Below are 72,089 nucleotides of genomic sequence, written 5' to 3'. Positions count from 1 at the left end.
AAATCCGGCCCTGCTGCACATGTGCAGATCTCCTTCTACTACAGCATGTGTGAAATGCTCCAGTCATTTGGGGTGGGACAGAGGCTGCAGCAGAGAGAGTTTTACAAAATGGGGGCATGTCATCCCCATTTTGTAGGCTTTGCCAAGGCCAGTGTCTGCTTCTTCCAATACAGATTACCTGGCCTGGCACAGTGAAAACACCTGCCATCCTGTGTAAAAGGAGGCTTGCTCACATGGCCAATGTTTTTGCAGATGATTTGAGGTTGCATCCTCAGATGCAGCAGTGGATCACAGAAGCTTGCAGGAGGCAGCTTCTATTTACACAAGACTCCTCCTGCAACATTAGCATATTTAACATAGCAGCTATGTGTACACTGCAGCAACCTACAAATCAAGCCCAAAGACAATATCATAATATTAAAAATGGAAAATAAGCTAGTGGGAGGACCCAGACTGAGAGATCTTGCTAAGAGCAGTATTCTTCAAGTAGAACAGATTGTGGTGTCAGATGCACATTCATATAATATTAATTAATGAATGAACTAATTTTGTAATAAAATACATCACTTTCTCACATGTTCTATGTTTTGATTAGAAAATTATAATGAAACTGAATTATACAATGATATTTCAATTATTAAATAAAAAGTTTTACACTATATTACCATTTGTTAGATCTTCAAATGATTGTCAATATATTGTAATAAAAATTGATGTCTAGATTCATCAAGATATGGATCTTGGGTGAATCATTCCTGAGTACAGTTATTGAGAGGTGTAACAGTGTTCCATGGCTGTAAGAAAAATAAGTAGAACTGGGAGAGGGGTTACTAGAACAAACACACTGATTTTGATCTAATCAATACATGATTAAACGGGCACTAAAATAGCTTTCCTGGCCCTGCATTGTTTCATTCTAATCTATTTTTTGCCTGTTTCATGTATTGTGTTGCTTCAGGTTTATGCTGAATCGGAAGACATCTATTGTCTTTTGCATGAGGAGAAAGATCAATAGTGAATCAATTAATCAGATGAAACATCTTGTCTGGCCAGGCACCTTTCCTGATAAATTGAATACATTATCATCAATCAACATTTTCTTTTTCAGAATCTATCAAACATTATCAACAATAAATGTCACACATACTACACATTGCAATGTTTGATTGTTATAATTGTTTTGCAATTGAAATGTATTGACAAGCTTAGAATTTTGATAGCTAGATCACCTAATCACCCAGTGTTATTCTTATTGTATATTCTGCACATAGAATGCTTTATTTTGACAGTGTAGGTAAAACTTGTATAAGGTTACCAGACATCCGACTTACCAGGAACAGTTCATATTTTGTCAGTCTGTCCCTGGGCTCAACTTCTGGGTTCATGACAGCCAGACAGCCTATGAAGATTGCATGGCCACCTGAAATTTGGCTTGGCAATTGGAATAAATCTGTATTCAGTACTTTATCATAATTATCTATCTATAGTTGGCTAGTGGGTGGGTTAGTGTTGGATAAACATCTATGCAATAACTAGCTGGCAATGCATTTTTGTTTGTGCAACATACTATACACACAGAAACCTGCAGCATCCACTCTCTGAGGGAACCACAGTGCAGAACGGAATCCCCCGAAAAACCACATTGCTGCTCCTACCCGAGACAATGTAGTCACTCTGAAGTACAAAATAGCAGCATAGACATTTACACATGCAACAGTATGCCAGTCTTGGGGCTGAACACCCGATCTTCTCAATGCAGATCTTCTCGATGTGAATTTTCTTACATGAAAATAGAAAGAATATTTTTGGGGGGGAACATGACATAGTTTTTTTATTTAAAATGAATAGATATGTTCATACCATCTCACATACCTTCTGTATTTGACTCATCATAGGACAACACCTTTTCTAAGATGTACAAAACAAAATCCAAATTTATTCTTCCTCCTATGCAGTTGCCTTCCTCAGCATTGTTGAGACACAATACTGGCCCAAGTGATACAGGGGATAATAGTCAAATCTGTGATGCATGGTCATGCTCTACATTAGAAAAAAAAGATTCACTGCTCCAAGCAGTGAAACCGCTTACAGACACAGCTGATTTTTGGATAAGCTTTCTCCATGCCGGTACAATGATGAATTGCTCAGTCGCGAGTTAGTATGTTAATCATCGGGGTCCATTCTGACCCCATTAATTAACATAATTAATAGAGCCCTTAATGTGGCTGGAGTTGCCTTAAGTGGAGACTGTTTTGCTCATGGACAACTTTACATGGCTCTTTTTTCATGTCACATCATAACTAAGTCTTTTGTGTTGTCGTTAGGAAGAAAACCAAGGCAATCTTATAAGACCTGAATAGACTATGACCGCAAATTCAAAATTGCTCCAGTGTGAAGCAGGGTCACTAGTTTGTATATAAAACATTATGGTAACTTGATACATACATGTCATCAATAGCAATATGCGTATACTGTAACTCACTGCTATACCAAACAATTTTAGATACCAAGCACAATACTGTATGTGCATAGATAGTCAAGAAAACCTGCGCTCACTTATGTTAAAAGTTGCTGGTATAAGGGGATCTATCCCAATTCCACTAATAAAATAAATAAGCAATGGAAAATACCTGCGCTTGACGATATGATGCAATAGTACCAATGTATAACCCAAATGTTGAAAAATTATTTATTATATAGGGATGGGTGTAAATAGCAGATATAAATGGGATCTGTAGAGTGCTACCCTGCTCCCACTGTATCTACAAAAGGGCATGTGAATATGGATGGGGAAGGGTCTGGGTGAAAAAATGGGGGGGATATAGTTCAGAATTGTTCCAAGTTCACCTTCCTAATCGAAAGGTTGTATGCTGTCCAGGGGTTTTACAATAATACAAAATACAATATACAAGAAAAAACTACATATATTGGTAAAAATGTGTCTATAGAAATGCTGGATATAAGTCTGGGGTGTTACGCTTTGGAGGGGTGGCGTCCCGTGCCCTCCGGTCCGACAACTTACTCTTATCTTCTGGGATTCTGCTCCCTTCTCCGTTGCTCCTGCGGGATGGATGGTACAAACGCTGAGAATTTTCTATCGGATAACACCTGTAGTGGTGGGGTGGCCTGAGTCTCATGATCCCATGAGGTCATGTGATCCTACGCCATCCACTGCCTCTTACAGGTTGCTCGACTCCCTTCAGGAGGAGACTGGTCCGCGGCGAAGCAATCCGGGTGCATGCCTCATTATGCCCCATGCGACTGGATGTGCGGCATCTCGTGCAGGAGACCGGAAGCAGAAGTGGAGGCTTGGGGTGTGCTGGGAAACATAGTCCAATGTGTCCAACACATAGCGGCTGTAATGGCTTTCTTCACGGACATATGCAGGTATCTAATGGGAGGTGCATTATATAACATCACCCATGATGACATAATGGCACATGGGCGTATATCTGCATTGGGTGTATTTAGATTGGGTATGCCCTGTATCCCATACGAATGGTCTATTATCTGGGTTACTATTGGATTAAAGTCTGCTGTTTCATATGCGCTATGCATAATCAAGTCGTGACCAAGTTATAAACCTTAGGCAGCCTCCTATAAAATCTACTGCATGGCTCAATTAATAATAGCCTTGTCGCAAATAAATAATGTGCATTAAAACCAGGTGTGCAATTAGAGCACTATAGCTATTATGTAGTCATACTAAAATAATTAACCAATTGATGCTGGATGTTCTGTTAATTAACTTAACCACTAGTAATGAAACTAATGGTATGTACTCTTATGATGTTATATGGGATTTTACCTTGTTATCGATGTTAAGGCCTAATGGGCTCTGTGTTTTAAGTGTAAAGACCCATTTTATCTCTTCTTTTGTTTAATCTCACTTCTAGATCACCCCCACTCAAGTTTGGTGTAAGGGTTTTTATGCCTATTAGTCTTAAACCTGCGGGGTTACTGTTGTGTGCCACCTTGAAATGGTTTGACAAATTGTGTGTGATCAAACCATTTTGGATATTCCTTACATGTTCAGCACTTCTTATGCATAGTTTCCTAGTGGTTCTCCCTACATACTAGAGACCACATGGACATTCCGCTAAGTAAGTGACCATGCTTGTGTCACATGTGGTTATGGGGCTCATTCTGCTTCTGGTTTTGCAATGTCCGCAGTGGAATAAACCCCCTTGAGGTCTCTGATTAGTTAATGTTTTTTTGTATCAGTATTGATTCTTGTTAAGAGTACGGTTAAGGTCAGGTGCCTTCCAAAACACAAGGTTCGGTTTGCTTGGATGAAAATTTTTTAGTTGTACATCTTGTTGGAGGACATGCCAGTGTCTCTGCAGTATTTTCCTCAATGGATTGGCCCCTCTGCTACATTGGGTGACCATACAGGTTTTGTACTTGTTATCTAAATTTGCTTTGTGTTTAGTCACTTTTGGAGCTAGTAACAGTACTCTGTTTAATGTAAGTGCTTGCTGGAAAGCGTTTTCTACCAGTGTGGGATCGTATACTTTAGCTAGAAATTGGTCCCTCATCTTGCTCCCCTGTTCTTTGTTGTAGGACTCTTGGGTACAGTTGCGTCTGACCCAGGTGAATTGACCTAATGGAATGTTGACTATCCAATTGGGGTGGTGTCCACTAGATGATAGAATATAGCTATTTACACCAACTGTTTTTTGGTAACCATTTGTTTGTAAGACATTATTTTGGATAAAGATGGTGATATCCAAGAAATTGACTTGGCTGCGGTTGTATTCAGCAGTGAAAATCAGATTGAGGTTATTCAAATTTATGTAGGCTGTAAAGTCCTGTAGGGACAATTCGTCCCCTTTCCAGATGAAAATTACATCATCAATGTAACGCCACCAGAGGACCAAATTCATGTCAAGCCCGTATTGAGACCAGATGGTATTGTCTTCCTATGTACTCATGAAGAGATTTGCATAGTTTTGCACAAATTTGGTCTCCATAGCGGTGCCACTCATCTATCTGTAAAATTGATTATCAAACCAGAGGTAGTTGTGTTGAAGTATAAACTGAATAGAAAATCTCTTTGGTCTATGTGTAGGTTGGTGTCTGTCAGGAGGACATGTTCTATGGCCTGTAAACCCTGATCTATGACCATATAGAGTGATGTTACATCACACGTGCCCAACCAATAGTCTGGTTGCCAATCTACCTGTGTTAGAGTTCTCAGTATATCTGATGTATCTTGTATGTATCTTGTATGTGGGATTTTTGCTGTTTAACATAGGTTTGGAGACAGCTGTCTATATACTATGAGAGATTTGATGATAGAGAATTGATACCCAATACAATAGGCCTACCCAGTGGTTTTGATGGATTTTTATGTAATTTGGGCAAATAATAGAAGACTGGTATTACTGGGTGTTTGATGTTAAGAAATTGGTATTCTGATTTGGTTAGTATGCCCCTATCATAGCCTGCCTCCAAGAGTGATGTAAGTTGAGTGTGGTAATGTTTTGTCGGGTCTTTGTCAAGTCTCTCATAAGTGTTTGTATCACCCAATATTCTATAGCATTCTGTAATGTAATCAGCTTTGTCTAGAAGGACTATCCCTCCTCCCTTGTCCGCTGGCTTGGTCACTAAATTAGGTTAATCTGCCAATTCTTTTAGGGCTGTGTGTTCAGCTCTTGTAAAGTTGTTCTGTTGGTGTTTGTGAGGGTTTACTTTATCTACATCCCTCATAACTAATGACTCAAAGGTATCTATGTGTGAGCCTCTAAGATGTTGTGGATAGAACCTTGACTTTGGTTTTAGGTCAGAATGTCTGAAATCAATGGTATTATCTTTTGGTTTGTACTCTATCTTGGTGTTACTGATGTGGTATTTTTGTAATATAAGTTTTCTGATTAATTTATTTAAATCCAAATATGTCTCAAATTTGTTCAAATTGGTCTGTGGGGCAAATTTAAGGCCTTTGTTAAGGACTGAAACATGTGTGTCTCCTAATGTAAATTTGCTCAGATTGAAGACATCTATTGGTTCTGTTCTATTTGCATTTTGTTTAGCTTCCTTGTGGGTGTGACAGCCTCCCCTACATCCCCGTCTATGTCCTCCGGTTTTCATTTGTTGTTGTTTGGTTTGGTTGGAAGGCAGGCATTTGCGCCTGCCTCCAGATCTAAAAAAGTATGGCCCCATTCTGGTTGACTGTTAGTTGTATCTATTGCTGATGTTCTGGGGGGTGTCAATTGTTCATGCTTACTATGGGAACCTGCGTCCAATGAGAGTCTAGCTAGGTGTTCATAGGAGAAATCCTCCTGTACACTGTAAGTTGAGAAATCAATGTCAGTACTTATGTCTAGTATTGGATTTTCCCATTCGGACTGAGTGTTTGCCTTCTGTGATAGTTCCTTATTATACAGTGTTTTGTTTGTTCTGTGTATCTGTGACATATACTGTTGATATGTTAAACTTAGTCTTTTGTTGACCGGTGTTCTCTTGTGGTTCGGTGCGGCTTGATGGGGCCACAATTATGTAACTGATTGTTTGGATTTGACTTTCACCTTTTTGCCAGGATTTTTGTTGGGGTTTTTGTTAATTTTACTTATTCCTACTTTATCCCTCAGGATCTTACTCTGTTTTGTGGCTAATATTTTTTTCTAATTTCTTGAGTGCAATGTTTTCTAATTGCTTGTATTCTGCATCCTCTTTATAGATCTCTAGTTCCTGATATATTGTTTCTATTTCTATGTTGAGATTTATGAGTGTCTCATTGTGTATCTATGATCAGTTTCAGTAAGTTCTGTGAACATTGGTGAAGGATTGCTGCCCATTTATTTTGTCATGAATGTGTCCTCATTAAGACTATGTGATGGCAGTTTCTTTATTCTATGGCCATTGGGATGATGTTTTGTGTGACATACCATTCCAAGGTCTGTTTGTTCCACCAAGTTTTATTTTCCTTTTCTACTAATTTGTCTAATATTAGAAAATTGTCACAGAAAATGTTGACCTTTGATTTGGGTATTAGTAGAGGTTTCTAGTTCAGAAGATAATTTTTGTGCGTTACTTGCCCTTTTCTGTCTAATTTCACATAAACTCATGTATTGTGTCTGCTGGTTTTCAGGATAGATATACAGAATCAATAGATAGTCATCATGGCTGATGTTATATAAAGCACCTCCCATTAGATACCTGCATACATCCCTGAAGAAGGCTATTATGGCTGCTACGTGTTGGACACATTGGACTACATTTCCCAGCACACCCCATGCCTCCACTTCTACTTCAGGTCTCCTGCACAAGACGCCGCACATCCAGTAGCACAGGGCAAAATGAGGCATGCACCCGGATTGCATCACCATTGACCAGTCTCCTCCTGAAGGGAGTTGAACAACCTGTGTGAGGCAGTGGATGGCAGAGGATGACGTGATCTCACAGGATCATGAGACTCAGGCTACCCCACCACTTCAGGTGTTATCCGACAGAATATTCTCAGCGTTTGTACCATCCATCCCGCAGGAGCAATGGAGAAAGGTGCTGAATCCCAGAAGATAAGGGTAAGTTGTCGGACCAGAGGGAATGGATGGCACCCCTCCAGAACGCAACACCCCAGACTTATATACAGCATTACTATAGACACTTTTTACTAATATATGTTTTTTTTTTGTATATTGTATTTTGTATCATTCTCAAACCCCTGGATAGCATACAACCTTCCAGTTAGGAAGGTGAACTTGGAACAATTCTGAACTATATTCCCCCATTTCTCCACCCAGCCCTTCACCCCATCCATCTTCATATACCCTTATGTAGATACAGTGGGAGCAGAGTAGCACTGTGACTACCTACAGACCCCATTACTCTCTGCTATTTACAACCATCCCAATATAATAAATAATTTTTCAACATTTGGGTTATACATTGGTCCTACTGTATGTGCATAATTTCTTCTCAAAACCAGTGTCCATGACTCGATGTCACCAGTCTCAATGCTGACATCCAAATCCCAACAAGGGACTTAAAATTGGAGTCAAAATACTAACACCTCTCTTATTCTCGATGCTGGAATGACAAAGAATGCCAGCCTGAATGAGGTAAGTCTGGGGCGCCTTTAGTGTTAACTGCAGGGGGGTGGGTTAGGTGTAGGGAGCAAAGCGGGGTTAGGGTTAGGTTTTGAGGGGGTGGTTATGGTTAAGCAACCCTAGGGGGGAGGGTTAGGCACTAAGTGGGAAGGGTTAGGTTTAGGCACTAATGGGAAGTGTTAGGAAGTGGGGAGAGTTAGGGTTAGGCTACTACAAAGGAGGGTTAGGAAGGAAGGGTAAGGGTAAGTATACTTACTCGATCCCTGTCAGGATACCAGCCATTGGGATGCCACTGCCAGTATTCTGACAGGAGGTACCCCTAACAGTTGGCATAACATACACATTCCATGACTCAGCATATCCCACTGTATGACTTCATCAATCTATCAATTTTTGCAACTCCAAAAGAATTATTGGTCTACAGATTTGATCCATGTTTTTGTTTCAATCTTGTTGTTTTCCTTGAAAATGGTTAAGTCCAAGAAATTGATCTTCTCATTGCTGATATCACTAGTAAATTCAAAACTGACAGTTTGTTATTTATTGTATTGATGAAGGTTTCCAAATCATTTTTTGGTCTGAACCAGATAATTATAAAAACTTCAATGTAGCGTGCCCATAATATTAGGTTCTCATAGTTTTCATTGTTTGTCCAGATGTTCTCGTTCTCCCATTGGGCAAAAAAAAGTTCACATAAGAGTGTGCAAATTTGGTCCCCATTGCAGTCCCTCTTTGTTGGAGATATAATTTGTTTCTGACAAAAAAGAAGTTATGTGTCAATATATATTCAATCCCTCTCATGATAAAATTAATCTGGGCTTCTTCAAGATCAGACATATGTTCCATAATTTTTTTGACATTCCAGCAGCCTTTATCATGTTCTATATATGTATAGAGGGATTTAATATCATAGGTTGCCAATAGGTACAAGTAGCTTTGAACACTAATTTATCCTTCACCTGTGTATTCAATTATCAATTAAATATCAATCAACTGCCTATAAAGGGATACTTAGTGCAGTCAAGGATTATCCTAACCACAGCCTGACGAAGCCTGCTACGGCAGATGAAATGCATTGCATTTTGGGGAACCTTTGTACATGGATACTTTTGGATATACTGCATAGTGCAAGTCTGCTGCCAAACCTCTTTGTCCTCCTGCACTAGCTACGCCCAAGACAAACGAACAGCCCACCCTTGTTCTGGAGAACAGTAAAGATACAGAAGGACCTCCGCGTTCCTGACAGGAAAATCTGCAAGCAGCTGATTTGAATATTTATACTAGACCTAACAGAGCCTCTCTCCAATTTGGAAGATAGCCTCTCTCTCTCAACCTGGATGGGTGAGTAAAATGCCAACCAGGCATATCACCCGCTATTACATCTTAGACTGTTGCAATTGTGCCCCATCTTGGCAATACAGTTTTGTTATTGAGACAGCCTTTAATGACTATTGAGGAAATGTCACCTCACAATAGAAGGCTTACAATTCTATTTCCCTTTCTTGTAACCGAAGTTTAAAGAATCTGTTTTATTTTTAGTGTATGTATTGTTTGTCCTCTGTGTCCAATTAATGTTGTATACCGGTATTAGGCAATCCATTTATATCACCATTATATACATCTGCCTGCTCGCACAAGTACACCTGAAAGGTGTTATATAATTAAACTAATTTGAAGTTGTTACTTCAAATGTCATTATAGCCATAAAAAATTCTTTACTTTGTATGTCCTAACCAATTGGTTATAATCTCTATGTTTAAATTGATACTTTTTATGAATACAGTATCTTTTATTAAATAAATACTTTTATATTTATTTCAGTCAGACGATTATTTACCTTATAATATTGTCAAATTTAATTGTGTCACACTTGGGTGAGCACTGAATATTGTTTTCTTTGTCTCTACATGCTACCATGCTGAGACTTACTGTATAGCATCTCTTTTAATGTTATTAGATTATTACAGACCATAAATTACAGTTATAGGTTTATATTTTTGTACTGTTCTCCTCTTTGGCTAGAGACCCAAGACACACATCTAAAATGGTGACTACTGCATAAACTTACATGACTGTTGCAGCAAGGGAGTTAAATTCCAGAGTTGGACATAAGGCACAGTGTAGATATTATGCAATATTTAAACAAAGTATGAGACCCTACTTGTAGTGCAGTGCCCTTGTAGTGCCTTTAGTACTCAATATATGTCACTTTGAAGTTCATCTTAGTTCAAACAATGCCACTTTAAAGTAATATTCCTTAGATTACAATTTGTCCTCAGTTAGGCCCAGAATTCTTTGGCAGAATCCTGCTGCAGCTGCTTCACACATTCACACCACTAATATTCACACTGTGTGTTGCATATACCTGAGCAGGGTTGGCCCAGCGAGTATGATTTCACGGTCAGACCAGTGTCTTTTTTGTGCTGCCTGGCCCAGGCAGGCCAGTATGTGTCTGGAGGTTGACCTGTGCTGTGGTGCTCCAGTTGAAAATTACTGTTAGTGGGAATTTATTGTTTTACCCAGAAATATTTAATGACATGTTCAATCAGCTCCTGTCATGGAAAAATGACAGTTAGGAGCTGACTGGTTGGAGCACCATTTAGGATTAGCTATGAGTGATAACAAGAAAATCACTCATTATTAAATATGCTCCATAGTACCAGTTCACCAATATATACTATGGGCCAAATGTAATAGGTAGTCAGTTTTAGTAACAGTACAAACTCACACTTTCTCGCACTTTTAAAAAGTGCGAGTTTGTACTGAAACTCGCAAATTCAATAGCCTGCGAACTTTTCAGCTCGAGGCTACTGCATTTGCGAGTGCAGGCGAGTTTAGGACTATGTAAACTGACACCTTTTAATGCGAGTAGCATTAAAAGGTGAGAGTTTTAGAGAAGCCATCACAGATCAGTGTAATCCATGATGGCTTCTGTGTGTGTTAAAAAAAAAAACGTGCACCACCTCCCCAAAAGCATAACCAGCCCAGGGCTTTATAAAACCTGTTCTGGTTCTAAAAATACAGGGGCCAAAATGCGTAGGGTGCCCCTGTATATTAAGAACCAGCACAGGGCTTTGTTGAGCTGGTCCTGGTTCTAGAAAATCAGGGGACAAAACGAGTAGGGGTCCCCTGAAAATTCCAGAACCAGCACCGAACTCTTTCTAGCAGGGGGATAATGCCACAGCCAGGGAAAACCTTTCACCGGTTTCCCCGGCCAAAGCATTATCCCTGACCGCTAGTCAGTCGAGGCCGGGGATCCCTGGGGAGTTGGGTACCCCCCCAATAAAGGGGTACCCCTCTCCATGGCACCCCAGGCCTAAACTGATAGCCTTGGGCTATCTCCGGCACCCTAGGGTGGTGGGTGCCGGGTTGATAGTGTAAAGTGTAAAATTAAATTTTCCATATTGTCTTTATTTGTTGAGCCACAAGTACCAGCAAGCCTCCCCTGCATGCTGGTATTTGGAGAACCACAAATACCAGCATGCGGGGCATTATGGGCCCGCTGGCACTTGTAGTTCCACAACTAAAGAAATACGTAAATAAAAAACATACACCATGAAAGTATAATTTTAATAAAACATACATGCACACTCACACATTCTCACCTAGTATCCGAAGCAATCCATAGGGGTGTACCTGTAAAAAAAAATCCATACTCACCTCTCCTATGCGTAGATCACGTCCACTTGTCCAAGTAGGCAATCCAGGGGTTAAAATAAAAAAATGCAAAAAAATCGAACCATACGGACCGAGCAAAGGTATGTGTGTACACATACCTTTGCTCCGCGTAAATGACCGGGGCACACGTGTGCCCCGTCAGTGAAGGGGCCGCCAGCCAATCAGGGAGCATCTCCGTAGGAGCAGCTCCCTGATTAGCTGCATGCGGCCAGCCTGTGTGTCCCATAGACGTCTATGGTGAGAAATCCCCATAGACGTCTATTGTGGGAACCGCTACATCGTACCCGCAAGATTAATTGATGTTAATCATGTGGTTACATCAATGATACAATGTCGCGACATTGTATCATTGATGTAACCACAAGATTAACATCAATTAATCTTGCGGCTATGATGTAGCGGTTCCCACAATAGACGTCTATGGGGATTTCCAGAAAATAATACCTGGAATCTGATTGGTTGCTATGGGCAACATCACTTCTTAAATAAATCTCCCATCTTAGTAAAGGTACCCCTTGGAGAAGAACCAGATATTGTGAGATGGTGGGAAATATAGATGAACTGGAAGAGAAAGCAATAAAAAGAGAAAGAGAAAGTGATATGTAAGGAATAATTGAATATAATTTTCCCTAAAATGTACTTAACCTTAAATACATTCTGTTTGGAGAAGACATGATTGTTTTTCACAGTCCATATAGGATGTGAAGAGTGTGTGTCATTGTGTTAGCTTATATTTTACTCAAATCATAGGAATTGGCTCCTATATGCCAGTGTTTGCAACAAAAGGTTATCTTGATCTACTGTGCATGAATATGCTCACATCTTTTGTGGACCTAGGTGAGTGAACCTTGATCAGGATGTGGCTGAAAAAAGTATAACTCCTAGACATTGATGTGCCAATTATGTGTGCCATGATTAACAACATAAGGTGTGGGAATTCAGCTCAGTTTGAAACCTAAGTAAATAACTCTGTATCTTTTTACTTAACTTTTCCTTTTTTTCAGATCAGGGTGTGTATATAATATATATATATATATATATATATATATATATACAGTATATATAAATATATATAAGAAACTGGCAAATCATGTAATAATAAGTAAAATGAAATAGCACCGTGAGAGAGCACTTTGATCTGGGTAATCAGACTGTACTAGGGTTGTCCCTGATTCAGTTTCCTATATAAATTGCAGTTCTTCACTGCTAAAAAGCATAACATATTTTCTCACAGGTACACAGGACCCAAGGATAGAACAATTTTATAACATGAAGCAAAATAATAGCTTTGCAGGACATACTCATCATGTCTTGAACATGATCTGCTGAGCAATGTTGATTGAAATCCCAGAAGCTAGTTACAGTTTACTTCCACTTTAAGTTAGAGATATGTGGTTCAGTTCTCCAGACATCTGAATCCAGCCGATTTTCGTGAATCCGGACAGATCTGAGTCACTGTTCTAATCTCCTGAAGAGATCTGGATAAATCCAAGTTACAGTTCTGCTCTTCCAATGATTCAGAATTCGGATTTTAAATCCAAATTTCTGGTTTTGGATTGCAAAAAATACATAGTTTTAGCTGTATTTAAAAACTCTCTATCATTTTTTTTAAATCCAGATCTAAAACCAAAACCAAAACACTTGAAGATGGTTTTGTAAAACCAAAACACGAAGATGAATCCAGATCCAAAACCAAAACACAGGGGTCAGCGCACATCTCTACTTTAAATATTGCTGTAGTACTCCCTGCCAACATTCATGCACCACCATTTCTCATTACAATAGAAGCATACTATTCTTCACATTTTCTCTGTTTTGTATTTGCCATTGTAGCTCTCTTAGCTTTTCCAAAACCATTTATTTTCTACACAACATTCACTACCATTTTAAAAGCTACATAAAATCAATCCAAAAGTACATTCCAATCTCCATACCAAAGTTTAATGTTGAATTATTTTATCCCTAATATTTCTTGTTTACAATTTTTACTATTCCTCATAACAATCTGTGCACTAATTAATTATATGCCTTCTTAAGGTTTCCCTTACACAAAGCTCTTCATCCAACTCTACCACCTATATATAAAAGTAGTATTTTGATATTGTTGAATCATTTATGGTAGCATGGTGATAGTATGAGATAAATGTTGGCTTATAAGTTTTCTGAAATGTTTTAAACTGCAAGTCTTAAATTGCTCTTTTTAGTGTGATGCATTTATGGGAATTATTGTGGGCCAGTCTTGTAACATATAGGGGTAAATGTAATAGGTTGCAAATTTGTTAAAAATGCGAGTTTAGCGCTAAACTCACATTTTTTACTCATTCGCAAATGTAGAAGGGTGCGACTATAGTAAAACTCACATTTTTCGGGCTTTACTGTAACTCGCAAAAAACATCTCACATCCAGATGTTTTCCCATTCTCTAGATAGAACTCAGGCAGTGTAACAGAGTGCGAGCGCTTCACTCGCACATATTACTGCCTGAGACCTTGCAAAAACAATAGACCAGCTTTAGGATAGTGAGTTTATCCTGAGCAGGTCAAAGTTACACAGAATGAGATACTTGCATGATTCTGTGTGTACATATGAAAATACTTTTTTTATAGCCAGTACTGGTTTTTAAAATACAGGTGCCAAAATGTTTAGGGGGCCCCTGTATTTAAAGTACCAGCCCAGGGCTTTTCTGATCCAGTCCTGGAAAAAACAGAGGAGAAAACGAGTAGGGGTCAACTATAATTTTTATAACCAGCACCGGACTCTTTCTAGCGGGAGAGTAATACCACAGCCAGGGAAATCCTTTCACTGGGTTACCCAGCCAAAGCTTTACCCCTGTCCACTACTTAGCCCAGGCTGGGGATCCCTGGGGAGGTGGGGACCCCCCTATAAAGGGGTGCCCTGGGCTATCTGCCCAGGGCACCCCAGGCCTGGGCAGATAGCCCGACGCTATCGAGGCACCCCTGTATCCAAAGATGTAACATTGAAGTCTATGGAGGAGATAGGCTCACTGCACATAGCCAATCAGTAGCCTGAGGCAGGCAAAACAAAATCCCTGACAAGTGCTGGCTTCAGGGCTATTTGGATACCCCTGGGCAAGGTACGTAGCCATGGTAAATTACTTCGGCTAATTGGAGCAGCAATAATCCATGTAATTTTATAATAACGTCAATACCATCCAATACTATATATGTATGTTGTACTATCCATGAGTCATTTTCTAATAGGGAGTGAAGCATTATTTACAGTAGGTTACACAAATATAATATTGTTAGTGTAGTGTGATGAATAACTATCATTGTTTGAAATTTTTATCACTTAAAACTCATATTCTATCTCCTAGGATTTATCTATGGAAAAAATAAATGAATCTAAATATATCTAATGCCCCTTGCAGAGTTGAAAGCATTTGATCTTTCACTGTTAAACATTGAATAGTTTAAATTAAATTGTGCTGAAGTTCACCATAAGTGTCTACAAAAATGCCTTTGAAGAACAGGAGTGATCCTATATTACACATATATTTAAACTGGGAATAAACTAAAGCATTTTTGTATGCATTCAAATGTATTTTATATAGACGTATAAGTGTATTGAACACCAAACACATTTCAGGCAATGCTTACTGTAGCGCACGCAGGGGGGGTTTCGGAGTACCTAGAAACCCCCCTTGCCAGGCCAATCCATCCCTGCAGCGCACAAGTATTTATTTGTTTTTTTTAAAGTGATACAGAGAGCTATGTCTCTGTCTCATCAGGCCGTTCTGTGAGCTCCGACTGGGCAGCTTCCGCGTAGCTATGGGGATGGCTGAGAGCAGTACAGTGGAGCTGCTGTGGCTGAAGCTCCTCCCTGTGCCTTTGAGTGCCGGTGATGTCACTCACTGCACTCCTCATCTGCACTCCAGGCAGCATGTAATTAGCACAGCCACTGGCACAAACAAGTTCATCTCACAGGTACTGTACCTCCCAGTTCTGTTTATACCATGGGTGTGGGGGGAGATGGTCTGTAGTCCGAGTGTGTTTAATGTGCAGTGCAAGGTGTCTGTGTCTAATGTGCTCTGTGTCTGTGTGTAATGTGCAGTGTGTGTATGTGTATAATGTGCAGTGTAAGTGTCTGTGTGTAATGTGCAGTGTAATGTGCAGTGTGTGTATGTGTATAATGTGCAGTGTGTATGTGTATAATGCGCAGAGTAAGTGTCTGTGTGTAATGTGCAGTGTAATGAGCAGTGTGTGTATGTGTATAATGTGCAGTGTGTGTATGTGTATAATGTGCAGTGTGTATGTGTATAATGTGCAGTGTAAGTGTCTGTGTGTAATGTGCAGTGTGTGTATGTGTATAATGTGCTGTGTGTGTCAGTGTGCAATGTGTAATGTGCAGTGTGTGTCAGTGTGCAATGTGCAGTGTGTATGTGTTTAATGTGCAGTGTAAATGCCTGTGTGTAATCTGCAATGTGTAATGTACATTGTCTGTCTGTGTAATGTGCAGTGTAAGTGTGTGTAATCTGCAATGTAAATGTCTGTGTGTAATGTGCAGTGTAAGTGTCTGTAACCTGTTCTGAGTGTATGTGTGCGGGAGGGGAGGAGGGGGGCAGTCCAAATTGCTAATACAACTATACTTACACAATACATTGCAAAAATTGAACTATCCATGTGTGACAGGTATGTGGGTGGTATATATATATATATATATATATATATATATGTATATAGGGGAAGAACGAGTCCGCACATCCAGAATAGAAAACGTAATTTGTATTGTTCATAGAAGAAAGTGCATATTCAAACAAAGTCAAGGTATGAGAGGGGCTTGTGCATAAGGTAACAGCAATAAAGCATCGTGGAGCAATACTCATCACAAGCAGACCCTCCGGTGTATCCCGCCCAATGACAGCCGTTTCGGTGTTAGAGTAACACCTTCATCATGGGCATATTACACAAACACAAACCTTCAGTCATATATACACAGAACAATCAGCGCAAATGTCCTCACCTGTACAAACGTCTGTGCCGGTAAACCACCGATCCACAGTAACAAACACATGTCGTGGAAACCGGAAGTGACGATCCGAGACCGGATCTAGTCACTCGTAACCATGGCAACGCGGCTATTCCTTCAATAGTGGCCAGTAACCACAGCAACCAATAAACAAAGCATCTATTAGACTCTAAATACACATAGATCTAAACGACCTGTACCAAGCCGGGCATCAGACAATGTTTAAAATATAACAGAAAGCCAAGATGCCATAGTAGGTTGCTCCGACATAGCGATATACATTGCAGGGAGGAAAAAATTATTTGCACCGAGAGTAGATGCATATAGACTGAAAAGCAATGGAAACCAGCAAGAAAACAATATAGTGAACTACAATAAATACAGAAAAAAAGAAAAAACAGAAAAAACACATATAGTGAGACCACCATAGACCTATCAAAGAAAGCAACTTAATGACAGACCCTCATTTAGTCCATATGGAGTAATGGTATTAAGCTGATTAATCCAAAAACACTCCGCTGTAATAACAATTTGTTCCTGTCTCCACCACTCCTTAATGGGGCAATATGGTCAATAGGAAAAAATATAAAGTCTCTCATCGTATGTCCAAGAACAGCAAAATGTCTCACCACTGGCGGCGTATTAGTATCGACAACTCATAAAGCCTTTTTAATAGAGGAACGGTGTAGTGCTATTCTTTCTTTCAAGAGTCTTATAGTCTTTCCAACATAGAGAAGTTTACAAGGGCATTTGATGAGGTAGATAGCATAACGGCTGTCACAGTTCAAATAATGTCCAATTTCATATTCGATGTTAGTCCTTGGATCCATGAACTGTGCTCCACTTTGGAGAAATGGGCAATTCACACAACCATGACATTTATATGCACCTTTCTTGCGTTGCAACCAAGTATTGATCTTATTATCTCCAATATCAGTTTTAGCCACCATATCTTTGATATTGTTACTTCTTTTGTAACAAAATAACGGTTTTTCTTTGCAAAGATGACCAATAGTACCATCTGCTTGAATGATGTGCCAATGCTGTAACACTATTTTACGGATGTGATTAGACGCAATAGAGTAGGTAGAAGTAAAAACCATACGTGAAGCCTGGTCACCACGTTCACTGCTAACCAGTGCTGCATTCTGCGTAAGTCTTGAACAATGTGTTATAGCTTCTTGAATCTTGTTCTCTGAATAACCCCTATCAATAAACCTCTTGTCCATCTGTTGTAATGCTGGAAGCACCTCATTAGTATCGGAAGTAATCCGCACGAGTCTCAAAAGTTGTGATAAAGGAAGGCCATGTTTAAGTGGTAGAGGGTGAAAACTATCTGCCTGTAGCAGTGTATTCTTGTCAGTAGGCTTTCTATACAATCTGGTGGCCAATCGATCACCAGATTTGTAAACACAAACATCAAGAAAATTAATGGTGGTCTCACTATAAGAAAGAGTAAATCTAATGCTCGTATTAAGTGCATTCAGGAGATCAATGAACTCAGTCAGGAGACCCACACCACCAGTCCACACCAGAAATAGGTCATCGATGTATCGCACAAAAAAAGTATATATCGAGAAAATTTATCGTTAGCGAATATATGTTGATTCTCATACATATGCATGTATAAATTAGCAAATGCAGGGGCCATATTAGACCCCATAGCAGTGCCTTTTAACTGCAAAAAGAACGAATTCTCGAACAAAAAGTAGTTCTTACGTAGAACTATCTCCATAAGAAGTAGTAAAAATTCAATATTCGGACCTTCATAGTGTGGACTACATGAAGTGAGGCCCCATTCAGCATCCAAACCATCTCCATGCTCAATGTTGGTATATAAGCTGGTGATATCAAGGGTAATGAGTAAACTGGTACCAGGGAGTGAACCCAACGCCCTAAGTTTGTCAATAAAATCAGTGGTATCCCTAATATAATATTTGGTATGTTTAACTACCGGTTGAAGCCAAAAATCAATATATTGTGACAACGGTTGGCACAGAGACCCACATGATGAAATTATTGGCCTACCAGGAGGCCTAACAAGGGTTTTGTGCACTTTAGGCAGTACATAGATAAAAGGTATTTTGGGATGTGTCTGTGTGAGAAAATGAGCTGTAGGTTCATCTATCCAATTATTTCAGAGACCTAGTGTGATCACTGCATCAATTTATTTTTTGTAAACATATGTAGGATCATAAGTAAGCGCCTTATAGCAGTCAGTATCTGATAACTGACGCATAATCTCTGACACATAGTCATCCCTGTTCATCAATACAATACCACCCCCCTTATCAGAAGGGCGAATCACGATGTCAGTATTATCCCTAAGAGCATTGGTGGCCAAATTCTCATCTCTAGAAAGATTACAATATGAAACTTTCTGTTTCTCTATAAAGGAAAGAGTATCATGTTTAACTAAATTAATAAATGTTTCTATCGATGGATTGGTCCCTGGAGGGTCAAATGTACTCCTTAGTTTAAAACTTCCCAATAGTACTAGTGGATTGGGGATGTTTATAAAAAAAATCCTTCAATTTAAGTAAACGATGGAAACGATATAACTCAACACCGAAATTAAAAGAATCCTGTCTAAAGGTCCTCACGAAGGACAGACCCCTAGACAAGACACTCAATTCAGCGAGAGTGGGAACATAGGAGGATAAGTTAAAAATAACTACTTCCTCCTGCCCCTTTGATTTGGATTTCTGCTGTTTGCGATGTCTGATCCCTCCCCTTCTACAGTGTGTTTGCCTTTTGGGCCTTTGTATTTTGGGCGAGTTGCATCTCCCTTTAAAAAAGGCATTTGTGTGTGTTGGTGATCAGAGTCGCTAGCAGAAGTATGAGTCTCAACATCAGAAAATGACCTATCTGCTCTAGCTCTACGGAATCTATTGCCACCCCTGAAGTTGGGTTTAAATTCACTACCCTGGAACCAGTTATACACTCGCAATTCCTTATAATCATCCTTCACTCATTTATATTTACTTTTTTTGAAAACAAGATCAGCATAAAACTGATCAACACTCGTCTCAATCTTAGTTATCCAATCAGTACCAACATCAGCTTTCAAAATATCCAAACCTGTAGATTCACAAATTGAAATTTCTTTATCCAATGAAACAATATCAGAATTGACCTGTTCAATCACTAGAACCATTAATTGCAGAGAACATTCATTGAGAATTTGACACCACTGTTTGCAAAAAACTGCTTTAGATCTTCCTAAAGTAGGTTGATTCTTGATTCTAAATCCCCTAGGGATTATCTTTTCTTTATAATATTGAGACAGTTAGACCATGTAAATTGAGTTCTACTTTCCTCTTCCTTAATTTCAATAAATCAGAATAGATTTCAGATGGAGAATCAACGTCAAATGCCAAGGATTCTGTATCTGCAAACAAAATACGAGTGATGTCCTTATTGTCAAATCTTTTGACTTTGGTCAGTTCTTCAAAAGTATTCACTGTAGTCTATATTGTAGAAAATTAGTAAAAAAATAATGAAAAAAAGAATAAAGAAAAAATCAAAAATCCAAAGGGTGGTGCTAACCAGCATACAAACGGTTAATAGCAATACACATGAGACCAGCAGCACTCACTAAAATAGCAGCGTCAAGGAGTGCAAGCACATAATATGTTACTGACAGGGGAAGAACGAGTCCGCACATCCAGAATAGAAAACTTAATTTGTATTGTTCATAGAAGAAAGTGCATATTCAAACAAAGTCAAGGCATGAGAGGGGCTTGTGCATCAGGTAACAGCAATAAAGCATCGTGGAGCAATACTAATCACAAGCAGACCCTCCGGTGTATCCGCCCAACGACAGCCGTTTCGGTGTTAGAGTAACACCTTCATCATGGGCATATCACACAAACACAAACCTTCAGTCATATATACACAGAACAATCAGCGCAAATGTCCTCACCTGTACAAACGTCTGTGCCGGTAAACCACCGATCCACAGTAACAAACACTTGTTGGGGAAACCGGAAGTGATGATCCGAGACCGGATCTAGTCACTCGTAACCATGGCAACGCGGCTATTCCTTCAATAGTGGCCAGTAACCACAGCAACCAATAAACAAAGCATCTATTAGACTCTAAATACACTTAGATCTAAACGACTTGTACCAAGCCGGGCATCAGACAATGTTTAAAATATAACAGAAAGCCAAGATGCCATAGTAGGTTGCTCCGACATAGCGATATACATTGCAGGGAGGAAAAAAATATTTGCACCGAGAGTAGATGCATATAGACTGAAAAGCAATGGAAACCAGCAAGAAAACAATATAGTGAACTACAATAAATAAAGAAAAAAAGAAAAAACACATATAGTGAGACCACCATAGACCTATCAAAGAAAGCAACTTAATGACAGACCCTCATTTAGTCCATATGGAGTAATGGTATTAAGCTGATTAATCCAAAAACACTCGCGCTGTAATAACAATTTGTTCCTGTCTCCACCCCTCCTTAATGGGGCAATATGGTCAATAGGAAAAAATATAAAGACCACAGGCCAAAATTGCTACCAACATTACTTTATTACTTGATCATATAGCTCACTGAGCACTTTCTACCCTTGATATCTGTCTGGAGAATGAAATATGTGGCACTTAACCTCAGTTTTAAAATTTATATTTATTTATAGATTTTAAGCTCACAAGCAGGGTCCTGTTACCTCTCTGTCAATTAATATCCAGTCTTGTGTCATTATTGTGCTCCCAATTGTAAAGGGCAATGGAGTATGCTGAAACTACTTTATATAATGAAATATATAATGTTTATTATAACAAAAATAATAATAATAATAATAATAATAATAATAATAATAATAATAATAATACAAGTTGAGTCTCCCATATCCAAAATGATTGGGACCAGGGGTATTTTGGATATCGGAATATTATTTATTTTGGAATATTTTCATACCATAATGAAATATCCTGGAATGGGACCCAAATCTAAACACATAATGCATTTATGTTTCATATTCACCTTAAGCACACAGCCTGCAGGTAATTTTATACAATATTTTCAATAATTTTGTTGCTCAAACAAAGTTTGTGTACATACATGAAATTAATTTATGTTTCATAAACACCTTATACACAAAGCCTGAGGGTAAGTTTATACTTTTTTTTGTAATTTTGTGCCCTAAACAAAGTTTGTGTACATAGAACCATCAAAAAGCAAAGGTTTCACTATCTCAGTCATGCAAAAAAAAATCTGTATTTTAGAATATTTTGACATGAGAGACTCAACCCATAATAATAATAATAAATTATTATTATTATTATTATTATTATTATTATTATTATTATTATTATTATTATTATTATACATAAATCGTGTGGACCTTAACATACCCTACTTTAGCCGGTGTTGCAAAGTGCAATATCTCACAAATCCAAGGTGACAGAACAATAGTTACAAGTATTTTAAAATAGATGGCTGGGAAACATTGATGTTAAAGTATGCATCTACGTATGTGGCATATCTTGGTGCTGTAAAATAACTACAATTACATATTCCTGAATTTAATTACATTTTATTATTTTGCATTATAAGTAACAAAAACAAAAAATGTGGTAACTTGTAGTTCCACAACAGATGTTGAGTCATATTTTGCCAACAATTACATTGTTTGAGATGCATGTCACAATTCTATTTAATAGGAGCTGCTGTTCAGCTTCTGTACAAAAAAGTGGTGTTTCAGCAGTTAATGTGATTCTGTTATGCAGAATTTTGAAATCACTGAACTAATCATTGTATCATATCAAATAGAATTGCAGGATGTACCCAGAACCCAGAGGAAGGGAGAATGGCAAAGGCTGGAGCAGCCAGAGAGCCTGATTAAGAGGTACATGCAGTGTCTGTGCTGCACGCTAGCAGCCAATGTTTTTAGTCTGCACATGCATCCGAGTCACACTGCCTATGCATCCCAATGATTAACGATGGGAGCCACTGATCAGATTTGGATGCAGAGAGAGACAATTTTGGTGGGCACTTCTGGGTAATAATGGGATGGTGGCTAGTCAGATGCAGGGTTGTTGGGGTTGGTGACTGCAGCTGAAAACACATTTGCACTGACCCCAGCAGCCATGTTCAGACTGGGTCAGACATAGGGCTGGTTCAAACTCCAATGGTGCATTTCATGATGCAACAAATGCAATAGATTGTGAATCTTACTGTGCCACAGTCAGTGGGCATCTCAGTATGAATGCCATTGGCTGCTGTATCAGCATAAAGACACAGTTGCACTGTGGAAAAAGATGGTCTCATCTGCATTAGCATGCACCACTTAATCAAGCCCAGAGACTCCTATATTTAGAGAGCTAACAATATCTCACCAGGAAGGGCAAACAGAAGCAGTTTTTGGGCTGAGTCGGACGCTGAAGCATCCATGTGTGCATATGTTGCCTTGCTTGCTTCTGAGACTTTACGTGAATATTGATACAAACCCATCCCTGGTATTCAGCTGGGTGTATGAATGTGCAAGGACTGATATGCCACTTTGAGCATCTTTACACACTGAAATTCCTTTTGGTGTAACTTTAGATGTAACCATTGGTCACATCATAAAACCATGCATCAGCCCCATAATAGGTGCAGATTATCTGTCAGAGTTTGATCTCCAATCATCTCAGAATCAGGCCCTTAATCTCACTGAACCTGTCTGAAGATGTCAAACCATATTCCTAATTTATACATGAAAAAGCTAAAAACTTGGTTGCTGCCCATTTACACTTTTTTATATTATTACTATATAACCCAAAAAACGTCCTTCACATGTAATCAATTCAGTAAACAGTGCTTTGCTTCTGTTTTTTTTTCTCTTTTTGACATGGGCAGTATTCACGAATTCAAAACTCTTTTTAACTTTGGTTAAAAGATATTGTGATAATTTTATACATTGTTAAAAATAATAATAATAATAATAGTTATAAACAGATAACATTGCAATAGCGCATTGCACCAGAAGTGAGCATAACATGGTTTGATTGTAAGTAAACTATTCTGTTCAGCCAAAAGCAAATGTAACATTTAGAAGAGCTTACGTTAATGTAACTCAAGTTCAGGACTGATTTAGTGTTATATGTAGAGTGGAAAAGCTTTAAGCGTGTGGCATCTTTTGGCTGAAATGTACAGACAAATGATAATTTATCTTAATGAAAATGAGAAACACAGCCCCAAACAACATGCTGTTGCCAGGAATTAGCTCTAATTCATGAACAAATGGATTGCTTTCTGAAATCTAACAGTGATGCTTTTAGACTTGAGATGTTCTAATGCTGCTAAGCGTCAAACCTTTCCCTGAACACAGTGAGAGGTTGATTGAGAAGCACTGGAAGCAATAGCAGCAGCAGGCTTTTCTTCCGGGATGCTATTTTCAGGTAGTGTTCTTGAAGACTTCAATAACCTCGTAATATCTACAACTTAAATGTCAACTACAGACAAAAGGTTTCATTTATGCTGACAGAAAATATGCATAAAACATGCTTTCAAGCATTAAATAAAAAAGTCATATGAAGCTAAAATCCTTATAGTGTGGCATCAAAGGTTTACTGACAAAAAATATACAAGAAATGCAAAATAAATAATAATCAAAATATAAAATGGACACATAATTTTTCTTCTTCTTCTTCTTCTTCTTCTTCTTCTTCTTCTTCTTCTTCTTCTTCTTCTTCTTCATAATAATAATAATAATAATAATAATAATAATAATAATAATATCATCATTGATTTATATGGCACCACATGATCATTCTGTAACTGCAAAGTATTGATTATATTGGGGTCATATTATTGATTATAGTGCCTATCAAAATATCACTAATAAGCAGCTTATTTTACCACTTTCCTGGTGAGTACCTATAGGGGAAGATGTATCAAAGCTTGGAGAGAGATAAAGTACCAAACAATCAGCTCCTGTCATTGTTTAAACGCAGCCTTTAAAGTGATAGTTTGGAGCTGTTTGGTTGGTACATCTCCCCCTAAAACACTAAATCCAGCTGCTACCAGGTAGTAATTTAAGGGGACCTCCAGAACCTATCTGCAATTACTTAAAATCTTAACATTTAATTCCTCATGATAGAGATGTGCAGTTCAGTTCTCCAGAAATCCGAATCCACCCGAATTTCTTCAATCTGGCTAAATCCGAGTCATTGTTCTAATCTCCTGAGGAGATCCGAGTAAATCTGGGTCGCAGTTCTGATCTATTTGCAGTTCGGAAATCGTATTTTAAATCCGACTTTCAGGTTTTGGATTGCATAAATTACATGGTTTTAGCTGTTTTATAAAACTTTTTATCTATTTTTTATTTTAAAAATCCAGATCCAAAACCCAAACCAAAGCACTTGAGGGTGATTTACAAAACCAAATCCAGATCCGAAACCTTGAAGGAGATACAGATCCAAAACCAAAACACTGGCGTTGTGCATATCCCTACTTAAAATATAAAACTCTGTTAATCTACTTATAATTTAAGGATTACCGTAGCCCACATGATCATTCTACTCAGAAATGCTACAGTTTGTAAGTATCAACTAGCAAGGCCTAATAAAAGACAATTCTTTATTTTACGAAAGGAACAATGCTTATACAGAAAAACTAATAATACAAAGATGTTAAACAAAACATCCACATGCAATTTAAAAATAAAAGAAATAAAACAGAATGATTACCTTTGTCTGAAATATGAGTATTGCCTATATAGTAGCATTATCATTCTGTTTGCAATCCATTCACATTCAGAATAAGTCCACACTTGGACCTGTGTGCATCCCAGAATCAGGCCCAATATATTTAATGTAATTGTGACAATGCTGATCAAAGTTCATAAGAAATATATAGTACAAAATTATATCATTTGTCTCACAGCAGAGGTCATGAGGGTGATATAATGTAAGAAACAAGTACATTTGCTTGTTTTAATTTTGTACATCTTGTAAGATATTTTGTGAATGCTTGGGGATTTCTTGAGTTGATAGTGATGACTGACATCCATTTGCTCTGCCATTATTTATGGAGTAAAACGAGTGTGGGTAGTGGTGCAGCACTCAAGGAGCACAATGCAAGAGTGACGGGGTACCTAGGCCACCTTCTCTGTTCCACCTCCCCTATCTTATCAGCATACTTTTGTATTGGGTGGCTTTAGATGTTTTGCAGGTAATTGTAGATCTCTGATCTGTTTATTGTACTACACAGACAGGAAGATGGTTTATGAAAATTCTAGACAATTTATTTTATTAAAAGTTATGTATCGATACAGAAAATCTTATCATACAACTAGAAACTTAGATGTTAAAGAAAACATCCATATGCAATTTAAAAATAAAAGGAAAAAAATGAATAATTACATTGACTAAAATATAGAAGTATTGCCTAAGAATGTTAGAAACTTGTGAACCATTCAGCAAACTGGAATTTTATATTTGCATCTCAATGAATATACACTGAATATCAGCCTCCACATACTTTTAAACAATCTGATCTTTCTCTTTCATTTCCATGGCAGCTAGTAGCTGCCATGGATTGGGCATGGGCATGATTGGGCAAGTTACCTGATGACATGTTATACATCTCTTGCTCCTGTTCTCACTATATATGCCACAAATATTAAAAAGGAATTTAAGTTTCTGGGTTTGAGTGATGTTCCGTAAATGTATGATATTCTTTCCCGGCGTGACCTTGTCTATAAGGGGTTACCAAAGAGCATTAGTTAATACAATTTGGAACCCCAGATATGCAAGTATTTCCATATCTCAGTGTGAAATATGGTGTGTCCCTAACTTTTTTAGACAATTCTTTTAAATTTGAGATTGCCAGTTGTATTGTAAAACTACATTTTAGGGGAAAAATAAATGTTTACTATTCAATCACTGTATGACTGCCAACTGGTTCCAGAAACAACTGAGGCCTCATGCTGGGTTTTACAAACATCTTTACTTAACCCTGGTGTGAGAAATTCTTTTGAAGCTGAAGCTTTGGAAATAAATCTCAAATGTGAGGCAGGAACTGTTCTGTATGTAAAAATGACCTTTCAATGCCGGTATCCACATTTTGGCTTAAGACAGATTTAATCCATCCAGAGCCCAGAAGGCTCATTCACATGACCTGTTGGTAATATGGTATTGCATTTATTTACACATATGAAAATTTCTCTCTCTCTCTTTCTCTCTGTCACAAACAATGTATTTATACATGTATTATTTGTGATAGTCAGTGCTTTTTTATATGTGAAAAGGCACAAGTAAAAAAACTGAAAAAGGTGCCTGTAATAACATAAAGATGCAAGGTGATACAAGGTTTTGGCCTTTAGATTTAGCTTATTTTATTAGTTTCTGAAATTATTTTACTGATTACTGAAACTACTGTAATTATGAGAATTAAAAATTCAACTAGGAAAATGTACAGGTATTGTGTACTGCTGAGTATTCCCACAAAAAAAGCACTGACCACAGCAATGGTGATACAAACCTTGGTACTCTGGTCATCTAATGAAAGAACAAACACATGAAAATAAGCAAGTTTCTAAATGCAGGGTTGATGCTAAGCTTTCTGTCAACTGGGGCAAAGGCTCAGCTTGCCATCTCCCCTCATTCCCTTTATTTTTTATTATTAAAATAAAGAGTCAAAGCATACACTTGCCAAAAAGCAGGGGCAAATGCATGATTGCTATGGGATGGTTCAATATGCTTCGTTATGAAGGGGGCATGACCATCCCATAGGGAGGGTGCATAACTTAACAAGCACTGGTCCATCTCTAACCCACAAAATTCTTCCTTGTAATGCCATACACATCATCGTTTACCGTATGTAGTTCACCCTTCATTGACAGTTGACAGTTGAGCTGCTTCATAGCTTTCTCCATGAGTGGAGTGATACCCCCACAAGGTCTATCTGGTGTGTCCAGAGCAGAGAACCAACAAGTATCATCATAAATATGCACCTGGCTTATGTCGGTATTCAAGTTCATGGCCAACAGTTAGATTGTTCATTGACTCATTGACTCACACTCCAGTCATGCAGCAGCTCCTCAGCTACATCACACTGCTCAGCCATGCATCCATCCTCCCAGCTATGAGTCCTTTCTCTTCCTGGACCCATCCCCATCCATACTGTGCACAGCCAGACACACTGAACATGCACAAAACCCGGACTTCAGGCACTGTTTGGAGCTGCAGCATTGCTGATATGAAGGGGTAATGATTGCTCATTACCTTCAATTCATCCTCTCCAGTACTGCACAGTTATGCTGCGGCTCCCTTGCTGGTACCCTTGTTCGCCATGACCCAGACATGTGCTTCACCCTGGCACCTCTAGCTGCGCCTCAAACTAAATGACTGAGATCAGCAAAATAAAAAAATTCAGACTGTTTGTTCAATTAGTCTACAAAGCATTTTTGTTAACTAAGCACAAACATATGCAAAGTAAGTAATCAAACACAATGTGATTCCAGTGAGTTAGCTTGTATTTTTAAAGAGGCAACAATTTAAAAGGCAAAATCAACCTACTTTTGCCTCTTAAATTCTTGCCGCTCTAAAAACACTAACTTGCTTGAAGTGCACCCATGCCTGTATTTTACAGGCTGTTACATAAGGATAGTATTTAATGTGACTATCCACTTGTAATACAGCTGCAGTAATTGTAAAACATTATTTTATATATTCACAATACTGTACGCAAGTTTTAATAGTTTTTTTATCAATTAACAAAATGCAAAGTGAATGAACAGAAGAGAAATCTAAATCAAATCAATATTTGGTGTGACAACACCTTGCCTTCAAAACAACATCAACTCTTCAAAATGTTGGATGTATTAAAGAGTATTTTCTATTAAGAAAACATCTGAGTGCCGTCTATTGTTGTACAATATATATTATATATATATATATATATATATATATATATATAGTGGTACTCACACCTATATGTTGTTACAGTGAATGCTGGGGTGTTATCCTTAGAGTTCCCAATATCATATGGGTAACCCAATAATAACCAAAAGGTAACTTCACGGGTTGCAGAGATAAAGGCACTCTCCAGACTTGTTTATTCACAATAATACATAAGCTTTATTAGCAGGTGTTGAAATGGTTGCCAATGTTTCAGTCCACATTAGAACCTTTAGCAAGGCATAGTATAATAAGAGATACATATAGCTGTAGAATAAAAAGAAAAACAAAAATCAGAAGAAAAACAGTGTTACAGAAAATACAGATATGTCTCCCAGACCCTTAATCTGGTTGCGAATACTAAAAATCATCTCTACATGTTACAATATTAAAGGTAGTAATATATATATATGCACAGGGGTAGACGTATAGACTCATTAATTTCAAGAAACAGGGTGTGGACAGTAATATGTTATCAATAAAATTGCTAATCAACAGAAATAAAAAGGCTCATTATTGGTAGGAGGCTACATGTGCAAAGTGTACTGAAACATGTATTATTGTGAATAAACAAGTCTGTAGAGTACCTTAATCTCCGCAACCTGAAGAGTTAACTTTTGGTTTCATATATATATATATATATATATATATATATATATATATATGTGTGTGTGTGTGTCTATTAGGTTTTTATAGTGCCAGTGATTTATGATGTATCAAAACAATAAATAGAGTAAGAATGTGTGTATGTCGCGTATGTGGACCAAAACGTTGTCAACTTTTTCTACGCATGCTAATAAAGCTTATGTATTATTGTGAATGAACAAGTCTGGAGAGTGCCTTAATCTCCGTAACCTGTAGAGTTACCTTTTGGTTATATATATATATATATATATATATATATATATATATATTAAGGATACTGCCTTTGAACCTCTATATACCCCTGCCTATACCTTCTAATATCTTTCCTATAAACCTCTAAGGATGGCGGTAATTTGCAACACATTCATCCAGTAAATAAAGACTCCAGACCTAGAACATGTGGTTCCAAAGCACAGAGTATTATTCAAGTAAAAGTACAGCAGTTACATGCTATGATCCTCATATAATCTTAGTGCAAAGAGATTATACAGACCCAAGTACAATTATACATAAGCAGCACTCTTTGTTCCAGATGTTAGGCATCAGCATGAAACCCCTCGTCAATCAGCATTCAGCACAAAGACTAGGAACCCAGGGTCAGAGCACACATATTTATACCCCCCAGAAATAAACAACACAATAGAGAAGTTTGTTGCTAATACCATTGGTCCTAAAGGAGAGGGCATATGTTACAAGGCATTTAACAGGTTGATTCAAATAGACACAACCCAGCCTCTAACAACTGGGGGTCTCTGGTTTCCTGCCTCATGCAACATCCTAACAGTTGTTCATATAATGTACATTTTGTTGCTTGAAGTCTCTGCGGTCCATAAGTTGAGAATGCATGATGCGATCTCCACACCGATAGAACCAGAATACTGTTGAAAGAGTATGCATCAGTACAATACCAATCACGGCTTACTTATCATGTATAAAACCTTAGTTACCAAATAATCTTTATTTCACAGAATGAACAAATTTAAATCTTATAGCTTATTAAACCTTTTATGTGAATATGTAATGTGTAAGTATGCGGGGTGTGATGTAAAGACGCTAGTTAACTTGGGGCAGATGCGTGTGCATGAAGCTAATAAACAGCGTTTTCATACAGGATCTTATGCATTCGCTAATATGCAATTAGTTAACAGCGCAATTGTGCGTATTAATGTGTGTATGAGAAATGGTGCACTTAAATCTCACTTAAACTAAGTGAACACCTAGCAGTGTGGAATGCTGAGCCTTATAGTTCCATGACTTGCTCATGCCCCAGCAGCCCCCACCCTTTACAGGCTCCAAAATACTGGTCTTTGTTCTCCCTGGGCCTGTGTGGATGCAAATTAGCACAGCTACTAGACCCAAACCTCAGAAAACACTCTTGGCTTTGAAGGTATTTTATTGTAGGAAGCCTGCTAATGTAAGGTGCTACAAACGACCCTCTTGCTGTATTCGAGTAGAGCAGATGTTATGTCCAGGAAGCTTGTCTACACAGGCTAGTTGTCACGTGGCCATTTGCTCTGTTTAGCTAATGCAATCCAATTTTGACATACTGTACAGCCATTTCTGAAATATATCCTTTAGGGGAATTATAATAATATACACTTTATCCAGAACACCCAAACTATGTAAAGTCATGAAGTGGGCTTTTGATGAATCGCCGTAACTTATGGCGATGTTCACAGATGCAATCGCATGATGCTAATAGTAATATCGCCACATGTACTAAAGTGTGAGTTTATCTAAAATGGCGCTTAGGCGGCCATTCGCAAAATGGTATCTTGCGATCTCATTTCCAAGATGGCGTCTTGCGGCCAGTCGCAAGATGGTGTCGCTGCGATTCAATTATAAACTGATCTTGTCTAAGCCAATAATCCAGCTTCAACAATATATATATGTGTGTGTCTATTAGGTTTTTATAGTGCCAGTGATTTATGATGTACCAAAACAATAGAGTAAGAATGTGTGTATGTCGCGTAGCCTCCCCCCACAAACATCGTGGTGTCAGCTCAATCTGATATAAATAAAGTAGTTGTTAGCAACTGCTAATATGATGTGTAGAAAGTGAAATCAAGTCAGGGTGCCTTAAAGTGCTTTATAGTGTAAATAAATTATGTGCAAAGAGAACAATAAAAAAATCCAGTGATTTATGACTAGATTAAAAAAACCTCTAGCTAAGGTCTATAAACAAAAAATAGATATAGACCATGGATGTATGAATAAAACAATACATATTTAATAGTAACATAGAATATAAAAACATGGATAAAAAGAAATAAAAATAATAAATAGCAATAATTAATGGATGAAATAGACACAGTGCATATAGATAAATAGGTATAGGGCTTATCTTATTTCATGTGTAGAGGATAGTATAATCAGGTAGGGCATAGGCTCCCAAAGCATTTTGTCACCAGCAGACTTCTTCAAGTGGATAATGTTTGCAAGTGGGATGTAGCTGTATTTATACCCTAAAGATTTAAGGCAATTTCCTGCATGTGGATGTAATCATGACCTCACTTCCTGTGGTGTCACTTCTGGTGTAAATGGAGAGTATTGTGTCAATTAGTATTTAGTATTGTTTCTATCAGATATCATCTGTATAGTGTCATATGTACATAAGTAGATATCGGGAGTAGCTCAAATGAGTTGCTGATTTGCATGACATGAATAAACAAGTCCCAGGTTGTTGTTTTGACTCTTTGTGCCACACTTCCTGTCTGGATGTCTTCTGTATTCCACATATTGTGCCCAACTTCCAGTATCAGTGTTGTGTTCATTCTCCATCAGGTGGTGTGCTGAAACGACTGCACATGCCAATGTCCTCCATCTTTATTGTCCGTCCTGTTCATCATGTCCCATCTGTTGGAACGTGGAAGTGGTGGGTGTGGACCGCAGTGACTATATGGAACACAGATATGGAAAACAGTACTTCAGTCATCTTTATGGTACACAGATACTAGTAGGATGCAACTTTTCAACCATCTTTTTGGTGTCATAGGTGGATAGCTCTCTCTTCCTGATGATTGGCTATAAAATAAATGGCATTAGAAGGATGGCAAATATGTGATATTTTGTTGCATATTGCTTGGGTATTTTGGTGTGTGTAAACACACATATCCAGTAAAACCATTATATAAAGGTTAATTTATCATGACAGTTCTTCCAATATTGTAAGAGTTTGGATATCATCTGGTTCCATTAAGTTTATATGTGTGTCCATATTGCTTGTAGTAGAAATAGCTGAGCCAGACACAGTTAGGCATTTTCCTCTTTCTTCATAAATAATTTCTTGAGAAGGATTTTTCTAGCATATAGTTAAAGGTTTTTTTTACTTCAAATTGGTTTATATTATATACACAAATACAGAGGTAGAGGGCTGGACTGATTATCCTAATTGTCATGCTAGTAATAATGGAAAACTAGCTAAAGTATGTGTTATGTATATGTACACAAAAATGTTACATTGGCAGTATAATAGTTACACATTTGATTTTCTTGTCAGGAACATCACATACCATCTCAAAATATCTACATATAATAAAGTTCTTTGGAGCAAAAGGGGAAAATCTTTCTCTCTTTAATTGAAGAACAACTTACAGTGAAGACCACAGGAAGAACAAAGGAGACAACAGATGAGCACCAGACTATAACTTAGTCACTAGAGTAAGAACTGTTGATTTCCAGTATGTACATGACACTTGATGAATTTGTAAACTGCAGTTATTGCAGGAGCAGACCAAAAATTTTAAGGAATTACTGCACATATTTTAAAACTGATTTGAACCACTACATATTCCCAGGTCACCAGAACTAGACTCACAAACATTTGAACAAATAGATAAATGCTTGACTTCACATATTTGTGAGTATGACTAGATGAAGGAGCCAAAAAGAGAGCTCTCTAATATCAGCTCCAACTAGTTCCACCAAGACGGAGTGTGAGGACATATAGTAGGTGAGGAATGTCAAATTTTCAAATTTTGCATTATTTTTTAAAAATTATTTGTAACACACTTAATTGAAAAAAATCATGTGCTTAACCTTGAAAGGTAAAATCTACATAGCATGCATTAGACTTCATCTGGCAAATTAAGTATAAAAAAAGTCACCCATGAAATGTGTTTTAAAGCCACTTCAGGCATTTGTCAGAGCAAATTTATGAAGTAAACTTTACACACTTAACAACATAAAGTAGACACGGTGCATACATGCTGGGCCCTAGTAGGGGCACTGAGAGGGGGTAAAGCAGGTACTAATTATCCAGGGCCAGACTTGTTGGAGGGTCCCAATGGGGGCCAGAGTCCAATGCCACCCCCTCCCTCTTACCTGTCACTAGCTCAGCACATGCTACTGTTTGCCGGGCTGCAGTGGGACCAGGGAGACTGCTGCTGTTAAGCAACAACAGCAGTCTCCTCTTCTCTACCTGTATGGGGGGGTGGGGCCATAACACTGATCATGCCCCCCCTGGATTTGACCTTGGCTGACAGGCTCACAGTGCCAGTTCCTTTTCTTTTTTTTCTAAGAAGCATGGCTATGCCTCCCACAATCAGGTAATGACCCCTGACAGTAATGGGGCCCGGGGCTTCTCTCATGACCATGGGCACTAGGACCCAGAGTCTGTAGGGAGGTATGTGCCACTGCACATGTGATTGCAGCAATCTTAGTACTGTGTAGGATGACATGGTGGGAAATAGAAGTCTCCTGTTTAGCTCCATGTGAGAGACTTTAGTATATACTTGCATAAAGCAGTTCCATCATACTGTATCACTACCTGCAAGCAGCATACACTCCACCAGCTGGTGGACTGTATAAGACCTTGTTTCACTCAAGTTATCCTCCATCCACCAGTAAGCACAGCTGGTCCTGTTTTTTTTTTCAATAAATCAACACCACTGATTCATAGTTTGTCATTCTCTGGTGTGTGCCTATATAACTCTGCAGTATCAACACCTGCACACACATCATTTCCAGCAAGTCAGGACAGCACCTAACATACTGTAAGAACAAAATATTCAACTACCAACACAACAAAAATTGCAATATTTTAATGAAATGGGCTGTGGGTTGGTTTCTGTAGGCTTTGAATGTGTTGATGTGGGCAACATATGTAAACTAATAGGCCTCAAATGTCTGATTTCATCAATAGCTGTGCTTTGAGTTATTTTGGTGCATTTACAGCAAGTTTTAATCTCGCTGAGTATTATATATGGCAATTCTATATTTTACATTAGAAATATCAAGTTGTGTTGTGGTATGATTGATTGAGGTGAGATATTGATCAGTTTGCCAAAAGGTCTCATTCTATAACATACAGTACAGAAACTTGAAACTTACTGAAAATACCCTGGAATCGTTCCAGTTTTGCAAAATTGTATCTATTATTTTTCCACCTTAGTCCAAATAGTATTGGATAGATAATTAAAAACAAACATAATCACATAAGATATTGGACTCTATTTAACGGGAAACATTTAGAAAATCATCAAGATATAATTTTTGTAAAAGCTTCCTATCATTGAGGTGAAACATGTCACAGCACCCAGTTTGTTGGAAATCCAGCATGGATCCAAGATCCAGCCCAGCATCTGCACACTACCCATGAAACATTCAGTGATACTGGTACTTTGAGTCATTGAATTGGAAGTATGCTGGATACATTGCCTTACTAGCAGGTTTTTGTTATAATCGAATGGGTAAATTGGGTAAATCACTGGGGTAATCTTTACTGTCTGTATTGGCGCCATTCACAAATGAATAGGAAACAATATTGTAAATCCTTTTACAGTGGCCATTGCCATTTATACAATAAATTAGACATTTACTACAGGCCAACTGCTATAGATATTCACTACTGTATATATCGGTTAAAAATATACAAGGACATTTATTTTCCTACTTCCTATGTGCACAAGGTGCTAGACTTTTTTGAATGTATGTATATATATATATATATATATATATATTTCTTACCTTTATATATTTTGTATATAGTGTGAATAATTGACATTTGTATTTCAGCATTGTTACTGATGTCATTTCATGAACTACATAATATTGCCATATAGTGATAAATATATATAGCAAATGACTTAATGTCATGAAACACGTACAAGTGTCCCGAATGATGAATTATCTGTCATCTCAATATCATTTTTAAATTAGCAGAATTTCATAGGCTTAATATTGTTCCATATATGAATACCATTTAGTCGCTATTTAGCGCTGCAAGTCGCTTAAGAAAGAATTGCTTTCCAGTCCAATCGTGTGGTTCCAAAGCACAAAAAGTTATTTATGTAAAAAGGGGTAACAGAATGTAAGAGTTAACAATTAGAGTAAAAAGCAATAAAATAGCACAGCCAATGCATACGCATGCGCACTGGTCCCAGTATACAGTCATCTATCCAGAAGTCTGCGGTCGCTAGAAGATGTGTGTACACTGAGATCAGGACACAGCTTATATACCTTACATGTTTCAGAGTTAACAAAGGGACAAATTGACAGGTTCTCATTGGTTCTTGCTTCTGGTCAATCTGGTCATTGGTCAGTTCCAACTGTGTCATCAGGGGTATGGCTCAGTCTTCCAACGGTCACATTGTGTAGCTTCTCGCTGAACAACTGGTTAAAATTGGCTACAACACTGCATACAAGTTATAACATTCTATTCAATCACTCCTTATCATCCATAACTAGCGGACGCATGAAGCGACTTCTTTGCCGATAGAAACAGATGTCTGCAAATAAACAGGGATTTAGTATGATATACCAAACATGACATGTCCCCTTTATTCTGAACCTTGGATCTCTTGTCTTAAACCTGTACATCTCACATCATAATTATTAGATAACAATACCTTTAATAACTCTGGTTATTAACTATAATGTGGGAGAACCATTTTATAATATGTGTTTGCATATGTGCATCTGTGTATTGAAATAGTAGATGTGTCTGTATGTATGTGAATATGCATATGAGCGTCTATGTGTATGTATGTGAATATACATACGAATGTCTATGTATATATATATATATATATATATATACAAAGTGTGCGTTATGTGCGTCAGTGTATGTGTATTGTGGATTTGCATTTTAGTGCATCAGATTGCCCTGACTCAAAGTAGTGTTCTAGTAACATGTCATCTGACCATAGATGACTATATCATCAGATAATAATTGAAAAGCGATCATATCCAATTATTTGACTTTGACACATATAAGATATATTTTGTGCATAATTTACAGCACATTCACATACTATCTATATAAATGTAACAATATCATGAAAAAATAAAGATATTTGCTACTTTATATAATTTTTTATTTGAATAGTGCTCACTATACATTTAAGCTAGGGGTGAGCGGGTTCAGATTTCTGAAATCCAAACCACCCCGAGCCCCCCCGATCCGAGGCCGATCTGAGTCATGCTTGACTTTTCCCGCCTGACTCGGATCTGAAATCAAGGCAAAACGTCATCATCCCGCATTTCGGGTCTCGCAGGTTTTGGATACTATATAAGGTACCCACGTAGGCGCCATTTTCTCACTCGGCTGTGGACAGTGAAGAGGGAGGGAGTTAGGGCTGGCTGGGCTGTGTAGTGTAGTGTAGTGCAGTGTAGTGTTGTGCTGTGCTGCACTGTGCTGCTGTTGTCCATAGGGGCTGTGTCCATTCCTCCAAAGTCCATAGGGGCTGGCTGTCTTGTGTTGTGCTGCTGTTGTCCATAGGGGCTTGATCCACTCCTCTAAAGTCCATAGGGGCTGGCTGTGTTGTGCTGTGCTGCTGTTGTCCATAGGGGCTGTGTCCACTACTCCAAAGTCCATAGGGGCTGGCTGAGCTGTGTTGTGCAGTCAGTTGTCCATAGGGGCTGTGTCCACTCCAAAGTCCTGTGCAGTGTCCCAGTCCTAAACGGGTGCTGTAGTGTTGTCCAGGGGGTGCTCTGTCCATCAGGGGTGCTCCCCCCAAGTGCTAAAAAAATATATATTTTTTCTGTGTTTGTGAAATGTGTGCGCAGTAGCCGCACATGCATCAACAAAGTAGCGCCAAGCGTTTGCCTGTGTCATAAGTAAAGGGCAGCTGGCTTGTCCATTAAAGGGTGCGATAACCCCCAAAGTGCACTCCATATAATATTTTTTTTTTCTGTGTTTGTGAATTGTGTGCGCAGTAGCCGCACGTGCATCAACAAAGTAGCGCCAAGCGTGCGCCTGTGTCATAAGTAAAAGGCCAGCTGGCTCATCTGTCAAAGGGTGGTGTAACCCCCAAAGTGCACTCAAAACAAAATAAATTTTTTTTTTCTGTGTTTGTGAATTGTGTGCACTGTGGCTGCACATGCATCAACAAAAGAGCAGCGCCAAGCGTGCGCCTGTGTCCCATAAGTAAAGGGCCGGCTGGCTTGTCTGTTAAACGTTGCTGTAACCTCCAAAGTGTACCCCCCAAAAAATAAAATATATATATTTTTTTGTGTTTGTGAATTGTATGTGCAGTAGCCGCACGTGCATCAACAAAGTAGCGCCAAGCATGCGCCTGTGTCATAAGGGCCAGCTGGCTCATCTGTTAAAGGGTGCTGTAACCCCCGAAGTGCACTCTAAGCAAAATAAAAAACAATTTTTTGTGTTTGTGAATTGTGTGCACTGTGGCTACACGTGCATCAACAAAGTAGCGCCAAGCGTGCCTCTGTCTGTCATAAGTAAAGGGCCATCTGGCTCATCTGTTAAAGGGTGGTGTAACCCCCAAAGTGCACTCCAAACAAAATAATTTTTTTTTTCTGTGTTTGTTAATTGTGTGCACTGTGGCTGCACATGCATCAAGAAAGGAGCAGTGCCAAGCGTGCACCTTTGTCCCATAAGTCTGTTAAAGGGTGGTGTAACCCCCAAAGTGCACTACACAAAAAATAAACAATTCTTTTTTTTCTGTTTGTGTGCGAAATGTATGCGCAGTAGCCACACGTGCATCAACAAAGTAGCGCCAAGCACGCGTCTGTGTCATAAGTAAAAGGCCAGCTGGCTCATCTGTCAAAGGGTGGTGTAACCCCCAAAGTGCACTCAAAACAAAATAACATTTTTTTTTCTGTGTTTGTGAATTGTGTGCACTGTGGCTGCACATGCATCAACAAAAGAGCAGCGCCAAGCGTGCGCCTGTGTCCCATAAGTAAAGGGCCGGCTGGCTTGTCTGTTAAACGGTGCTGTAACCTCCAAAGTGTACCCCCAAAATAATAAAATATATATTTTTTTTGTGTTTGTGAACTGTATGTGCAGTAGCCGCACGTGCATCAACAAAGTAGTGCCATGCATGCGCCTGTGTCATAAGGGCCGGCTGGCTCATCTGTTAAAGGGTGCTGTAACCCCCGAAGTGCACTCTAAGCAAAATAAAAAACAATTTTTCTGTGTTTGTTAATTGTGTGCACTGTGGCTGCACGTGCATCAAGAAAGGAGCAGTGCCAAGCGTGCACCTGTGTCCCATAAGTCTGTTAAAGGGTGGTGTAACCCCCAAAGTGCACTACACAAAAAATAAACAATTCTTTTTTTTCTGTTTGTGTGCGAAATGTATGCGCAGTAGCCACACGTGCATCAACACAGCAGCAGCGCCAAGCATGCACCTGTGTCATAAGTCAAGGGCCGGTTTGGACATCTGGTCCGGACTGAAGGACGTGCCAACAATTTCTGACATGTCTGCTGTCACTGCATATGATACTGTCACCACTGACAGAATGGTGGAGGAATTATTTTCTGTGTTTGTGAATTGTGTGCCCTGTGGCTGCACGTGCATCAACAAAGTAGCAGCGCCAAGCGTGCGCCTGTGTCATAAGTAAAGGGCCAGCTGGCTTGTCCATTAACGGGTGCTGTAACCCCCAAAGTGCACTCCAAAAAAATAAAAAATTCTTCTTTTTTTTCTGTCTTTGTGAATTGTGTGGGCTGTAACCGCACCTGCATCCTCAAAGCAGCAGCGACAAGCATGCATCTGTCTGTTAAAGGGTGGTGTAACCCCCAAAGTGCGTTCCAACCAAAATAAAATAATCTTCTTTTTTTCTGTGTTTGTGTGTGAAATGTATGCACAGTAGCATCCTCAAAGCAGCAGCGACAAGCGTGCATCTGTCTGTTAAAGGGTGGTGTAACCCTCAAAGTGCGCTCCACAAAAAAGAAAAAAAAAATGTTTCTGTCTTTGTGAATTGTGTGGGCATTAGCCGAACCTGCAAATCTCAAAGCAGCAGCGACAAGCGTGCGTCTGTTTGTTAAAGGGTGGTGTAACCCCCAAAGTGCGCTCCAACCAAAATAAAATAATCTTCTTTTTTTCTGTGTTTGTGAGTGAAATGTATGCGCAATTGCCGTACCTGCATCCTCAAAGCAGCAGCGACAAGTGTGCGTCTTTCTGTTAAAGGGTGGTGTAACCCTCAAAGTGCGCTCCACAAAAAAGAAAAAATTCTATTTTTTTCTGTCTTTGTGAATTGTGTGGGCTGTAGCCACACCAGCATCCTCAAAGCAGCAGCAACAAGCGTGCGTCTGTCTGTTTAAAGGGTGGTGTAACCCTCAAAGTGCGCTCCACAAAAAAGAAAAAAATCTTTTTTTTTCTGTCTTTGTGAATTGTGTGGGCTGTAGCCGCACCTGCAAATCTCAAAGCAGCAGCAACAAGTGTGCATCTGTTTGTTAAAGGGTGGTGTAACCCCCAAAGTGCGCTCCAACCAAAATAAAATAATCTTTTTTTCTGTGTTTGTGTGTGAAATGTATGCACAGTAGCCGCACCTGCATCCTCAAAGCAGCAGCGACAAGTGTGCGTCTGTCTGTTAAAGGATTATATCGGTGACAGCATCCAAGTAGGTATGTCAGACAGTCCGTACCTGTACTGGCAGGAAAAAGAGGCAAGTTGTAGGCCCCTGTACAAACTAGCTCTATTTTACCTGAGTTGCCACCCCCTCCAGTGTGTACTCCGAAAGAGTGTTTAGTGCAGCCGGGAACCTTGTCAGCAAAAGGCGTAGGAGGTTGCTTCCACAAAATGTGGAGAAGATGATGTTCATAAAAATGAATTATCAACTCTTCCAGGGAGACCAGCCTCCAGAATGTACAGAGGGACCTGTGGTGGTGGATTCCAGCAAGGACGAATTAATACTCTCTGAGGATGAGGATGTACACAACACTGAAGAGGGTGAGGAATCGGTGGATGAGGAGGATGAGGACGACATCTTGCCTCCGTAGAGCCAGTTTTTGCAGGTACAGATTAATTGCCAGCTTGTTTTGTGGGGGCCCAAATGAAGCAATCATGTCAGCCACAGTCATGTGGCAGACCCTGGTGCTGAAATGATTGGTTTGCTAAAGTGTGCATGTCCTGTTTATACAACATAAGGGTGGGTGGGAGGGCCCAAGGACAATTCCATCTTGCACCTCTTTTTTTCTTTGCATTATGTACTGTTTGGGGCCTAGTGTTTCAAACTGCCATCCTGTCTGCCACTGCAGTGTAACTCCTTGATGGGCCACGTGTTTGTGCTGCCCACTCGTGTCGCTTAGCATAGTCATCCAGCTACCTCAGTGCAACCTTTTGGACATAAAAACACTATTGTGAGGTGTGAGGTGTTCAGAATAGACTGGAAATGAGTGGAAATTAAGGTTATTAAGGAAAATAATAGCATAGGAGCAGAAAAACCCACAAATTCTGTGATTTTAGCTGTTTTTATGCTTTTTTAAAAAAAAATACAGATCCAAAACACAAAACCCAGAACCCAAAACATGGAAGGGTGGTTTTGGCAAAACCAATCCAGATCCAAAACACGAAGAAAGATCCAGATCCAAAACCAAAACACAAAACACGAAAAGTGGCCGGTGCACACCCCTAATTTAAGCCTGTATAAATGTGTAATTATGTGTGTAATGTAATGTAAATGTGTAATTGTGTGTGTAATGAACAACTGATCTCATAGAAAAAAAGAAAAAAACTGAACTGCAATAAATTAATGATTGCCAAACAATTATAATCACAACATGTGATGCTTTCTTTAAGTACTGTATAGCTACATTGTTAACTACTTTGAAAAACGTATGCATATGTATGGTATGCATATGTATAAAAGAGCATACATTATAAAATTCCTGACAAAAACTGTTAATGTGCATTTCTAATCACCTGAAGCCAACAGACCTAAAAAATAAAAATGTAACCAATTGAAGCCAATTTTAAAAAAGCTGAAAGATAAGTTCCAAAACCATAGGTGAATCCATGACAGCTGCAGTTTAAAGTTATAATTCACATTTTACTTACTGTATGCACATAGTGTACTTATAATACCACTTAGTTACTAAAGAGAAATTGTAACTACTACTGTATGTTGTTTTTTCTTTTTTACTGTTAGTTTTAGAATTTACTGTATTATAAAATACTTTGATTGAATGCGGCATATTGATGAAAAGTGTATATTCCTGACACTATCCCACCATCTATTGTACTATATACGATTGCTGGCACAAAAAGAGACAAGCAACACTACCGGCTAATGGAAAACCCAACAACATGCCATAAATGTAAATGCCTATATATAAGTTATTTACATGATCACCTCTGAATAATAATGTATATTTCTGTTTTTTATATGTGAATGATCAATTTCTATACACATATAATTTTACTAAATGTCAGAATAGTTATCCCCTTTGGCATAAGGACAATGACAGAAACAGCTATCCTGACATTTACTTTATGTCTGTATGCATTGATTGTATTTGCCTTCGAGCAAAAGAAGGAAAAATCTAAAAAACAGCTCTAGAAAACAAAAGCAAAAATATTTAGCATCCTTGAGAATTCAGTTTTACAAAGTTATTGTAAAACATTACAAAGGGGATATTCTATTTTCACATTCATTTTGGAAACCAAGACTCCTTAATGTAGTGAGTCATAGAGACTACAGCAATTGATTTACAATTAATTATATCTGTAAACCATGTTATAAAAAAATACAAACCTTCAAGCCCACAGCTATAAAGCTGTTTTGTGTTGGAAAAGCAAATAAGAGCTAGGATTTGTGGGATAAGTTGTCAGAATCTGCAGGAGTTCAACATTTTCCAATTGCTTCTGAGACTTGCTGGGTGGATTAGGCCTTACTTGTACTGTGAACTAGCTGGTTTCATTACAAACCGTCAATTTATAAAACCCGAGGCCTCTGATCATGTTAGTGGCCAATATTGAAAAGGGCAATGATTTTACTAGCTGTATCTTGCTAGTAAAAGCATTGCCCTTTTAAATATCAGACACAAACATGATCAGAAGAACTGAGATTTACAACCCTTCATAAATAAACCCCTAGTTGGTTGAATGCACCCAAAAATATTTTTTTTCTGCAGGATGTGATTATTTCAATTGTTCAAGAGACTGAGATTATGAAATGAAAACATTTTTGTCCATCCAAAATTATTTTATTTTATGTCTGGCAAGGTGAAATATAAACATTAGTCTACATACTGTATAAAGACATATTGTACATATTGCAATGATACCAATGAAAAAAAAAATATATATATATATTTACTCTATATTTGGTATCATTGAAAAATGGGAAGCCATTTGAGCCTTACAAACCCCCTTTGCATGGGAAATCTATTTTGTAGGTGATTATAATTATTGCAATTACATTATTTAAATGCGCAATGTAGCAGATATTCAATACAGTCCTGTCATATGCTAGTGATTACATCAAAATGGCAGTATTGAGTGCTTCCTACAGTTTCACAATCGCATAAATCATATTGATGGTATGTAATCATTATTTGGGAACTATACCATGATAAAAACCATCAATAGTTTGACATGCACAGAAGAGACCTGTGGTCAGTGTAGAACAGTTTGGGCACGATTCTATTCAACGCGATGTAAATAGCACCAGGAGATAGCTCCCGGAGCTATTCAATTCATCGCGATGTTAGGCCGGGGAAGGCTCATTCACGTGCCTTAAACAGGGTGTTTAGGCGTGATAACGGGCATTCCCCGACCTAACTTCCCGGCGCGAGGCTGTTTTCCAGGTGCGAAGGGCAGAAAACAGCCTCGTGCCGGAACTTTTGTCGGATTTCTTCTCTCATCCCCGGAGGGATGAGAGAAGAAATCATTAGTCGGACTTGGCAGCGCGGTGTATTGAAAAGCTCCGGGAGCTCACTCCCGGCACTATTTACATCGCGTTGAATAGAATCGTGCCCTTTGTTACTAATAATAGTGGTGCTGATTTGGCAACTGAGCTGAGCCTGTATGTCAGTGTAGAAATACATATGTCGGACTTTTACACCTATGATCAGATGAAATATGGCCAGGTTTGGCACTTTTTCACAAACACACAGAAAACTGATGGAGGATGTTTAAACAGGTAGAAGTAATATGTGTGAGAGAAGTGAAAACTGGTTAAGTAAAAACGCATTTGAATCCCTTTCTCATCTCGATTACTAGGGTCTGAAACAGCTTTGTTGAATGTACTTTCAAATTTGACCACACAATAATAAGTAGAGAGAGAGGATATCTGACAAGAGGCCTGATTCAGAGATGTTCAGAATGCTAAAACCAATATTTTCACAGATGAGCATTAGAAGTCTATTTACTAAGCAGTGTTAGGAGACAGAGTGAAAAGTGATAAGAAAGTGATAAGGTGCCAGCCGATCAGCTCCTAACTGTCATTATTCAAACACAGCCTGTGAGATGACAGGGAGCTGATTGGCAGGCACCTTATTACTTTCTTATCACTTTTCACTCTGTATCCTAACACTGTTTAGTAAATAGACCCCTTAGTCTGTGCATGCATCTCAGTGGCACGGTGCATGTGTCAAGCTACATTACCATAGTCACTAACAGCAACTTTTTACTTGTAGTGTGAGTGACAGGGAGCATTTGAACACAAACTTGATCTAGAGGGGTAAAGTTTATGGTACTTATCAAGGCTAGAATACAATCTAGGAATCATTTTAATAAACTTTACAGAATGTGCAGAACATTAAGATATTTTTTATCATGTTCAGAAAATCTTCCCTCAATCCTCCTCTGAGATACTCCTAGAAATATCTAATTTTCATTTCAATTGAACAGGGGGATTTCCCTTTTTGTATTGATAGAAAAATGTCACACCAGCAAGATATACCTCCTCTCTACAGTAATTGGGGCATACCAATCTCTTATATTATATACAGTGCATCCGGAAAGTATTCACAGTGCTTCACTTTTTCCACATATTGTTAAGTTACAGCCTTATTCCAAAATGGAATAAATTAATTTTTGTCCTGAAAATTCAACACACAATAATGACAAGGTGTAAAAAGTTTTTTGGAGATTTTGCAAATTGAATAAAAAAAAAACCTAAGAAATCACATGTACATAAGTATTCACAGCCTTTGCCATGAAGCTCAAAATTAAGCTCAGTTGCATCCTGTTTCCACTGATCATCCTTGATCAGCTTAAATGGAGTCTACCTGTGGTAAATTCAGTTGTTTGGACATGATTTTGAAAGGCATACACCTGTCTATATAAGGTCCCACACTTGACAGTGCATGTCAGAGCACAAACCAAGCATGAAGTCCAAGGAATTATCTGTAGACCTCCAAGACAGGATTGTCTTGAGGCACAAATCTGGGGAAGGGTACAGAAAAATATCTGCTGCTTTGAAGTTCCCAATGAGCACAGTGGCCTCCATCATCTGTAAATGGAAGAAGTTCGGAACCACCAGGACTCTTCCTAGAGTTGGCTGGCCATCTAAACTGAGCAATCGTGGGAGAAGGACCCTATTCAGGGAGATGACCAAAAACCCAATGGTCACTCTGTCAGAGCTACATCATTCCTCTGTGGAGAGTGGAGAACCTTCCAGAAGGACAACCATCTCTGTAGCAATCCACCAATCATGCCTGTATGGTAGAGTGGCCAGGTGGAAGTTACTCCTTAGTAAAAAGCACATGGCAGCCCTCCTGGAGTTTTCAAAAACACACCTGAAGGACTTTCAGACCATGAGAAACAAACTTCTCTTGTTTGATGAGACATAGATTGAACTATTTGGCATGAATGCCAGGAAACCAGGCACTGCTCATCACCAGACCTATACCATCCCTACAGTGAAGCATGGTGGTGGTAGCATCATGCTGTGGGGATGTTTCTCAGCAGCAGGAACTGGGAGACTAGTCAGGATAGAGGGAAAAATGAATGCAACAATGTACAGAGACATCCTGGATGAAAACCGGCTCCAGAGCGCTCTTGACCTCAGACTGTGGTGACGGTTCATCTTTCAGCAGGACAACGACCCTAAGCACACAGCAAAGATATCAAAGGAGTGGCTTTAGAACAACTCTGTGAATGTCCTTGAGTGGCCCAGCCAGAGCCCAGACTTGAATCCAATTGAACATCTCTGGAGAGATATGAAAATGGCTGTGCACCAACGCTTTCCATCCAACTTGATGGAGCTTGAGAGATGCTGCAAAGAGGAATGGACGAAACTGCCCAAAGATAGGTGTGCCAAGCTTGTGGCATCATATTCAAAAAGACTTGAGGCTGTAATTGCTGCCAAAGGTGCAACAACAAAGTATTGATCAAAGGCTGTGAATACTTATGTACATGTGATTTCTTAGTTGTTTTTTTTTATTAAATTTGAAAAAAATCTCAAAAAAACTTTTTACACATCATCATAATGGCGTATTGTGTGTAGAATTTTGAGGACAAAAATGAATTTATTCCATTTACATAACAAAATGTGGAAAAAGTGAAGCGCTGTGAATACTTTTTGAATGCACTGTATATGCCAGCATTGGCAGAGCCTGAAGCCAATGATAGATTTGCAGATATTTAAAAATATTCTTGAGGGGATAAAGTAGCATTCTGGATTTGGGCAATAGCATCAAGGCCTTGTCCATGAAAATAATAGACAATGTTATCATACCAATTATCCAGTTGCATATTAGAGATTAGTTTAGTCAAAGACTAAAGGAGAATGTCCAGAGTTGGAAGTTTGACATCATCCTTTTGATCCGTGAAGCTGTCCCAAGTTTTTAATAGTTGCTAGTATTGCTTTATATGCTATATTTAAATATCTACTAACATTTCATGTAATCAATGTAAGGTCTCTAAGTAGAAACCCATGTGACAAATTATCTTCCATCATCACCCAAGTATTAATAGTGGGGAATATGTGCCAATTTCTAACTTGAGTAATAAGTTTGGCCATTTGGTACAGTTGTAGACTGTTGCATTCCAGCCCCCCTTCCTCTGTGGGGAATATCATAGTAGCTCTTGACAATTTAGATATTTTCCCCTCCATACATTGTTACAAATCATAGTGTGAAATGTATTAAAAAGATGCAGTGGAAGTATTCTATTAATAGCCCAGTAGAGATAGAAAATCTTAGGAAGTATCATCAGTTTAATTAATATCAAGTGGCCTAACAAGGATACTTTAAAGATCATCCAATAATTAGTTAGATATATTAATCTATTTAATAGTAGCTGAAAGTCATTCTCTAGTTGGTCATCATCTTTAGAAGTATTATGAATGCCAAGATAAGAAAGAAACCTATATTGCCATGCATGTTTATATTTATATTTAAGACTAGCGATCCACCCTGCTTCATACGGGAGCAGTTTTGAATATATGGCAATAGTCTTTTTTAACCGAGGTTTTATAAGATTGACTTGTAGATGAAATTAGTAGTTTTTCCTCCTTACATTAACACAAAAAGATTTAGTTTTGATGGGAAAAGCAAAAGGGCCACGTAAAGTTGTCCATATGAAAACAGTCTCCACTTAGGTCAACTGCAGCCACATTAAATGTCTGTCCCTGTTCTTTATTTATGGTCATGCCAAAGCAGACTCTAACCAGAAATTGGACTTGTTTTAAATTAAAGAATAAGTGTTCACATAAATTAAATAAGAAAGTAAAAAAAGGGAAAAACTTTCATTTTGTATCAGTAAACAGGGCTTACATACATTTTTCTGAAGAAACCAAATAATATGTATCAATCTCTACATGATATAAAATAAAGTCCATCATTATGCTATATCTTTAACGGTTTAGGCAGCATAAGCCAAGAAATGCTTGGACGTCTGTTTTTTCATTGACTTGCTTCACTAAAATCATCATTGCTTAGGTCTCTATTGTCATACATTCATGTTTCATACACCTAAATCTTCCTCAACTAAAGCTCTATAGAGTAGTGAAAATTGCATCAAAATTCATCCAGTAGTTCTCGAGATTAGCCCGAACAAACCAACAGATATCTATCACCACCATTTTTTTCATTGACTTGCTTCACTAAAATTGTCACTGCTCAACTCCCTTTTGTCATACATTAATGTTTCATACACTTAAACCTTTTTCAACAAATGCTCTATAAAATAATGAAAACAGTTGTTCTCAAGATTAGCCTGAACACATAGGCAGACTCCTGCCAGGGACTTTATTTTATACTAGCTAAAGTACCTGGTGTTGCCCGGGTTTAACTCTTCACGTTATTAAGTTTTATTATGTGATGTCATCCAAATCCATCCAGTGGAAGGCCAGGAACAGGCTCCCTGGGTCAAAGATCTGCCTGGCGCACTCCACTGTGAGGTCCGACCGGGACCCTAACCACTCCATTAGGCATCCCAGACCAATTACCACCACTCTGTGAAGTTTTCATCCAAATCCATCCAGTGGAAGGCCCAGAACAAGCTCCTTGGTCAAAGTTCTACCCAGCATACACCAACGGGAGGTCTGACTGGGATCTCAACTCCCTAGTATGCCTTCTGGGATCCAATTTGACCACTCTGTGAAGTTTTCATCAAAATCCATCTAGTGGAAGGCCCAGAACAGGCTTCCAGGGTCAAAGTTCTGCCCAGTGTACACCAACGGACAGTCCAACCAGGACGTAACCCACCTAAAACCTGGCCAGGTTCCAACTAGAGCACATCACATTAGTGCCATATAAATTGGTGCAGGGGTGTCTGAATGCCTAACCAGATAGACAAGCAAACAAACAAAATTCAGCCCAGCATCTTTGGGTCAAACAAACATACCAATTAATTTTATAAATAAGATTTGTCGCTCTGTCGCATTGATGCGTTGTCACTATGTGGTCTGATGGCTTATTTGTTTTATACTGAAAACCTATGTAAGATTAAGCACTTTACCTTGTGAGCTGTGGAAGATATTCAGCAGCAAACAAACAACAAAACAAACTTCTTTTATATACTTTATATAGTAGATGTATAGATTTAACTGTCATTTTGATCAAGGATAAATATGACTTGCTTGGCATTGTCAGATAGAGCTGCTACTTAATGACAGGTGTTAGTATCCAAATTTCATAGTGAAATCTCTATCAAGATTTATGGGTAATGGATCTGTTTTAGATGTGTTAAACTTATAAAAAGAGACATTAATGTACAGTAGTTTTTCAGAACCGTATGCAAAGCTAATAATGAATACCCAGGATTATTTAAGAGCAACAATACATTATCAACAAATAATGTTCATTTATGTTGAGTCTCTAAATTTGAGATTTAGAATAATGAAGATAAAAAACCTTTAGTAAGTATTTTACTGTAACTGTGGGGTAGATTATGGCGTGCTTCTCAAAACTTCTAACTTATCCTCATTGAAGGGAACAAATACATTTTTGGCATCTATTAAAAGCAATAACATTGGAGTTTTATCTAAGTCTGCAGCATCAATTATATCTAACACTCTAAGTATTATCTATAGCTTCATGATTACACACAAAACCTGTGTGATCTTATTTAACTCGGTGAAGAATGAAAGGATTCATGTGGTTAAATTCCATTATTTGCATAGATCTCTTTAATAGAGTTTAGCAGTGCATTTGGCTGATAACTCTAGGGCAACATTGGATCCTTAACTGGTATATGTAAGGTGACTGGAATCGGTATGATATCCCGGCTGCCGCATGGCTGAGAGTTCGAATCCCTTCAGCCCGACAAAACAGCAGAGCCCGGTAGCGGAAGCCTGACAGCACTGGAAATCCCAATTTCCAGTGGTAAGGTAAGTATTGTCTAATCTAACCAAACCCCCTTAACCCTAACCCTCCTTAGGGGTGCCAAACCCTAACCTCCACCCCTGTGCCTAACCCTAACCCCCCCTTTCCTGCTGCCTAAACCTAAGTCCCCCGGGGGGATGCCTAACCCTAATTCCCCCCCAGGGGTGCCTAAACCTAACCCTAACCCTCCCTCCCCCTAGCCTAACCCTAACCCTCCTGGGGGGTGCCAAACTCTAAGTCCCCTCCTGGAGCCCTAAACCTAACCCTCCTCCCCCGCAGCTGTCCTCTCGCGGCGCCCAGCATCCGCTTGATCTGGATGCTGGGCACCTGTCTTCCGGTGTCTGGGAAATGAGTGGCATCTAGATATAGACACCGGTCATTTATTCCACGGCAGGATAAAGCAGTCGGGAAGCCAGCTGCCGGGATTCCGGCAGCCGGCATCCCAATTGTATACCAGGTGACTGTCTGGGATTTAAGAATTTGCTTTGGAAATGTACGAATGTCTGATGCTTAACTAAAAACTGAAGTTCAAATTGGTATTAATTACTTCTGGAAATTTACATAGAAATTGTAAATATATCTAGTCCAGGGTGTCACAATCGTGGGATTTGGAAGCTGTGTTCCCAGACTGGGCCTTGGACCTGTATTACTTGGCGCAGACGCTCGCTGGAGGAGGCTTGGCTTAATAAAGTTTCTCCGCATGAGAGGGTGCAGTGAACTGATAGGAGTTTGAGGAATGTAGAAGTAGCATGGTAACTTAGAAGCTACGTGGAGCGGCTGGACAGCCGTGGATAGATGTTGGTAGCTGGGCAGCTACGTGGAGCGGCTGGATAGCCATGGGTAGATGTTGGTAGCTGGGTGGCTATGTGGAGCGGCTGGATAGCCATGGGTAGACGTTGGTAGCGGAGTGGCTACGTGGAGCGGCTGGATAGCCGTGGGTAGGCGTTGGTAGCTGAGTGGCTACGTGGAGCGGCTGGATAGCTGTGGGTAGACATTGGTAGCTGAGTAGCTACATGGAGTGGCTGGATAGCCGTGTGGAGATGTTGGTAGCTGAGTGGCTATGTAGAGCAGCTGGATAGCAGTGGGTAGGCGTTGGTAGCTGAGTGGCTATGTGGAGTAGCTGGATAGCCATGGGTAGACGTTGGTAGCTGGGTGGCTACGTGGAGTGGCTGGATAGCCATGGGTAGACGTTGGTAGCAGAGTGGCTACATGGAGCGGCTGGATAGCCGTGGGTAGGCGTTGGTAGCTGAATGGCTACGTGGAGTGGCTGGATAGCTGTGGGTAGATGTTGGTAGCTGAGTGGCTACGTGGAGCGGCTGGATAGCTGTGTGGAGAGACGTTGGTAGCTGGGTGGCTATGTGGAGCAGCTGGATAGCCATGGATAGGTAGAGGAGTAGCTACCTGCAGCGGCTGGATAGCTGTGGGTAGGCGTTGGTAGCTGAGAGGTGAATACTAGCAGGAAACACCTTCGGAGCACAGTGGGAAGGCTCACTTAGTAGAACTAAGAAAGTACTTGCACTGGCAACTTGTGTCAGCATTGGGGAACCTTTTATAGTGGACGCTGGGAGCTGACAGGCTGAGAGAGAAGGAGAAGACTCCTCATTGGTGGTAGTGGAGTCACATGGGCAATCCAAGATTGCCGTGCCCATGGACCGGAGGACTGCGCTTCTCAGAAGAAGTCAACGGGAACCAGCGACCAGCAGGAGCCAGCGTGGGAGCAGCAGAGCAGCGGGACCCTCCAGAGGACAGCGGAGACCGGCCAGAGAGAGAAGGAAGCAACGCACAGCACAGGAGCCGGAAGACAGCGCGGGTCAGCGCCCGCAAAGGTAAGCGACGGGGTCTGATTCTGGGCTCTCCAGGGCGGCGTGTGACACAGGGGCTTTGTCTTTTGGAAGAACATTATATAGTAGCTATGGAAACATCATTGTCTATCTAAAATTAAGCCAATTGTGATCTACAATGTCTATGGCAGGAAGTTATGTTTAAAAATATATTAAGAATTTGCAGTGATGGTTGTAATGTATTAACATCTTTTAAATTATATAGATCAGAATAATATTCCACAAATGCATTGGATATATCTAATGGATCTAAAAAATTTTACTCAGATTTATTAAATATTGCTTATATCCTATTTCTAGCCTTAATGCCCTTAATTTTCCCCGCTAAAAGTCTGCTTTCTCTGTTCCCCGCACAGAAAATGTTTGTTTTAATTGGAAGAAGTTTGATTGTATTTGTGACGTTCAGACAGTTCAAATCTTCCCTTACCTTAAATATTTTGTTTTATTAAATTGGGTCAAATAGGGAGGCATTATGATCTTTATCTAATTGTAGTAGATTGTCCTCTAGATTTATCTGCAGTCACATATTAGCCCTTTTAAGTCTGGATGAGATCTATATTATTGTACTACTAAACACTGCTTTTAAAGAGCATCCAAAATTAAGGATGAAACTATGCTCAGGTTTGTTTGTTGTCAAGAATTGCTTTGATGATTGATGTAATGCTTGTCTAGCCTCAGGTCAGGTCAATATATAATTAGCCATTCTCCAAGGTCTCAATGGAGTTTTTCTTAGACCTACCTCCCACACTATATACATAAAAGTGTGATCTAACTATGAGCAAGGAAAGATTGCAATCTGATTTATATTTTGAAGTGTCCATTTATCAGACATAGCTAAGTCAATTCTGAAATATTTTTTTTTACGGCATGCATATAAAAAGTATAGTCACCCTCAGTCGGACAGCATGCAAAGCAAATATTAAACAGATCATATTGAAACAGAATTTAATGAAACATTCTTAAAGTATGGATTCACGTCCTATCTCTTTGTTTTATATTAAGGTGAGCTTTATCCATAATGAGATATGGTAGTATATTGAAATAACCTACAATTAGAACAGAACCATGACAGATTTTTAAAAGTTTAATACATATAATTTCCTAATGAATGCTATTTAATATTGGAGACATACAGTATAAAGATACTAGTGTGATTACTTTCTCTACCAACTTACCTAGTAAGTAAGTAAGTAAGGACCATTATCCAGATAAGAGTGAGGATACTTCCTAACATAAAACCTAGGAGAGCATGAAGCGTCAAAGTAGGTCTCCTGTACGGCAACTGTTTTGGCCTTAATTTTTTTAAATTAAATAAATGCCAACCTGCATCTATTGGGAGAAATGAGGACCTTTGTATTCATTGATAATATATTAACCATTATGTATCCATAGAAGCAATAGCAATCATACAACCATAAATATACGACTTAACAACATCTTATGTATCTTTTAGTGGAAAAAAAGAACAAAGACAGTAAAAAAAATGAAAGAGAGAGAGACTATTTAGCTTTGCTACAAGCTGAAATTAGACTATTATAGAGGAAACATAGTGGCACATTTGAAATATTATAGGGGTTGTGGGAATGTCATTATTTCTAGCATATTTACAAATACTACAAAAAAAATCTATAAAAAAGGGTTATCTGCATTTCTTAGTGCAATGGTAATCTACAAAATTATCTTCTTTTCATTAATGTTGCATATGAAAGAACACAATATATCTGTGAGCCAACTAGTTCTTAAATTTTAGACTCAAAGTGATGAGTTCTATCACCTAATTGAAGAATAGATTGTTTGATCTCTTTAAATTGGATGGACATTTTGGTTTTAAAGTCACAGAATAGTTGTTTCATCTTGCCCACTGTAATAGGGTCAGCATCTTCTGTTGAGTCTAAAATGTTTAGTAATGATGTCTCAACAGAAATCTGAGGAGCAGATAGTTGATGCTTATCTCCAGCACTTATGGCCAAATGTAATAGGGTTAGAGTTTAGAAAATGTGAGGGTTTAGCAGTAACTCTCACATTGGTCAAGTTTTATCTTCAAAATGGGAAAACATCTGGATGAGAGTTTAAATCGTGACAGTTTTTTGAGTCTGAAAAACATGCAAGTTTACTTTATTGCTTTTTTCTCAAACTCTATTACATTGGCCGACTTTAAAAAGTGTGAGAAAACTCACATTCTCTAAACTCTCACCCTATTACATTTGGCCCTGAATGTTCAGTTCCTGTTTTTGGTATAGCAGAAGTTGTACAACCTCATTTAAAAAGACATATATATATATATAGATATATATATATATATATATATATATATAGCTATTTTTCAGCAGGAAATCAGTTCCTGAACCTCTCATTGTGATCTAATGTCCTGGGCCAAAATGTATTATATATCTATATATAATATATATATAAAGATATATATATATATATATATATATATATATATATATAAATAAAATTGTTTCTCTATAACTCCACCCCCAGTAGCTCTACCCCCAATTCTTTTTACAGAAAAATAGCCCTGTATGTATGTATGTGGAAAAATATGTTCAACAACTGTGGGTGGAGCTACTGGTGGTGGAGCTAAAGAGAAACAATTATATATATGTTTAGTATTTATTACTGTAAAGGGTACATTTGCAGTGTAGCTTGAATGAAATAGCAAAATGCTAAGGCAAAATGTAACTCACTTAGGGGAATATTTACTAAAGTTTGGGTTTTTAGATGTAGAGATGTTGCCCATAGCAACCAATCAGATTCAAGCTTTTATCTTCTAGAAGGTGCTAGACAGGGGCAGAACTATGGGAGACAATAGAGGCGCCTGTCAGCAGATTTTTCTATCAACAGAATGAATCACAGCTATGTACCCACTGTGTTTCTGTTTATGGTTTATGTATCTGGTTTAATATAATGTCCAGTATTAACCCCTCCTCCCTTATTGATTTTTTTCTTCTTCCTTTGTTTTTTTTATAAAACAGTCAGTTATTTTCTAGATTGCCTGACTCTCCAGTCTATTTTCTCACTTATCTCAACTCTCCACCTTTCAAACTCAGCACCTCACAGAAGGTTGCCTAGTTATTTCATCTTGCTGGCCCACTGAGATATCAACAGTGGCAGTAGTGTCTTGATGAAGTCCTCACTAACTCTCAACCCTATATTCCTCACTATACCTACACAATAAGAACAAAATGTTCTAAAGAGCTTTATGAATTGTGAAACTTGTTTCATTATATACTTGCTTACATGTGAGTGTGGATTATGTTACATGGGACATACTACTAGGCCATTATGCGTATAGTTCATGGAACATAGGTGTAACATCATAAATCAATACATACATTACAGTGTCCCATGGCATTATTATATGGTCCACAGTGGAAACCTGAATTGTTTTTTGATTGTGGGTATTGAGACATTTCCACATACAATGAGGAGGTACAACAAACTATCTTGTCAAGAGGTTTATTGGACTTTACAGTTCAATTCATTACATCCCATTGGACTCAATGGGACCATTGAATTAAACTCTGTGCTTTATATCATTGACCAATTTTGCATTTCTATAGCTAATTCCTCTACATACTCTTGTCATTCTTCACCTAGTCTTTACTGTATTCCTTAGGAGAATCTAAGTGTATGATATTTCAATTTCTTTATATCGGTTGGTATATACATGAATCAATATATGTTCTATTATATAAGTTAGAAATATTGCAGAAAATCAATACAATAATACTCTGATAAATTGGACAATATATCTGGCTATTTGTGGAAACCCCTTTAAAATGATGATAATGGGATACAATAATGACAATCAAAAATATTTAGACTATAAGTGGTTCTTTTGACCTCAATTTCTGGAGATAAGTAAATATAGAAACTGCACAACTGAATTGATATAATTATAACTATATATATATATATATATATATATATATTGTGTTTGCTGCGACATATATTATTGTAATTATATAAGAAGAGAGCGGAGTGGTGGGGATACAAAAATAAATACTAAACAAAAAATATAAAAAAACATGTAAGGATAAAAGAAAATAAATCATAGAATAAGCAATAATGCTATTATGGTTGTATTATATGTTGCCTGGCAATGCTTTTGAAACATATCTGACCTATAAGTTATATGAATATTGATGATAGACATATCATAGTGGTTGCCGGGCAACACTACAAATGACCAGCAGGATATGTGATTGGTCCTTCACTATCATGTGAGCAGACATATGTCATGTGATCGGACCAAACTCATGACCAAGATATAGACACATTATAAACAGGAAGTAAGGTTGGTTTAAACTTCTTTAGATTGTTTAATTATGGTGATGTGTGTATATATATGTATGAAGTAAGATTGCCTCTATACTAATGGTGGTTTATTGAAATTTTTAATATGAGAAACGGCTGTTTTGTCATGCATACCTGTGGTCAGTGCACAGGTGTTTTAAATTATTTTAAGTGAACATGTATATAATAAGCTCTTTAGAGACAGTAGGGACATACTTCTGAAGAAGCTGGACATATATTATCCAGCGAAACACGTTAAGTGATTCCGACCATTGCTGCATTGATTTTGGATGTGACTCCTGTATCTTGCAAACCTTGGACACACCATACATCCTGTTTGGACATTTTTCTTCCTTATTGGACTCAGGAAACAGCTACAAGTGGACTACCGAATTCAGCTTTTTTCTGCGTTTATCCGCTAACTGGCATGCTATACAAAGACTATTCCACTTGGTAAATATTTGCTGTGCATGTACTTTGCAATGGCTTTTTCTTGAAGTTAAGTCCAAAATACAGCTAGTGTCTAATCCACCTTCTAATCAGGGGTCGTCCTAGCAGCTAAAAAGTACTGATATAACATCTAAGCTCCTATGCGATATTTGTATTTTTATATTTATATTTGTATATGTAATAAATGTGACATATGGTATTTTACACATCCGTTTCTCAATTTATGATTATTTTATTTTTATATAATTGTTATTCTTAAGTGCTGGTTTCTAGATATATTTATTTACATCCTGGTTGAAACCTCCCAAAATAGCACATACAACAACAGGTATTTCTATAATTTCTCCATTAACAGAGATCAATGTATACATTGATTGAAATAATATTGGTCAAATATCTTACATCCCCAATGTTATGGGATTCCTAGTTATATTTTTAAATGGTTTGTTGCATGCTAAAATTTTACTTTTTTGTGGCAGGCTAAAAATCTTTGTTTAACAAATACACTGTAAGACAATGATCCAAAAGTGTCAATTTCTATCTATTTCATGTATATTATTAAGCTTTAATAATATACAGCCTTCGATATATAATATATAATGTCAAATAGTGACTTTACTTGTGCTTTCATTTATAAGGAGGTTAACAGTGTAGTTATTTTAGCCTGTAGTTTATCATTTATGTACAGTATACAGATACAATTTTATTCTCTTTATAATGAAAAAACATTACATTTAAAATATGTACATGTCATCTAAATTATATATTATGCAATATTTCAGATAGAAATGTGACAGTTATTTTATTAACATTTCAACTACTGTGAACTAAAAAGTCACTTGGAGGTTTGATTTAATGTTAAATATTTTATAAACATTATATTAACATAGCAAACAGTTTACACTAGAGCATTTTGCTATTACAGAAATATTACTGATGTTTGTCAGGGTGATAAACTTTATAAAAATAAAATCTTCATGAATATCTCTTCGGGAATTCACCGATCAATTATAGCTATGGAACTCAAAACCGAAATTGAAAAAGCCCTTTTACCATAATGAATAAAAAATGATGTGTCTACAGGGCACAAGATGCACCTACATGAACCATAATTATGAACAATATTGTTGCCTCATTTTAATTCTTGACATCTGCTAAAATATGTATTTTTATGCCACATAATTATGTCAAAAAAACAATGTGCTCTGAATACAGCTGCCAGGCACAATGCAATACTTACAGCTACAGAATCTACATTGTAAGAGAATTGCACCACTGAGGCCTTGGCCTATTACAAAGACATTACAACCCTTGGTCATTGTCTTTAGCATTCACTATAGAGTGAGATCCTGTGGAGACAATGGCTTTTCTACAATTTGTTTTGCTTTATTATACTAATATAGATTTGACGTAATGTACACCATGGGTCATACATCTCTACTCTCCAATGTGTGCTAGGCATATAAACAGGAAATGTTAACAAACCTTGCCTTTAAAGCCTTTATTTCCAATTACCCAAGCATTGTACTTCATATGTTCGCAACTTTGGCATTATCACCGACACAATATATTATACCATATAATATATCATGCAGTAGATTGCTGATATTGAAATAAAGAACTACCTGTGAATGAAAATATAAAGCAACACTGTTGAGGTCATCTACAATGTGTACAGTGCTTTGTGTAGGTGTTCTTGCATTATAACAAAGTGCATTGGTTTGTGGCAAAGATGGATGTGCATAAGCATGGAGTAGGTGTTCCGGTGCTCCTAGTTTTGTAGAATAGTGCAAATATTAGGTTATTCAAATGAGATTAAGGGGTTTAGAGTAATTTTATTGGTGCTCTTTGATTTGCTGAAGATAATACAGTCAATTTAATTCTGCAAAACAATTAAAATTTTGGAGAACTGGAGGATATAGGCCAAAAGGTAAACACCTTTGAGTTACAGGTAGCAGCAAGATTTTGGAAACGTAGCTGGTAGATTTAAAGCAATAATTTTAAAATTCTGTTTTTGCCTTTTTAATAACTGCTGCTTTAATTCCAGTTGTTAAATTGCTGAAATCCCCCTGCTGCCCACAATGTGCAGGCTATTACAATACATCTGTTTCATAGTGTCTTGTATAATTATTTTGTTTTGTACCTTGAAGTGGCAGGGAAGTTAACTTATAGTAGCACTCTGCTCATTGAGGAAAAAGCAAAAAGTGCTACATGTAATAAGCGATTCATTGCCCCCTTACTGTTATGATTTCGCTATATCATTAATAAAACTAAGCATAAGCACACTTATACAGTAGTTTCAAAAATGTTTCCCTAGAGTGGCTAATATAAGTGCATCTAGTTGTGTTCTGCGACAACCATATAGTTGTAACACTAAATTGCTTTAATTGGTGCATCAAGTGCTGCTCTACTACTAAAGAATGTACTAGGTACAGTACAGTATGTATTATCACAAAGCTACAGGAACATGGTAGATGCTGTAGACCAGTGCTCCTTAACTCCAACCCTCACACACACCCAACAGCTCATGTCTGTGGAAACAAGTAGCATAATCAATGACCCAAGTAGACATAATTAAATACTGTAAATCTTTAAAACTTGACTAGTTAGGGATGGTGAGGACTGGAGTAAAGAAATGCTGTAGATACTGTAGTCAGTGAACAAGAAAGAACACAGGCCAGAAGTATTTGTAATTTTTAAATTGCAAATATTGATACATTAATAGATTTCTAAAAGTTTTTAAAATGAAAAATGGAGGTGTTTCCCCATAACAACCAATCAGATACTAGAGTATGATACCTAAGATCTGATTGATTGCTATGGGAAACACCTCTGTTTTTTTTTTGTGGAAGTTTTAGTAAATCTACCTTTATTGGTAACATTTACTAGCAGTGGTTTTTCTAAATCTCATCTTATCACTGTTCTGTATATGGGTTTAAAAGGGTAACAATATTATACGCAATACACTTGGTTTTTAATTTAACATTATTGCTCTTTTAAATTGTGCTGTCAGAAGCACTGAAAAACAGCAGCAGATTCTTTTTAGCAAATAATTGTATTTTTTGCTCTACTGATACATTGTAAATCATCATTTCAATACATTTAACATTCAAAACAAGATAACTAATGTGTTTTTCAGTATAAAGACTCCTTAAAAATCCTACAAGAATATTACCAGTGATTCTTAAAAGTAAACCAGAATTTGAAAGCTTTAAAAAGACAGCCATGAGGTTGATGAAGGTGTATTTATCAAGGAATAAAAATACATTGGTGCAGAGGTACCCAACTCTGCCATTACAGTCCAGGTTTTAAGAATATCCATGCTTGAGTCCAGATGGTTAAATCAAATTGACTGAAGTCACCTGTGCTCAAGCATGAATATCCTTAAAATGTGGACAGTAATGGTGAAGTGGGAACCTCTGCATTGGTGGGGATATTTCTTAAGACTCCTCCACAGGTAGTAAAGTGATGTTTCCCAGAGCACCAAATAAATGTTTCCTCTCATTTTTGACAAAGCAAATGTGAAAATCCATAGCACAGCAGCTCTTTTGTAACATTATGCATTGTACTTTTTTAGAAATCCACATGGATATAGATTTATATGGGGCACAAAAGTGTGATCTTCCGGGAGGGTGAAGTTGTTGAAAAAAATGGGCTTAGTTTTGTGGAGTGGAGTTATTTCAATGATGTGGCAGCATTGGAAAGTTGAATTATAAGGAGTGGTTTACTTTTTTATAGGCTGGCACACAGTACTATACTGCTTGCATCAGGTTTGATCGATTGACATGCTAGAGATGCCAGTCATCATCATTAACTTGATGGTGGTTGAGTACTCACAGCAAATACACCAGCTGGCAGACGTATCTGGCTTTGCAAAGCTCTAATTTAGTCACAATTATGTGCACATGCCCTTACTGTACTGAACCTACAGGAGTCTACTGCTTCCCTAACATTTTCAAAAAGTAAAGAGGTGTAAGATATGAATACATCTGAATGGATACCTATGCTTACTCATCTTTGCTGTGCATGCACAATATGGAAGTGCCCATTTTATGTTAAAATAGGGCTTATATCCATCTCGACATGAGCCGTGGTAGTACTGATTGCACAGTATGTACTGTTTCACCCATTCACATTTTACATAGTATCCTGGAAATGTGTTTGTAATTGAAGCATTGCACCAAAAGAGTGGTACTGGTCCACTTTTTTTTTGCAGTCTGTAAATTAACCATATTTTATAAAGGTCAAAATGGAAAGAATTGAAAATATCTTTATAGTCAAATATAGATATTGGCCAAAAGCAGTCAATTTTTCAATGAGAAAATTTTCTTCATCTTAAAAGGACCTAAACTGATTAGTTGCTATGGGCAACTAAACATGTTCTGCCCTTTTACTTTCCATTATGGTGATATTGCCCACTGCAACCAATAAATTGTTCACTTTTCTATTGTAAAATGCATAAGAAAAAAATAATTAGAATCTTGTTGCTATGGGTCACGTCCTCTTTTTAATTCTGTCACCTGTGGACACATTTTCAGAAATTGGCCAAACTATGCACATAATTTCTGGTTAATTTCTAGTTAGAGTACATCACTAAGCTTTGCCTACAGTGTTTGTACATTCCAAGATTGGATAAAGTTTGTGATGCTGATCATAGAAGAGCAGAATAGTGTTATGAATAGAAAATAACATAACATTGTTTTTAGCTAAGGCTTCCAACCTATCTCATTATTTAAAGAAATATGTGAAATATGTCAAATCAGCCACAGAATATTTTTTAACAGAAATTACACATTTGAGTTAGAAAACAAACATTGAGCTGCTTGTGGTATATAATTAGTCATGTACATCACCCAGGGTATAAGTAGTGAATACTAGTTCACAGGGTTAGCTATCGTAAACATTTAAATCAGTGGAGGCTAAAAAACAAATCTCAAATTATATGGCAACATACAGAAAAACAGTTAATTTGAGATTTTAAGTAACAAAAAAAAACCTATTAAATATTGTATGTTTCAATAAATATTCACAAGCTACTGTACACTTCTATTTGTATTCTATCAGGGAATTAATACTCACTCTTACTGTACCATTCATGCCTTTAAGGATAACATGCTATACATATACCAGCTGAAAACAAAATAAAAGGTATACATTAAATCCCATCTGGCTCTGTCCATAAGCTAACATTTATTATATGTATTTAGCATTTTTGAATAAAAAAAAGTATACAGATGATATACTAAAAGCTCATGATGATAATTTTGCAATCAGATCATTCTTTAAAGGTCTTATGGTCATGGCATCATAGGACTGTGATATACCATATTACTCAGATAAAAATTATGTAATTGCATTAATTGTAAACACAAAACAAAGATTTAACAAGAGGACTGGTCAATTTAATTTATAGTTGAAGCCGTGAGGCCAATGCACCTTATTATGGTTTCATTACAGATCCCTCACCAGTATATACAGTATAGAATAGTGGAAGATGCAATATATAGCCTGATTTGGAATCACGAAGCATATAGATTTTGGTATCAAGATAAACTCAATAAAACTGTGCTATTAGTAAAAAAACTCTAAATTGTGCAGTGCCTGTCAAATGGCGAATTGCTTTCAATATTGGAATAATAACTTACAAAGCCCTTCATGATCATGGCCCAGGGTACCTGAAGCAGCTTCTGATTCCCTACTGTCCCACTCGATTACTGCGATCCGTTGACGAAGGACTATTAACAGTACCTAGAATCTCACGGAATTCGTCTGGGGGTCGAGCTTTCAGTTTTGTGGCTCCAACCTTATGGAACTCACTTCCCCGCACAGTTCGAGAGGCCTCCACTCTAGAATCCTTCAAAAATAGACTCAAGGCTCACCTATTCACCCAAGCATTTCACTAATGTCCCTTGTTTAAGCTTGTTTTGTATTTTGTACTGTAAATGTAAAGCACTTTGAGTCCTTTAGGAGAAAAGCGCTATATAAATAAAATTATTATTATTATTATTAAGTGGCAGAAAATATGTAGCAATCAAGGCTACGTCAAGTATAAACAATTATATTGTATTTAATTGCATATAAGTTGTTAAAACATGTGTATATATATCACAGTGCAGTTCACTACACATTCAAGACAGAATTGGCAAAAATAATTAAAACTTTTTTTATATACAGTATGCCACTTTGTTGCAATCTTTGATTGGATTTAAAATCTCCACTATCATGGTGTTTGATCCAGTTTTAAAGTTCAAAAAAGGCAATATACTGTGCTTAAATACCCTAGTCAGGACATTAATTCAAACACACATAAAAATGAATAGGTTTAATTACTCACACTTATGGTCAGAAAAAGTACATAAATTTACATAGACATAAATACCAATAAATACACTACCTAAAGGCATATACAGTATATATCATACTGAGAACAATATAGATAGTATTATAAAAAAATACAGTGAGTTGATATATCTCTATGTATAGGTACCATATATTACTTTCCCAAACAGGAAAAAATCCCCAGTCAGGGGTCTCTGGAGTAGAACACAAAATCACAATTTAATTCATCTTATTTGCTCAATTGTGCACTGATGCATCAGATGCGATACATATTATGCATAAGGAAAAATTAATCTCATGTATCCAATGGAATTATTGCACTTTGTATCCACAATAAAATCTTCACTTGCCGCAATTGGTATGACAAGTGTACGGCAGTCCACCTCAAAGCATTCATATAGTCATTCTCAAGTTGATTTCAATATTAGGACATCTATTTCCCAGCACCCCAGCTGGAAATGTAACCAGATGAGAGTTCCAGTGCTATTTCAGTATGGTGCAGACCGGAGCAATGCAGCTTATAGGATACAATTTGGAACTGAATTTATGTTTTAAGTATAGTGTTTTGTTATTCTAATGAAAATTTACCAACAATAAACTGTAGCTTGTTTCAGATGTTTTACTGCGTGCTGTGATCACTGTGATACAGCAATTTGTAGACTCTTTCACCTTAATTTTGTTATTTTGTACAATTGTAATTTTTTTTGCCCTCTTTCAGCCAGATAGCCTATAGGAATAACAAGCTATGCACTGTTTGGCAGCTGCATAGAGATTCACTGAGCATCACTTCACAATGAGCTTCACTGTCTCACAAGAAGACAACATCAGCTGGTGCTCATTCCAGTCATTTCACATGAGATGGGACTGGATCACTTATACAACCAATCCAGTGAAGAGGTTAAGCAACATCTCTTTAATTGGTGATTAACATTTGCATCACAGTAAACTTTGCAAGTTTACATTGACTGTTCTGTGTCTTAAATATTTAAAAATTTCCTAGTGGCCCTTTAATGTCCATCTATTCAAATTTTCAATGGTCGAGTAGTACAGCTAACATTTTTAAATAGAGATATGTAACTGTGATAATAAATTAATTGTTCAAAGATCTTTGTCTTCCCAGTTACTATTAGACAGTTTAGATAACTTTATCAGCAGTGTTGAGGGTGGAAGTGTTTCTATTTATTACTTACTATATAAACACTCAAATCTATGTACATTTGTAAATTTACTAAGAATCATATCTCTATGAGATGCCATTCACAGGTGTTTCTGCCCTGATTTTCAAACACTGAGATGTACTAAAGGCAACATGAGTATAAAATCATGATTCTCTCAGCAAAACACTCCCAAGAATCCCAATACAAGTCAATACACCATCGACCAAACTCAGAAGTACTTTCCATAGGAAACAATACAACACAGGGATTTATAAGAATTGTGCTTGCAAACACAGGTGTACATTAAGCAAACTTATTCCAAAACTGAAATTTAAAACTCTCCATCTCATTAGCAGCATGTTTGCATAGGAAGATATCAGTGCACTCTTTATAGAATTACCCTTTTCCTTAAAATGGTGCAAAAATATCCTTAGAGAATGTTTTACATAATTTGGCAATAACCACTACTGTTCCAAATGTTGTTAACTCAATTTGCTTTGGATGAAATACCTATCATTACACTGAAGGTAAGTATGTGTTGAATTTAAAGTAAAATGTGTGTATTTGGAAGAAAAATATACAAGTAAATAATACAGATGTGTCCTTGCTCAGCTAGCCTCAATATGTCATGCAGCGCAATAATGTTGGGGCTCACCTAGGAAACTACATAAACTCTTAGAATCACACCAGAGATCTGTTCATCTTTAACAGCCACCTTTTTCACATAGAGAATAATGTTCTCACTGGTACTTAGATACTGCTAGTACTTATCTTATGATTACAGAAGTTTATGTAAGTAATCAGGTGGTTATTGGGTATAAGGTTGGTGTAGGTGACAAGTAGCTAGATAACAGTAGCCAGCAGAACATAGATAACAGAAAACAAGGGCTCAGACCAGTGTAGTACACCAGACTGGAAGGTCTGGAGCCATGAACAATATACTAGGAGGACTGAATGTCAGCAAGGCACAGGGGTATAGCACAGTGACAAGGACAGAAGCTGGAGATAACCAAAAGCAGGAACCAACAGGAGTCATCAGGGAGTAGGTCACCTACATGTAGTACATGGACACTAAAACTGTCAGGTAGGCTAATCCCTCCCCGCCTTAAATCAGAAACCGAGGCCAATAAGTTGGTCCCAACTGGGACAGCTCCTCCTGCATAAATAATACTGCAGCTGTGCAGTTGCATGTAGGGAAGCAGCCAGGAAGGCATCCCGGGTGCTTAGCAACAGCCGGGACAATTAACCAGTATGGCTGCTATGCATCCCAGTTTCCTGGCAACAGCTGGAATGTAAGAAGCCAGTGTGAATCATGTGAATTGGCAGCTCTTAGGACTAGGAAGGTGTCCTGGCTGCAAGTGACGGCCGGGACGGAGGCGGGCAATGTGAGCTGTTGTGAGGAGCACGGCAGATCATAACAGTAAAAGAACTACTGGATCAAGGTTTATCTGGAAATGCTTTGAAAAGGCCTTTCTTTAGACCACCAGCATGTAAATTCCTATCTGTAATCCAAGATTTTTCTTCAGGCTCATAGCCTGAACTAGAAAGTGAATCTGGCCTTGCACTTTCTTGGAATCCAGAATCCTTTCCACAATATACTCTTGATGTCCATCAATTTCAACTGGAGAAGGCCTCCTAGGATGTTAAGACCTAAATTTCTTTGAAACAATCTCTGATTTGAAGAGAGAATAATAAGTTGTTGGGAATTCTTAAATATCATGGAAGCTGTAAATGAATAGGCAACATGATTCACTTGCTTGATAATTTGAAATGGACCAATGTACTTAGGATTGTATTTTCTAGAAGGCTGTTGAAGCTTAATGTTTCAGGTAGATAGCCATACCTTATCACCCACTTTGAAAGTACAGTACAAGTCTTCCGGTGCTGGTTTGAAAAAAAAATTACAATAAAATGAAGCCATGAGCAGAGCAGAATGTACTTTTTTCCAAACATATTGATCTAAGTAGCAGCTTTGCATATCTCCAGAAGATTTGTTGGTGCAAGGAGAGAAAAAGAGTTGGCCCTAGGGTGACACTCAAAAATACAAAAGAAGGGAGACATGTTAGTGGAGGAACTGTAAGAATTATAGTAGGCAAAATTAGACAGAGGTACATTTTCTGCCCAGTCATTATGTAATTTTGATATGTAACAACAATATTGATAATAATGATATTGTTCATGGGACTGATTCCCCCTTTTGATCTGGGTAGGTAGATGTTTTTATCTGTGATTTTATTCGATCCTCTATAGTCAATGCATGGTCTCAGGGTGCTATCTTTTTTAGAAACAAAGAAAAACCCCACTCCAGATGGGGATTTAGAAGGCCTAATAAAGTAAGTGCACTGAGATGGACTGTTTGGCATGATTGCTGCAAGAATGAGTGAAGACTCTACACTTACATTTTATGTGACCAGTGCCATTTAAAATGTGTAACTATATATTTTGTCTGTGTGTGTTGACACAATAGTTGCACTAAAATGGAATTGGCAAATAAACACAATGTATGTCCCATAAAGTTTGTAGACTTTAATGAGTCCAAAGGCTTTTCCAAAGTGTTTTTTTATTTTTTGTTTCATCATAAAATGCCCAGGATATTCTAAAGCTTGTACACAAATGTAGTTTTCTATTGTACCATCAACAAACAAAATGTGAAGAAACAACTTAAGGATAAACAAATAGAAGAATGGCCACAGAAATGTGTAACAGTAAAAAAAAAATGTTGTTGTCTATTTTAACACCATGCACATCTTTCCCTTAGGCGCACTCCTGCAATGTGCACCTGGGTGGAGTTGTCATTGGTATGATGTTTTGGGAGGAGGTGGCAGATGATGTGGTGGAGCCAGGTTCCAGTAACCAATCCCTAATTTCCCTACCTAAACTTAAAATAGTGGTATTTAGATCATGATTTCAATTTGTTAATGATTCCATCACCCTAACAAATGTAGTCTGGATACATCATTGAATGGGTTATTACCATCATAATTTGTCCTAATGTGTTAATGATTCCAAGCCCCTATTATGCTGACTTGGTGATTGTGTTAATTTTCCGCACTTGGGCAGTGAGAAGGGCCAGTTGTTGGTTTTGAAAATCACACATAGATTGTCAAAAAACATTGTCTGGTGGCTGGGACGGCACAGGGTTTGGATTTGATTGCGGTTGTGGAGTTTGGATTGCTGGGTAAGTTGTAATTGGATCTAAAATCGCATCAATTTTTAAGGTTATTATGTCTTCATCTTCTCCAGTTTCCACATCAGATGGTGGCAGTAGATTAGCAGATTGTTGATCTCCAGAATTTATAGCAGACAAGTATGTAAGTTTTTAATCCTTAATCTCAATATTAATACCTAACTCTTTTTATGGGAACTAACAACAAGTACAATCTCGTACCAAAAATAAATAAATAAGTATATAAATTACGGAGAAATAATACTTTTTTTATCTTTCAAGGCCCATCCACTTCACCTATTTCATTTGAGAAATAATTTGTATATATGAAGGTGCTACCTAGTAATCTTATGGTTACCACTATTGAAAAAATACAAGAAAAGATAAGATTTTATCTGGTGCACTAATGGGATCCAAATATCCTGTTATCCTTTCGTAACTTTGAGTTCATATAATTAAAATATAACTTGTATTCTTATTTATTAAAATAGTAGCTAGGTCCAAAAATAAAGGCGAAATATGATTAAAATAAAAGAGTATAAAGAAGGTGTGTATACATATGTAAGAAAATGATATTAAGTGATTTAAAATACCACCTGTCGTCGGTCGTTTACACGTATTTAGTATAATACCCAATGCTTATAATGTGTAGCTGGTCAAAAATAATTGCAGTATCAATATTACTGCAGTAAGTTTATGTGACATATGGCTGCAACTAAACAATAGTTATAACTTGGGTAGTGTGTATAGGAAATACTGTTAATATGATACCAACATATATTTATTTGGTTCTTATTTTATGAGGAGTGTGTGAGAAAAATAGTTTATATTTTACTATTGGTATGTTTTCTCAGGTTCTGCAATGTTATATTGGTATTATTAATAATCCCAATATTAATTAACTTTCATCCAGCAATCAGTACATACAATGTACATGCATATGTAATGTGAATTCTGAGTATCAGCATTCTCAAGCTGCTGGTATCTGTTGCTTTTTATACTTGCAACAAGGCAGCAACATTCCTCAATAAAGACACATTGCAGATACTATGTAATCCAATAGTGAACTTTCCCACAGATTAAGTATTCATTTATCAGTCTCAGTATTTGGTGCTATAGTATTGGCTGTTAAATACATATAGTCTGTGTTATCATATACACACTCATGTCTTCACCAACTCCCCATGCGCATACAGTGTTTCGTTATGTCACCTCAGCTTACTATTGAAGCCACAGGGCTGTAGCGCTCATTCCCCAAAACAAACAATTCCCAAATATTTAGTGCTTGTAACTTGTTTGGCATTCAATTGTGCCTCAGACCGGCGGCAGCGTGGATGCCGATGCAAGTTTCGCCGATAGCTGCTTTATCAAGGCAGTGAACCAGAGTGTATGTCATATCATGTTTTTATCCCCTCTCAGGGTGTCCCATAGGTCTGTTTGAATTTCCCTGTGCATTTTCCTTATCTGATTGGTTCCTCTATGGGCTCAGTAATAAAGTCCTTTCTTTAGCAAGTCCGTTTGCTAATTAGTGTATTTAACAGTTTATGATAGATTTAATACTATACTTTTTAATATCCCTGATTATTATAATGTATTCTCCATTTCTATTGCATTAGGTATATTTATATTAAACAAGATAATTCTTAGATACTTTCGTAACTTATGTATAAAATATTTAGCATGTCTCCATTCTAATTAATTAATTAATTAACTCTTTAGTCTACTATTTATTTAAATATGATAATTATAATATTTATGAATGTTATACCATATCTATACTCTGATTTATTAAAGAATCTATAATACTGTGAGGGTTTTAATACTATGTCCACCTACACCCTCTCTTTTAATAATAATTTATACTTATTAGTATCTGAGAAATCTATTATAGTAGTGTTAATATTAGACAATTAAATCCTATATCCAATATATTAACTTATAGCATTTATATATATACATATGTACACACATACAAAACATCAGACAATTGTATTCTATATCTACTATATTAACTTATAGCATTTATATACATATATATGTACACATATACAAAATGCAATTATATATAAAGAAGTAATATCAAATTATGTGTTTCATAATCTATATATCCTAAACCCATTCTTATTTAATTAAACATGGAAAAGAAGCCCTTATAATATCAATCTATGAATGTGAATTGTGCATATTTACATATACAAAAGTGTATTATAGACACCTTTCAAAAACCTTATCTATAAAAATACTAATCATAAAATAAATAACTAAGTGAAACTAAACATAGTGCTCATGGAATTTATGTGAACAAAATGTGAACATCCTTATAATAAAAGGTTTCATGCTTCAAAAAATATAATAATATAAAAATATGCAATATATTTAAACTACTCTTTGATGTGAATAATTTATGTGATTGAGTGATTATGTATCCTTAAATAGTGAGTCATATTATATGTGAATATTCAAAAAAACAAATATAGTATTTATACAGTTATGTATGTAATTCAATATTTTATCATTTAATGTATAAAAGCCATAATGAGAGAAATTATTTTCTAATATACTCTCTCCTTCTACTACTTCATATACATACTAATAAGGTATTAATAAATATTCTCTCCCTTCAGAGGTGACTAGTATATAAAGTATTCTTATTTTAGGATCTTTCTATCAGATGATCTTTCGGATATTGGAAATATATAGAGATTTCAAATAGTTCTATATTTGGGATTTATTCCTTGATACTAAAATCACCACATATTGACATACACTTTTATGGGGGATGGTTATAGAATAATCTGATTATTTACAGAAAGGCTCCAAACTGATTCTGTTCATTTAATCCATTGGGATCCATGCTATTCATCAAGAAAATCATCCTTGATTCTTTCTTCAACAGTTCTTTATTGGTGTCCCCCCCCTGATTCCTAGTTTGATTCTTTCTATACCATACGCCTTCAGATGATTCGGGTCACTGTTATGTTTTTTAAAAAAAATGTTTGGCTACACTTGTTAGTGGTTTAAATTTAATAGCATCTGTTTTGGCATTTCTTACATGTTCTGAGACTCTCTGTCTCATTTGTCTCTTAGTCATGCCAATATAATTCAAACCACAAGTGCAAGAGAGGCAGTAAATCACTCCTATCGTTTTACAGTTGATAAAGTCTTTTATCTCTATATCTCTACCGAATCTATCTATTATCTTTCTTTTAGGTGGTATGTATTTACAAATACTACAATTGCCACATTTATGACATCCTGTAATGTTAGTTCTTTGATTTTGTTGTCTTTTGAAGTGACTATGTACTAATCTCTTTTGCAGATTATCAGATCTTTGCCAACTGACATCAATCCTTCCACCAAGTATCTTCTCCAGATCTTTATCCATGGTAAGTATACCCCAGTGTTTTTATAGGATTTCCTTAATCTGTTTCCATTCATTACAAAACGTGCCAATAAATCTGACTTTATTATCTTTTTCTCTGCCTTTTTTGGTGGGAAAAATTAGTGTTTCTCTGTTTTTGATTTTTGCTTCATGGTAGCCTGATTTGATGGTTTTCCTACTATATCCCCTCCTTTGTAATCTTCTTGTTAGTTCTCTAGATCTTTCTTCAAAAGTTACCATCTCAGTACAGTTTCATCAAGTTCTCAGGAATTCCCCCTTGGGGATTCCCTTAATGGTGGCAGGAAGGTGGGAACTACTGGCATGTAGGATACTATTAGTAGCTGTCTTTTTCCGAAACATATCAGTGACTTCTGTTATTTTAAACTGGAAGTCTAGGAAGGTTACCATTTCCTGGCTCATTTCACTGGTCAGTTTCAAAATAATCTCATTACAGTTTAATATAGTAATGAATTCCATCAGTTCTTCTTTTGTTCCTTTCCATATTATCAAAATATCATCGATATATCGAAACCAAGATGTTATATGGTTGGTATATCGGTCATTTCTCCATGAGAACACCACCTCTTTCTCCCACCACCCGAAATACAGATTGGCATACGTCAGTGCACACGTTGTGCCCATCGCTGTACCTCTGGTCTGTAGGTAGTATCTCTCATTAAAGGTGAAGAAATTCTTTGTTAGAATTAATTCTAACAGTTGTAAAATGAAAATATTAAGATCTCTGCCTTCTTCCATATCCAGGAAGTATTTGACAGCTTCTATGCCGTTTTTATGATTAATACTTGTATACAGTGACTCCACGTCACATGTGCACAGCCAAGTTTCTTTAGTCACTGTTATATTATGAATTTTGCCTAGGATGTCCAGGGTATCTCTTGTATAAGATGGCAGTTCAACTACAAATTTTCAGAGATATTTATCAACGTAAATACTCGCCTTCTCTGTTAAACCATCTGTTATGGGAAGCCTGCACTTTTATTAAGTGGTCTGAAGCTACCTAAACTTAGCTATATATAGTGTTTGCAACATTAAGGTCATATTCAAATATGTGGTAGCTTGCATTTTCACATTGGCCCGAGTTATCTATGACCCATGCAATTATGCCAATGTAACCTCATGTAAATCTACTACTCTGCTAGTGTTTTCTCTTAGGTGTGTAGTGTTAATGTTAATGGTGCGTTTTTTTCAATCCCAGACCACCATCATCAGAGGCACTGCTGATGCCTCCACAGTCTTGTAACACATGCTGTAGGTGAGGCAGATGAATAACCTATAGTAGAAAAGAAACATTCAAACAATCAAACATCATTGCATTTGGGGATGAAGGAACTATTGGACACATTATTTACCAGCCTCCTCTTCCTCCTCATGTCCATGCTGTGTTGGTGCTGGCCTTTCAGAAGCAGTTTTTTGTACTATGACAACATTAAAATTTGAACCAAACATTTCTACATACTCACTTTCATTCTGCAAAACATGTTGTTTCAAACCATCAAAAAACAAACTCATTTCTGAAGGTAACAACATACATATTGTGTTTTAAATTTCTATGCTAATTATCCCCAATAAAACAGACTACATAAGTATTTGGTATTGTGAACTAGTTTAAGGGTGGCAGAAGATGGATAAATGTTTTGAAAAGTAACAAAATGTAAAAAAGAGCCTACTGTATGTCTCAAATAGAAGTGTTGTTAAAAATACACTTACTGTACAATGGTTGAAGACAACATTTTTTTTAACATTATAAAATAAGGAATAAATAAGAATAGGTCACACATTCTTGTACTGGTATTAAAATTACATAATATTTTAGCACATATTGGGGACGATTCAATTCAACATGAATTGAATAGCGCCAGGAGCGAGCTCCCGGAGCTATTCAATTCAGTGTGCTGTGTGGTCAGAGAATGCCGGTTAGTGCGGTCATCACGCCATAACAAGCGTGTTAAGGCACGATAACCGGCAGAAAAACAGCCACACACCCGGCACTTTGGTCGGATTTCTCTTTGCATCCCCAGGGGGATGCGAGGAGAAATCCTTAGCGCGCACAAACAGTGCCGTGTATTGAATAGCTTTGGGAGTCCCTCCCGTCACTATTCAATAGCACGTTGAATTAAATTCCCCCCATTGAGACATACAGACAATACTATACTAAATTTGACCATTATACATATGTTTAATAGTAAAGAGTTTAAGGCAATGTTTTAGCATA

The sequence above is a fragment of the Taudactylus pleione genome, unplaced genomic scaffold (assembly GCF_031769625.1).
Source record: "Taudactylus pleione unplaced genomic scaffold, aTauple2 ptg000015l, whole genome shotgun sequence".
Taxonomy (NCBI): domain Eukaryota; kingdom Metazoa; phylum Chordata; class Amphibia; order Anura; family Myobatrachidae; genus Taudactylus; species Taudactylus pleione.
Note: the sequence above shows the minus strand (reverse complement) of the source record.